Below are 57,323 nucleotides of genomic sequence, written 5' to 3' on the forward strand. Positions count from 1 at the left end.
TTGGTTCTATCTCCTTTTGTAATTTGTAATCATGTGTAGTTAATAGTTTGTTTTTCCTGCCCTCCTGTGTTCTCTGCCAAGTTTGCATTTCTCAGACTCAGAGACATTCAGCCAGCAATTTAAGGAACATGCCACTGCGAGTCCAATTGGGGAGGGGTCCAGAGAAGGTAAGATACAACTTCAATGATCCCATGATGGGGAAATTTGCATGTTACAGCAGCTCAAGTACAAAGAAGAAGGATGAAATAAAATAAATTAAAAAAAAGTGGTGGTGGCTGGCTCAAGTAACTGTGGTTGCTCAGGATTAACCAGCTGGGGTACAATTCCCGGGGCATTCTGCAGAGGCTCAAGCTGCACCGGCTTAGTCCCTGGGGAGGCTCTGGATGGAGCAGTTTTAGATGGAGGATGGAAGGTGGCCTGTTATCATCGTGGGAACTGGGCAAAGAGGCAGACTATACCTGATATCGCTATGAGGCCTAGGTAGAGAAGCAGTGGAGGGGAGCTAACAATTTTTCTGATTGAACGTCTGTGTGTTATATATAGTAGCTGTCTTCCCTTGTCAGAGAGTCTGCTCACCTTTCCCCAGTGTTCTCTAAGCATATTGTGTTTTTCAGTTTCTCTTTTTGAACTTTATGTTTTCCCTTTTCTATAACACTTGCCATCAGCCAAGTAAACAGCTCGATTTCAGTTAAACTCCACTTGCCTCCATGGGTCCAATTAGTTCAGCTTCTAGAAGTTTATTGAACAGGGAAGAGAAGGTTTCTCAGTCTGAGCAGAGTAATCACCCACAAAGTATTTAAATTGTTGGGTTTTTTTGTAATTAAAATTTATATTGATTTTCAAAACTTAATTTCACAAAAAAGCAAACAAACAAACAAACAAACAAAAAAAAAACAGAAACACAAACAGAAAAGGCTGGTGCACAGACACCCCCCCTGGCGAGACTACATAGTGCATGCATGTTGCAGTGTTGACATTTCAAGAACATATATCAACTGGGACAATTGGGTAATCCTGGGAATCCAAAAGATAAATAAATGAATAAATAAACCAACAACAACAAAACGTCATCCTTGCAGATCATACAGAAGCCTTAATTCTTTTTAATGAGACCCAGAAGCTGTCCCAGTCAATATCCCTACTTCCTTTGATTTTTGCTGAGCATGGCCATGTAAGAGGCTGTGTCTGACATAGATTTCATCCACTCATTTAACGCAGGACACTTTGTGGTCTTCCTATGTCTTAAGATGATCCTACATGCTGTCACAAGACCAACTGCCAAGACTGAAAAGACTCCTTTGGAAATGTCCGGCAGTCAAGATCTGTCCCCAGTGAACACAGTTCTGGAGTCTGAGGGATCTCTGAAACTGACCATGCACTCAGAACCTCCAAGATTTTTGTCCAGAAAGGTGAAATCAGAGAAAATTCCCAGAAACAGTAGAGATATGTGCCCATCTCTTTTTTACATTTCTAACACATATTATCTGGCATTAGTTTCATGCTATGAGGTGTGGTAGGTATATGATAATGACCTGGTATTTTATATATATATATATATATATATATATATATATATATATATATATATATATATATATATATATATATATATATATATATATAAAAGTTAACCCTACTTTCCAAATCAAAAGTGCAAACAGTTCCTCATAGGATATGAACTGTCCATCTGTACACAAATCATCAATGGAGCATATGCCACTCAAATGCCATTGCTTCCAAAACACAGATGTTTTACCAGCAGGGTTATTCCAGAGAGATGCATATTTATCCACCTGATGTGAAAGCTTTTACAGTTTGTGTATTTATATTGTTGTTGTTTTTTACCTGTCTTTCAGTCATTTGCTTTCATTGCTTATTACTGTTATGCACATCAATCAATGCATGGGATAGTGTCTGCTGTATATGTAAAATGATTTTATGTCGAAAACATCTTTAGACTTCCTCCTGTGAATCAATAGTGTAGCTATAAATCAGCTATAAATAAACATAAATAAAAAATACAATGACCTGCAGTAATCACTGAAAGTGTGGCTGATTTCATTTTATAGAAGTTTTGTAACATATTTTGTACTTTTTAGTGCATCATGGTGTAATTTGTAGTGTCTAAACTGTAATGGTGACTTAAAGGTAATGAGATGGAAAAAACCCTTCCCAGAAAAAAAACTACATATGGACAGATTACATAGAGAAAATCGTGTGTGTGTGTGTGTGTGTGGGGGGGGTGGGGGGGGGGGGTGTCATCCACTGGGTCAAAAACGTTATATAATATCTCAAATATTAGAATATATAGAAGACAGTGTGACATGATGGCTTCAAAAAGGGTAACCTGCACATAAATAAATGCACATTTATCTGAATTATATTTAAAAGTTTTAGTTTTAGTTTCCCTTCTATGGAAGCCGTGTGTTCTTCAGTGGTCAAGCCAGTCTTTTGATCTCTGATCCTGAAATGCAGAGAGACCCCAAAGCAAACAGCAACTGAAAGTACCTGCAGGAAAGGCCTAGCAGAGCATCTCAAGGGAGGAAACATCATTTGGTGATCTACATGGATTCTAGACTTCAGGCAGTCATTGTCTACAAAGGATTTTCATCCAAGTATTAAAAGCAATCCTTATATTTAAAATGATGTTAGTTTGTCCAGTTAATTTTGAGCCTCTGTGTTATCTATAAAAATTACTATAATTCATAAACCCTTAATGCAAAGGTTTTATTAAAGCTCCTAAATTAAAGCTGGAAGTCTGCACTTCATCACATCTTGTAGGTCAGAAGAATGATCAGACTGCTGTTCATGAAAACAAAGCTGAATGGATTGAATTGGCTGCGATAATTAGATGATAGCGCGAAACTTTAGGGCTGGTAGCATGAAAACATTCATCCATCTTGCCCTGTATCAATAATTCATGCATGTGGTGCAGGTGCAATCGTGTGGGGGATATTTTTTTGGCTCATTTTGAGGCTCTTAATACAAATTAAGTGCCACAGTCTGAGTTTTATGATGACAGTGTACCCATTTATAATAGCTACTTTTAGCATAAGCAACATATCAAAGCTCAAATAATTTTAGACTTTCTTTAACATCACATTGAGTTCACGGTACTCTGCTCTACAAATGGCACCCATAGTCAACAGTTCCCAGTTCACTAGAGCCCCTAATGTCACTTTTTTAAAAAAGTTTTGTATCACCTTGTAAAAATCATACATTTTAAAAATACAAAAAAAAATTCCCAAAATACAAAGATACCATATTTTGCTGTTATTACCACCGAACTTGTCTTGAAGGAGTTTTTGCATGACAGTCTCGTATTTCTTTTGGCAAAGGATCTGAGTACTCATGGGATGAGGTGCTGGGATGTGTGAAATCATTTTATCATCTTATTATTCACTGTGTTTTGTCACCTGTGGCTGCTTCACAGGCGATCTTTGTTTCAATAAAGGGGAAAAAGCCAGCTAATTCACGAGTCACTCAGCATGACTCAAAAGAATTACTTTTGCTTTTACTAGCTGTCTCCTTCACATTTTCCAGAGAAAACCATTGTGATGTCGGTGACACTGCTGTAAATGCAGTAAATGACCACCGCACTGCCAATTGTAGATGTGTAATATATACCAGTGAATATTATTCCAGACCCCACAGTGACTGCAGCCACTGAACTGTGAAACTCCTTTACACATTACTGTCCATCAGTAGAAGACTTGTAGTTTTGAGTACAGCCCTGCACTGTTTTTAAAAATGAGAAGGAAATAAACTTTTTTCAGTTCCATAGTATAATTCATTAATTTTGGTGGAGCAGAAGAAGAAATATCCAAAACCAAAAGAACTCAGCAATGCATCAAGCACCAGAAACAGTTTACTGTCCAGACTGTATATTTTGCCCCACAAATACAGTGAACAACCTAATTTACCTGATCATTTCACATGTGAAAATATTGTCAGCAACATAGGCAAAATGTACATGCAGTAGTTTGCTTTTCTGTTAGCCAATTCTGTGACGTATCCTGTAGAATTTGGTGCAAGTAGGGCATTTGTGGTATTCCTGGTGTGTCAGGGGAAGGGTTTTATCTCTGAATGAAAAGTGCTTCACTTTTTTATTATTTAATTTCCTGTGTTGGCATGGGTTTATATGGAGGAAGATTACCTGGTACCAACAACACAAGTTTGTACTAGTCAAAGAGATTATTTCATCTTTTCATATTTCTGAATTTTTTTCCTCTTAAAAGAGTTTTTAGCCATCTGTGCCAGTAACTGTGAATGTAAACCCTCACTGAGTTTTCACTTGTTCTAAAATAAATAATAAAAAAACAAAAACACTGTGTGCTTTCTGTTTATGAAATCCCAAACCCTACTCCTTCCCCAGAGCTTAGAGTGAAGAAACACAGGTGCATCCTGTGTGCAACCCTTTGGTCTAATTGACATGTAAAAGCAAGGGAAATGTGTGGTAGTCCAGTTACTGCATCAGGCTTAGTGTACCAGCAACACTGCATACTTTGAATAAACACTAAGTATTAATCTGTACAGTAATAGGTAATTAATTTTGGATATCATTCTTAGGTTCAAATAGTCAAATATTTACAGTACTAGGACACCTAAAGTGTAATACACTTACTGATCAGTATTGTGAAACATGAATTATTAATCTTAAAGTAAGACTTAAGTATTAATCTTAGTACAGTATTAACTTATAATCATGGGAAGTCCTTTAAACAAAAGAAGATGCAGGCTGTTCTTACATTCATCAGGTTTTTACATTTGAGACAAAATTAACATGACAGATATATTTAGCTTCTTCTATTAATGTCTCATTGTTCATCTTTTGCATAGTCTGTGTGTTGGATGTAGCTATTGTTATGTCACCCATGGGTATTGGATTTTGAAAATTTCAACTTTATTGCCCTCACTCTACCTCACATTTACTCTTGCTTGAGTTTTGAAGTGACTGAAATTACCATATTTGGACCAGAGCATATAGTGCTGTCTTAGCTAAGTTACCAACTGCGCAGTATGGGTGCATTGCCAATGTACACTCCCCTACAAAAGCATTGGAACAATGAGGCCAATCCCTTTATTTCTGATGTAGACCGAAAACATTTGGGTTTGAGATTAAAAGATGAATATGAGATAAAAGCTCAACATCCCAGCTTTTATTTCCAGGTATTTACATCTGGTTTGGATACACAGTTCATTAGATAAGCCACCCATTTTTCTTGGGAGCAAAAATATTGGCGCATGTGACTGACTGTTGTGTTTTATCATCCAGGTGTATCCTGTTCAATTGATTATTCAAACAGTAAATAGTGCTGAATGTCTATGTTCAGTTTCAGATTTGGGTGTTTGGGTTTTGCCTGTGCAGACTGTGCATTCATAATTAGAGGAATAACCAACATGAAAATCAGAGAGCTGTCTATGGGTGAAAAATAAGCAACTGTGATGCTGAGAGAAGATGGAATATCAATCAGAGCCACTGCAAAAACATTGACCATAGCCAGTGCAACAATTTGGAGTGTCCTGAAGAAGAAAGTCATCACTGGTGTACTAAGTAACAAATATGGAACAGCCAGACAAAGGAAAACAACAACAGTTGATGACAGAAACACTGTGCTGTATAGAAAGTCCTTAAAACAACTAGTAGTGACATCAGCAACAACCTCCAGAGGGCAGGAGTGAAGGTATCACAATCTACTGTTCACAGAAGACTTCATAAACAAAAGAACAGAAGCTTCACTTGAAGACGTAAACCATGAATTAGCAAGAAGAACAGGAAGGCCTGGCTGGAATTTGCAAGAAGCACAGAGACGAGTATCAGAAATTATGGGACAAAGTTTTATGGGCTGATGAGACAAAGATGAATCTTTAGCAAGGTGATGGAAACACTAAAGTTTAGAGAAAGAAAAGATCTGCTCATGATCCCAAACATACGAGCTTGTCTGTGAAACACAGTGGAGGCAAGGTGATGTCTTGAGCTTGCATGGCTTCGTCTGGGACAGGCTCAATAATCTTTATTGATGATGTCACGTACAGTATAATGAACTCAGAAGTCTACAGAAACATTTTGTCTGTCAATTTAAAAAAAAAAATGCAACCAAACTGATTGGAGATCTTTCATCATGCAGCAAGATAATGACCCACAACACACAGCAGCCCACAATGATTGTGATTACTGCATAGGGTTCAGAGGGTTTTTTGGACTGTAGGCCCTGCAAAGACCTGACACAGAAGTCTAAATCAGGCCGTAGTGTAAAGAAACAGACTCATAAAGTACTAGGTTTTCAAGAGACATAATTAGGAAAAAGTCTTTCATTTTTCAAGTGCTACCTTAGGAATCCATTAGTGTTTAAAATTAATAACCGCAGCGTGTACACTATTTACATCTGTACAATTATGAGGAAGTGAAATGGCCTGTGAAAGACACTGAAACAGGTCTCAGTTTCCCTGCAGAGAAATTTAAGCATACTTCATGTTGAGGCTGGCTCAAGGTCCCACTGAACTTTATGCTTTTAGGCTGAATGGTCTGCATAGATGAAGTGGTGCTCAGCAGTAGCGTTCCTTCATTTACATTTTTTTTAATTAACATGGCAAATATATATCTCAGCCTATTACACACATATTATCTGTCATTTGTTGTTTGACAGTCACTGCTGGCTAAAACATTTGTAGCTGCAGTACAGTACTGCAAGACATAAAACAGGAAGAATTTATATTTTAAGAAAATAAATCATCACATTACTTAAAAAAAAAGAAAAAGGTGTTTTCTTTGGTGCTGAGAGAAAATCTCACATCGAAAGAAACTGACATAATAGAAATAAGCCTGACTTTGACAAGATGCCACTGAAGTATTTACTGAGGACGTTTCCCTCACTCTTGAAATTGAGAACTTTTCAGTCAGTTTATCCCAGGAACAAAACCAAAAAATATCTGCAGGTTAATAACACTAGTGGCATGTGAGAATATGCTATACTCTAAAATAATTGTGTTATCATCAAAACCCCAGCAAATTTAATCGAGATGGACATTTTTCTGTTTAAAGACAAGATGACCATGTTAATTTATTGAACTTCAACATTATTCATTGATGAAGTGATGAATCATGAATTTCTTAAAACATGGGAAATAAGAAATCATGATAGCAATTGGAATAAAAGACAATAAAATTAACAGATTGAAGAACAAAAGTAAATAAATAATATTGCTTGTAATACATCCTGCTGTCAATGTCATAACATGATCAAAGGTGTGTGTGTGTGGTGTGTGTGGTGTGTGTGTGTGTGTGAGAGAGAGAGAGAGAGAGAGAGAGAGAGAGAGAGAGAGAGAGAGTTATTTCATAGTTTTCTTTGAATAGCTGATGTGGGACGAGCCTTCACCCTAAGCAGCTCTGGGATCGGTCGATTGCTGCCCTGGTAAAAGTCCAGTCCTGTGAGCCACTCAACATCCCTGACTCGAGCCTGATGGAACCACATGTGATCTTCAACCCACTGAGATCCTGGTTCTGTACTCTGTTGAAATAAAATGACAAAAAAATTAAAACTAATAACTTTGCATTATCCCACTGTGTTAACTGTTTTATTTTAGTAATTGTGAAATGGTTGCATCAACATAGATTTTATTTGGAGCCAAGCAAGCTGTTGATTAAAGCTTAGTGAGCCATAGTGATGCTGGACTATCCCATGATGATTTCATGGGTTAGTCTGTGGCAATGGTGCCTTACATACAGGTGCTGGTCATAAAATCAGAATATCATCAAAAAGTTGATTTATTTCAGTAATTCCATTCAAAAAGTGAAACTTGTATATTAAAGTAATTCATTACTTTCATTTTCCAACAGGACTTGGCCCCTGCACAAAGCTGCCAAAGCTACCAGTACCTGGTTTAAGGACCATGGTATCCCTGTTCTTAATTGGCCAGCAAACTCGCCTGACCTTTACACCATAGAAAATCTATGGACTATTGTGAAGAGGAAGATGCGATACACCAAACCCAACAATTCAGAAGAGCTGAAGGCCACTATCAGAGCTACCTGGGCTCTCATAACACCTGAACAGTATGACAGACTGCCCCAACTAAGTACTGAGTGCTGTACATGCGCATACTTTTCATGTTCATACTTTTCAGTTGGCCAACATTTCTAAAAATCCTTTTTTGTATTGGTCTTAAGTAATATTCTAATTTTCTATTCTAATTTTATATATATATATATATATATATATATATATATATATATATATATATATATATATATATATATATAATATATAATATATATATATAATATATAAAATATATATATATAATATATATATATAATAAAACCTCCAGCCACAGAGTCACATACATTACAGAGTTTGCAGCTGACACCTCACAAAAGTGTCTCTCTTCCTATGCACCTGTCTGGCACGTACACTCCCTCTCACCCTAAGTGAATTGGCAAGGTTCCAACAAACGTTATTCACTTCTTCTAATAAACATGAATGTTGTCACCATGGCTTAGGGGAACCAGACAATGCTGCCTTGTTTAGGGATTGGTGGGAAAGAGTGGAGATCATCATGAGGCAATTTCACACTGAGCATTACAGTCAGTCTATTTTCAGTTCCTCCAGGCTGTGGCTACTTAAAATGGGTGGTAGAAATACAATTTTTTTGTCCTTAAAGATGACAGCTTGAGACATACTTTGCAACTCTCCAGGTTGTCAGCTCTGTGGGGCAGGAGGAAGGACACGGTCTGCAGCTCGCTGGTACAGGAAGTCACTGGTTGGGCAGAGTCCCTGCAGCTAGTCATCACAATAAAGTAGTGTGTGGGGATGGAGATGTTTTTACCAGGAACAAACCTAGTTTCCACAGAAACACACACAGTCATTATCAGGCTGTTTGTGAGACAGAAGAGGTGTTGGTCAGGGTCACACAAGATAACTGAATTCCATTCATGTTAAAGTTTAAATCCACCTCTCACACATAAGCCCAACCTATGATGGTAATGCTCCCATTTCCAAAGAAAAAGGCTTATGTCATCACTTGATAAATACCTATCAGTTTGTCTGTGTACAATATCCCAACAATTGTCATGGTTTGGAGAGTTTTATCCTGAAAGATATGATGTACCTTTCAGTATGCTTTGTGGTTATATTATTAAAACCGCAATTGCTGTCACTGTTGGAAATGTCTGGGATACACCCCCAAGCATGGTTTAGAATGACAGAGCCAAGATCCTGAGGGATTTTCTGGATCATGTTATCAGCAACTACAAGTGCTGGTCGTAAATTTAGAATATCAAAAAGTTGATTTATTTCAGTAATTCCATTCAAAAACTGAAACTTGTATATTATATTCATTCATTACACACAGACTGATATATTTCAAGTGTTTGTTTCTTTTAATTTTGATGATTTAACTGACAACCAATGAAAACCCCAAATTCAGTATCTCAGAAAATTAGAATATTACTTAAGGCCAATACAAAAAAAGGATCTTTAGAAATGTTGGCCAACTGAAAAGTATGACCATGAAAAGTATGAGCATGTACAGCACTCAGTACTTGGTTGGGGCTCCTTTTGCCTGGATTACTGCAGCAATGCGGCGTCTGTGGCACTGCTCATGTGTTATGAGAGCCCAGGTAGCTCTGATAGTGGCCTTCAGCTCTTCTGAATAGTTGGGTCTGGCGTATCGCATCTTCCTCTTCACAATAGCCCATAGATTTTTTATGGGGTTAAGGTCAGGCGAGTATGCTGGCCAATTAAGAACAGGGATACCATGGTCCTTAAACCAGGTACTGGTAGCTTTGGCACTGTGTGCAGGGGCCAAGTCCTGTTGGAAAATGAAATCTGCATCTCCATAAAGTTGGTCAACAGCAGGAAGCATGAAGTGCTCTAAAACTTCCTGGTAGACGGCTGCGTTGACCTTAGACCTTAGAAAACACAGTGGACCAACACCAGCGGATGGCATGGCACCCCAAACCATCACTGACTGTGGAAACTTTACACTGGACCTCAGCCAACGTGGATTCTGTGCCCCTCCTCTCTTCCTCCAGACTCTGGGACCTTGATTTCCAAAGGAAATGCAAAATTGACTTTGATCAGAGAACATAACTTTGGAGCACTCAGCAGCAGTCCAGTCCTTTTTGTCTTTAGTCCAGGCGAGATGCTTATGACGCCATCTCTTGTTCAAGAGTGGCTCGACACGATGACTGCGACAGCTGAAACCCATGTCTGCATACGTCTGTGCGTGGTGGTTCTTGAAGCTCTGACTCCAGCTGCAGTCCACTCTTTGTGAATCTTCCCCACATTTTTGAATGGGTTTTGTTTCACAATCCTCTCCAGGGTGCGGTTATCCTTATTGCTTGTGCACTTTTTTCTACCACATCTTTTCCTTCCCTTCTCCTCTCTATTAATGTGCTTGGACACAGAGCTCTGTGAACAGCCAGCCTCTTTAGCAATGACCTTTTGTGTCTTGCCCACCTTGTGCAAGGTGTCAATGATCGTCTTTTGGACAACTGTCAAGTCAGCAATCTTCCCCATGATTGTGTAGCCTACAGAACTAGACTGAGAGACCATTTAAACACCTTTGCAGGTGTTTTGAGTTAATTAGCTGATTAGAGTGTGGCACCAGGTGTCTTCAATATTGAACCGTTTCACAATATTCTAATTTTCTGAGATACTGAATTTGGGGTTTTCACTAGTTGTGAGTAATAATGATCAAAATTAAAAGAAATAAACATTTGAAATATCTCAGTCTGTGTGTAATGAATGAATATAATCTACAAGTTTCACTTTTTGAAACTTGTAGATTATGACCAGCACCTTCATGTGCATTGCACTTTAGCAAATTCTGAGAAATACAGTCCCAATTGCCAAAGTGAGAATGTTTTTGTTTACTGCATTTTTGAAGTAATTTATTCCACTGTTACCACTAATTATTCAAATTCATTTGTAAAGAATAATACTTTCTTCTTTTTTTTCCCACTAAAGCTGACTAAAACTTTTTGAGTTTTTGTTGACTAAAACTGGACTAAAACTATCACATTTAGAAATGACTAAAACTGACTAAAACTAACATTTCATCCAAAAGTCTAAGACTAAAACTAAAACTAAAATGGTTGCCAAAAACATAACTGCAATGAAAACATTATCAGCCTACTAGGAAATGAAACTTACTGCTGGATCTCCTCTATAGTGTCAAACTGACCGTTGTAGTTGTAATCAAATACGGGACCCATTACCACATTAATGCCATTGTAAACAGAGGCATATTTCTTAAGCAACGTGTTGTGGAAGTAGTCCCAGATCTCTGAAAAAGAAGAGAAGAAAAGGAAGTAGAAAGTACAAAAGAAGACAACCTGTTCTATAAATTCAGCAATAACTTATCTTCACAAACCCCAATAAAATTGTGCTTTACAGATTTTGCAGGGACATTTAACCTTCAACTTACTCTTAAACTCAAGGTACATTGGTACCACATTACTCATCACCAAAGCATCATACTGCTGGTCCGCTGTTGTATTAAGATCTGCAGAAACACAATAAGATGTACTGACTTTAAAACAGATTTTGAGAGATAGGAGTATATCAGAGACATTGTAAGTGAGGTCACATGCAATTTAGAAAATCTTGAAAAGCAATCTATGGAACAACTCAGTTATGGCAACGATGGCGGTTGTCCTGAAATGCATCCACGTGCAACAACATGAAGTTCATAACAGTTTTACTGTAGTGGCCAGCACTGACTGTCATAAAGCTGTAGGTAAATGTACTTTACTCATTTTTCTTTAGCTCATATTTTGGGGCAAAGACACAACTACTTCCTGATTGCTTAAACTGAACTTTTAACACAAAATTAATCAACATGGTGCTGAACTACAGTTGTGCATGGAAGTTTACACACCCAGGCAAATTCTGTCAGGCTGAAAAAAGGGTATGTAAACTTTTTTTTAGCACTGTAAATATCATGGTTTCATGGTTAGAGACATTGATATGTTGGAATCTAGATGTATTTTAAAAAGTGATTGTAAACAGATTATGGTTTGAGATAAGATTTCATTCCCTTTTTCCAGTGTTGACTTTTGTTTAGTAACTGTTCATCCACCTCAGTTCAGGCTCTGTCTTCTTGTCTTTCAGCTTAGTATGCATTCTTTGGGGTCTCCTGTTTTTACTTAGCTTTTTGTCTCACCTCGTTTTGTTTTTTTTTCCTTTTTATGTAATGTTCCAGTGTTTATCAGTTTCAGCTATGTCTCAATCCCATCTGGTTTGTGTCCCCAGTTAGTTCTCACTGTATGTATAGTCCCCTTTGTCTTTGTCTGTAGTGTCTGGTTGTTCACTCATCCATTTTCCTAGCTCATGTTCTGTGTTTTTCTTCTTGTTATTGTATCCTGAGTTTAGCTTTGTAAGTTTGTATATGTTAAGTTTGTTAACATTTTGAATGAAGTTTGTTGGCATTCTGAGTCTTCACTGTAATGGTCCATTGATATGAGTGAGTTTTCCAAACTATGTCACTTCTCTCTTGCATCAAACCAAAGCCTGCTCAAAGAAGATTATTCTGACTAGAAACTGATGCTAGAAAGCATGCAACTGGTGTGCACAACCTCCTTTATGGCAATTAATGTCAAATTACCTGGAAAATTCATACTAAAAATGCATGTACTTTTCATTAAGGTGCAGGAGTTAATTGTTTTGTGTTTGTGGAAGAGACATGAAGTGGTCGACAATATCACCTTGAAATTAGGAGGTCTTGATTTCAATTAGTCCACAACTGAGTTCAGACAGAGATCTACAGCTTTCCTGGCTCTGACCACAACATAAGAATTTCAGCACAATCTCCTAAAGGATTTTGAGGTAGACTCCCCTTTCCTGCAGTGGACGATGATAAAAATGGCAGTCTCACAGTCTCCCCATTGTTAGGGTAGTAAAACAATTTTTCATTCACTGAATGTGTCCTAAGTTCTCACACACCGTACCAGTTACTATTTAACAATTCAATAAATGAGCAATATCCTCTTCCTATACACCTCTGCACATGTAAATGGTAAATGGACTAGTTCTTATATAGCACTTTTCTACTCAGTCAGAGCACTCAAAGCGCTTATACAACACGTTTTTTACATTTACCCATGCACACCCATTCATACAAGCACTTCCATGTTAACTGAGCTACAGCCACCCCATGTGCATGTGGTTAGTCAGTGAGTGTGAAACCAGAGATTTTAGGCAGTGGTTTTTGCTTCTTGTTTCATCAGTCTACTTTCTTCCTGTTACTGCTGGGTTCTCACGGTTTACTTGCTTCCTGCTCTGGTTTCTGGCCTTTTTTTTTTTTTAAATATAGAATGTGTCACCCAATAAAAGCTGGTTTATATTCATGCCTCTTCTTGTCGGCATTTGGACCCTTTTTTTGGGAACAAAACATAACAGATTATATTTAATTATATTATTAACAAATTATTAACTGGATAGATATTTTGTATTTGATTGCCTATTTGATATTGTGTGTACCTTCCAAGCCTTGCAAGATCAAAATTGTCTTGTATGGCAGCTTTTCTCTTGTGAAATCAATGCTCTGCATGGTCTGTGACAAATTAAGAATAAAACTTTAAACCTCAGTTCCTCAGCTGGTGTAATCTAAATGTTGGAAGTCATCAATATTTCAGAACGTATAAAAGATAAAACATCAATGTTTTATGCTTGGTCGAAATTGGTACCTGCAGTATGGCAAAAACTGCACCCTTAACATCTAGGGTCCTGTTCTAGGTAGCATGTTTTGTGAAAACTGTAATTGTTAACCCTGTGATAAGGGAAATGCTGACTCTACTGGTAGATATTAAACTCTGAGTCAGATACTGTAATAACAGAGTCTGTGAAACAGTTTTTCTTAAGAAATGCTGAGTTTCTCTTTGGCCTACAAACATCTATCTACATCCATCTCATATTGAGATTAAAATTGTAAGCTATTCCATATACAAGTATAGCACTTTTATCATTTTATATTTCAAGTGTATATTATGCCCACAATAATTCTATCTGTATATTATGTCTATAATACCTCTAATATATTCAGATATGCTCACATGTATATTTAATATATTCCACTAGTGTTTAACTACTGTTTATTGCACCTCTGGTTAGATGGTAAACTACATTTTGTTGCCTTGTACTGTACATGTGTAATGACAATAAAGTTGAATCTAATCTAATCTAATCTAATCTAATCTAATCTAATCTTTAAACAGGTCTAAAAACTTATTTAACCTGTTTATTCTGCAGTTGCTGCCACCTGCATTTAATTTTGACAAACAGCTGCTCCCCTGTTTTTAAGATAAACATCAAGGTCCACAAAGACACATAAACATACTGTCCACTGGATTAAAATAGAGGCTCTGCTCTATATTTACCTGTTGCCATGGTGACTCAAAGTGCCAGCGCTCCTCTGATGTTGGCTTTGTCATTAGTCAGTTAGGGTGAACATACTCAAAGAGGATTTAACTAGCCCTGATCAGCCTTTCCCGACCTGAGAACTCAGTTAATTAACTCAGAGTTTATGATTAGACTAAGAGTTGGTTTAACCCACTTTACACAACAGGACCCATATATTGTTTTCACAGTTAGACAGTCAGAAAAGTTGAGCATAGTTAGCAGGTTTACTTTGAAATGTCATTGTTCCCACACTCACCCACCCTAAATGTTAAGTGTTTATGTTTGATTATTGTGTTAAACAAAATAAGCATCACAAATGGTCAACAAACAAAATCCGGAGGAACTGAAGTGTGGGAGAGTTTGGGGAAATGAGTGTAACTGCTAATGCAATATATACATATTATGATAAAGAGGAAAAAAAATAGACACAACATTGTGTTAGTGACTCCATGTATTGTGTTGCCCTGTGACACTGTCTCTGGGTTGTCTTAAGCTCAGTGAGTCTGATGAATCAGTTTGGATTTAGTTACAACGAGATACGTACTGGGTGGGTGCATGAAGGCTGAAATTAGGCTCCCAGCAGCATCATACTGATCACAGCTGGGACTCTGAGATGCTGAAAGTCTCACATCAGCCCTCAAACAATCTTGTATCACTGGAGGCAATGGTTCCAAGTTATTCTACAAGAATATGAAACATGCTTTAGACCTTTCAATCAGAATTTTGTGTCAGTCACTTCCTGCTGAAATTTTCAATATTTCAAAAAAAAAAAAATTATAAATCTTATCTGAAAACTCTGGTAGTCACAAAGATTTTTTTTTTTTTTGGCATTTCTGCTGCACAGTTTTTCCTTTGAAAAACTGTGGAAAGTCACACTAGAATGGATCAGAAAGAAATCCAATCCAATGATGGAACAAAGTGTATGTTTTACACGAGTGTCTTTTGATTCATATTTAAAAGTCCAAGTCTTCCATTACTGAGATAAGTGACCAAAATTCATCCATGGCGCATTTCTATCATTTTAGGTGATGTAGATTTTGTACTTTTACTGTGCATATTTTTTAAGTCTCATTTGCACAACTTTTTCACCATTTGACCCTTTTATCATTAAACAAATTAAATATTTTCCTCTGTGTTTAAGATCAATTGTATATTTAAAAAAATTTACTTTACCAATTTACCCTTGGTATTTCAAATCAGAGAATTCGATTTCCTCCTTTGGCCAGCTTATTATCACACTACAAATTAATACAATACAAATTCATACTTCTCATATATTAAATGCAATTTTCCGGATTATCCATGATTCATATGAGAACATTGTGACTGCAAGTTTCTTACTCACAATGAAACAGTCAGTAATTTTGTTTGAGTCATAGGAAGCTATTGAAGATATTTCCAGGAGCAATGTACTGAATATCTATGTGAGTTCAGATTACTGGAATCTTAGTTTTGTATTAATCTGAAACCAAAAAGTGTAATTAGATAAGCATCACTAAAAAAATCCCCACTACTTCCTGTTAACAGTGATGCACGTACAGGCTTGTTGATTGTGAAGGTGCTCCACAGGGGCATCAGGGCTTTGTGGCTGTAGGCACTGATGAATCCCTCCTGGTAGAGGATGCAGTAGCTTTGGTCAGGCTGCAGCATCTGGGGTCGACCAAACGGTGCGTGCTTCTTTTCTGCAGCAGATGCTGAAAAAGGAATGATGTACTTTTTTCTTTTTTTTTTCTTCAGAATGAGCGTCATCATGATGTTACCACTAGTACTGACATTGTCAATATGTATTTTCTTCTATAAGCCTATCAAGGCAGAAAAACATGAAGACATTTCTGAAAGAGCATGCAAGACAGATCAGTGGAATCTTTGGTGCATTGATAAGATTACATGTTACTTTAAGAAACTGTAAAGTAATCAAAAAATTCAGAAAGAAAAATCAGACATTTAAAGCACTGAACAATGGAATCACGAGTGGGTGAAAATTCCTCACCTTCCTCTGCACTCAGATTCAGTCGGCTGTTGATGCTCATGGTCATATTTTCAGTCTGAGGAAAGAGAAATTTTTTTCAGTCTCAGTTCTAATGCTGCTCACACTTTGTTTTCTACATGATGGCACCTATCCAGCTCCTATCCATCGTGAAAACAAACAAACAAACAAAAGAGTCAAATGTTAATAGATTCAACTCTTGGCTGAAGCTCCATCTCGAGAGTCACAGGACAATCTATTGCTAACATCTTTGTGTTTCATACAACAGAGCATCTTCAGAGGTCTTTTAGAGACTATAGATTGTGAGTAGAGCTGCCTTAGCACAAAAAATTTAAAAGTTTGCATGTTCTCCCCGTGCTTGCCTCGGTTTCCTCCGGGCACTCCGGTTTCCTCCCACATTCCAAAGACATGCACTTACTGGGGTTAGGTCAATTGGCTACTCTAAATTGCCCATAGGTGTGAATGAGAGCATGAGTGTGAAAGGTTGTTTGTCTCTCTGTGTTGGCCCTGCGACAGGCTGGCGGCTTGTTCAGGCTGTACCCTGCCTCTCACCCTGTGACAGCTGGGATAGGCTCCAGCGACCCTGAACAGGATGAGCGGACATGAGTGGATGGATGGATTTTTGATTTTTGTAAACTCCAGATGTTCTGCCACAGAATGATTTCATCTCTAAAACTCCAGCGTGTACTTTCCCCACAAATCTTCCACAGCCCTTTCTGCACAGTAGCTGCTTTCACTTGTGGTAAATCTGGTCTGCAGATGCTTAATCAGCAGCATTGAGGTTACTGAGTTCAGTTTCCACCTTGGTTGTTTGACTTGTAGCTCAGTCGTTTAATTTTTCCTCTTGTCAACGCTTGTTTCAGCAGAAAGTTATTTACATCTAATCAAATAACTCGGCAGACGATTTGGCTTCACACTTGAGAGAGGGAAACTGAATTTCACTTTCAGTGATTTAAGGAAGGTGTAGGCTGTGACAGCTGCTAGTCTCACACTCATTATTGAGTATGCTTCATGACAGAGGCACACACACACATACACTACACCATATAATATATATATATATATATATATATATAGTGTATCACAAAAGCGAGTAGACCTCTCACATGTCTGCATCTATTTAAGTATATCTTTTCATGGGACAACACTGACAAAATTACACTTTGACACAATGAAAAGTAGTCTGTGTGCAGCTTATATAACAGTCTTCATGTAGCGCAACAATTCGTCTTTTAAGATCCTCAGAGAGTTCTCTGCCATGAGGTGCCATGTTGGAACTTTCAGTGACCAGTATGAGAGAGTGTGAGAGCTGTACTACAAAACTGAACACCTGAGACCTTGTATGGAGGGTTAAGTTTGGTAGGAACAGGAACAACTACAGAAAACAAGGTTTCTGTTTTGTTTGTTTTTGTTGTTGTTTGTTTGTTTCTTTTTTTCAAGCCTGTCATGTCTGGCAGTTTTCACAATCAGAATCATGATCCGAATGCCACTGTTGTGCCAAGCATATTTGCTTTTACAAGAAGAGCTCTATAAATTCTCTATAGGCTCCTACTAAGACCCCAGGTGCAGGCTGTGCAGAGATGCCACTGAGACAATCCAGCACATTACAGCAGGGTGAAAGATGCTAGCAGGCAGGGCACACTGTAAACCCAGATTTTGATTTGACTTAAAAATATAGTAATAAATAGTAATAAAGTTCATATTACTTAAATTGCCTAGAATGTGAACATTACGTGTTAATGCTGAGTAGACTGTACTTTTTGATGGTCTATCTTATTGTAATTATGTGTTAGAGTTCAAACAACTTAACATCATCAGGTTTTGCACCTGGTAAAATTCTAGTTTATACCTGTTTTAGCAGACTGGATTAACGAGCAGCAGCACGGTGGCATGGTGGTTAACAGTGCTGCCTCACAGCTAGAAGGTCGGGGTTTAATTCCACCTTGGCCCAGGCCTCTTGCTGTGTGGAGTTTGCATGTTCTCCCTGTGTCTGTGTGGGTTTCCTCCCACAATCTGAAGATATGCAGTTACTGGGGTTAGGTTAATTGGTCACTCTAAATTGCCCACAGGTGTGAATGGCTGTCTGTCTCTCTTTGTGTTAGCCCAGCAACAGGCTGGTGACCTGTACAGGGTGTACCCTGTATCTTGCAGCCTTACTGCTTTGTCAGCTGGGATAGGCTCCAGCCCCCCCCCCCCCCCCCCCCCCACGACCACGAAAAGGATATGGGAATTGATTGACAGACATTTTAATCTTTCATGAACTATAAAGGATAAGTTTGGTCAATTAGAACATACAATTTAGTTCAACTGGTAATGGACTAGTGCTTACTTAGCAAGCTGAGTTAAATAAACGGGTGGTGAATGATTGCTCAAACTAAGTATCTTCAGTTACTGAAACTCTATTATTAGTACATTCAAGTTAGAGCTTCCATTCCATTCCAAAAGGTTCTCAAGTACACTGAACATAGTCCACTGCACTTATTCAGCTATTTCATTACTTAAAAAATTTAAGGCAACGAGTTATCTTGGCTTTTTTAAGTAGATTCAACTTATCCGAGTTTACAGTGCATGCATGGATACAGACGGACAAACATGTTGGCTAACCAACTGGACATGCACACACACACACACACACACACACACACACACACACACACACACACACACACACACACACACACACACACACACACACACACACACACACACACACATCGTTTGTTCTGGCAGATTCAGATGTGAGTGATTATTGATGTACCCACCAGGCCAGAACAGGAGCATCCCAGTTCGTCTGTGGGTTTTAGGCTGAGTACTGTACACTGAATGGGCTCACTTTTCTCTGCAGGATGCACTGGTGTGTAGTAGGGCTGCCTCAGGATGTGATTCATGCTGCCATGGGTTCCATTGTTGTCGGTTGGAGAAATCTCTAGTATATCTGCATTCAATAAAAATTAGTTTCTTTTTTTGAAACTCACCAGTGCGTGTTTGTTGAGTACAAGGTGCAAGTTATTGTTATTAGTCATTCTGTTTTCATTCTCAGATCATCAAATAATCAAGTTTTGACAAAGCTGCTGAGATACAATGGGTACCGAAAGTATTCAGACCCTTTTAATTTTTTCACTCTTTTTTCATTGCAGCCATTTGCAAAAATCAAAAAAGTTAATTTTATTTCTTATTAATGTACACTCAGCACTCCATCTTTACAGAAAAAAACAGAAATGTAGAATTTTTTGAAAATTCATTGCAAAAGCAAATCTGAAATATCACATGGTCATAAGTATGTAGCTATGTAGCTGCTTCCTGTGCAGGGCACAGCTAAAGCAAATATAAAGTTCCTTGTGACACAGCAAGTACAGTAGTGGTAATTTGTGGAGAAAAAAAAATGACTCACCACACATGAGATTGTAAAGCTCAATATTGGAGAAGGGCTCAATTTCTGTTTTATTCTGAAACTTGGGGCCGTAACTGATAAACATGGCCTGCAATGTAAGATTAGAAAGATATTTAAAATGTACTTGATGAATGCTGCAATGGTAATGTGGTCAAGTTAGGAGAAAAAAAAATACCAGTGTGGTTTGTAGTTACAAGCAATATAAAACAGAACAGAACAATTGCCGGTTCTTACATGCATACTCTCAAAATCATTGTCGTAGCCGTGTGCCCCACCAGAGCAGAATGTCAGAGACCCTGGATCCCTGTGGGGACAGAGATGAGTTCTTCAGATTTAGCATTAAAAAAATCTGACCAGTCTCTGAAACCATACACTGAAATGCTCAGTAAGTCCCATAAAACAATAAGAGGGGAAAGATCCTAGTTGGTCTTTTTCTCAAGGGCCAAGATCTTATTATGATCACATGATTCTGTCTCGAACTAGTGTTCTTGTGAGGTCAGTCTACATTACAGAATAATGGCCTCTATACCATCCTGGAAGAAATTAACTTGAAAGAAGGTGTTCTGAGGTCTCTGTGGGTGTTTTTCTACTGCTGAGACAGTTAACCACACTTTAAAATGCCAAAAACCATTGCCAGAACAATAATGTTGTGTCTAGCCAACATTGTGATGCATTATGTGCAGTACACACTGGACCGTTTATATTTCTACCTGACATCCACTCTTAGTTCTAAGACACATGGCTGTAACTATAGCATAGAATGTCCTAAACTGTAGCAGAGGGCATGATGAATACCTCTCAAACAGCCATTTAATGTCAACCAGAATGCTGACATCTTCAATGCGACGACTGTTGGCAAAGTGAAGGCGCTTTGGTAGATTGGCCTTCAGGTATGGCTTGATCTTTTGGTCTGGCTTCTTACACTGAAATCACATTTTTGTGAAATGAAAGACATTTTTGTTCAATATCTAATTCTGCTCATATCTTCTAATTAGCAATGCATTACAATACTTTTCTTAAATGTTCCTATCTTGCTCGTAAAACTAAAACCTTACATTTAGTATTCCAGTTTTTCAGATGATGGTACATCAAATGTCAGAATAAAGTCTTTACCATAAGAATGTGAACACATAGATGGCAATAGGGAATAATGATAATAATAATAATATGATAATAAGAATAATAATAAAATATACTCACAGTCATGTTAGCAACAAGTCCAGCTGAGTCCACTGTTGAAAGGGAAACATTTATGTCATTACAAAAAGTTCAAAGCACAGACATTTGCTAAGGCATGACAGTTACAAAAGTTTTGCCTTCTAAAATTCAAACTTAAACTACATTTTTAACTGCATTTCAAAGGAACTGCATTGTCTTGTATTTGTAGCATCCAACCCAATCCGATCCAATCCAGCTTTATTCATAAAGCGCTTTAAAATACCCACAGGGTCCAAAGTGCTGTACAATCGAACAATAATATAAATAAAACAACTCAATAAAATGCATTAAATACTTTAGAAATACATAAAGAATACAAAATATGAAAAATAACACAGCTCACAGACTCAGTATTTACTTTTAAAAAGTGATTTAAAGTGCGCGAGTGATGAGGCCTGTGGCAGCTAATTCCAGAGATTTGGTGCTGCCACTGCAAAGGCCCGGTCCCCTCTGAGCTTAAACCTAGTTTTAGATCATTTAGAGATTTAAAAGGATAGAAAAGAATTTTAAAATGGATCCTAAAAAGAATGGGTAGCCAGTGAAGTGAAGCTAAAACAGGTGAAATGTGCTCATGTTTGCAGGCACCAGTTAAAAGCCACCCACCAGCATTCGGCACCAGTTGAGGGTGAGCAATAGCAGACCCACTAAGCCCCATATAAAGTGCATTGCACTAATCCAGCCGAATGGTAATAAAGGCGTAGATTACTGTTTCAAAGTCTTGCCTTTGGAGAACTGACTTTATTTTGGCCAGCTGCCAAACTGATTAATGTGGCTATCAAGCTTCATGTCAGGTTCTATTCTGATTCCTAAATTTGTGATTGTTGGCTTGAGATACTGTGCCAGAGAGCCCAGATCTGCCAAAGGGGTTACAGAGCTGTTACTGAATACCATCACCTCTGTTTTTTTCTCATTGAAACTTAGGAAATTTAGAACCAACCATGCCTTAATGTCACCTAAGCATTTAAGTAATTATAACACCGAGTAGGAGTCTTTCCTTTTAAGAGGCACATATATTTCACTGTTGTCTGTATAGCAGTGGAAAGAGATACAATATTTTCTAAGTATGTGGCGCAGCTATAATAGAAAAAGAGAGAAAAGTGGGAGTGGGGAGTGGGCCTAGAAGCCTGTGGTACTCCACACACAAGTGGAGCACTGGAGGACATAAATTCACCAAGAACAACTCAGAACCTCCTTGTTGACAAGTACGACTGAAACCAACTCAGTGCTGTGCCCCTGATTCCTGCCCACTGCTCCAGATGACAGATTAAAATTTTATGGTCAACCTGAGTCAGTAGCTAAAAAGATGTCAATAAAAACTCTTAAAAGTGCTGATTTAGTGCTGTGCAAGGGTTTAAAACCAGATTGGAAAATTTCAAAAATATTGTGCTCATTTAAAAAGGTCATTAGCTGACTGTAAACTACTTTTTGGAGGATTTTTGATGAAAAAAGGCAGACTAGAAAAAGGTCTAACGTTAGCCAAAACTGTGGTATCCAAACCAGGCTTTTTTTTTTTTTTATCAGAGCCTGAGCCAGCATGTTTAAAATTTACAGGGACCACACCTGAGCACAGACTACTGTTTATAATATTGAACACAGCTGGCCCAACAGTGGGAAAAATTTCTTTAAAAAGACAAGGAGGGAGAATGTCATTTGGAAAACCTGAAGGCCTCAAGTGATCAACAATTTCCTGTAGAAATTCCAACTTTACTGGCTTAAAACTGTCAAAAACAGCAGAATAAGATAAAGAGACAGAGGGGTCATTCACAGGAGGAGAAATAAGAGCCTTTGCAGTGGTGACCTTACTGATACAGAATTGCAAAATCTTTCACAGACATCAGAAGAGGCTTCAATGCAATCAGACTGTGGTGGATTTAAAACACTACTGATGGCTTTAAACAACACATGAGGCTTGTGACAATTTGAGACAACAGTAGTTGAGAAATATATAGTCCAATCCTCTTTTACAGTTGACTGATAGCGACAACAACAGTCTCTTAGAATTTGAAAGGACACCTGTAATCTGTCTTCTCTCCTCTTCTGCTCCGCCCTGCGGCACTCACATCTGACTGAGTGGCTCATGTCATTCAGCCAAGGCTCATGTTTAGCTTTTGACTGCCTAATCTTTAATGCAGCCACAATGTAAATAATGTTTTGGGAGGTGTTATGAAACCATAAATTCATCTCCTCTGCAAATTACAAGTAGCTTTGTAATCAACAGATTTTTCCTGCTCTTCAGTCAACATAAAATGGGACACCCCAACATAACTTAACAACCAGTAGAAATAATAGAAACATGCCTCCTTTTACTAACAGGGATACAGAAAATATTGCACCGCTCTTAACTGACTTGCATCATGTGGAAATGCCTCCTTGTAAGTTCTGTCTGGTAGTAAACTGATAGCACCTATAACCCACAGTGATCCAAAAACAACAGAATAAAGCAGCAACAATTAAGTTATCACATTCTTCCAAACCCAAGAACTGGAGACAACAAGTGGATACTGGTACCATGAGGGCAACAGGATGAATAGGAAAACTCCTGATGGTCTGTATTAAATAAGTCAAATATCCAAATGTAGTTATATGTTGGTTCAGTCAGGGACAGTTGAATCTACAGTGGGTACGGAAAGTATTCAGATCCCTTAAATTTTTTCACTCTTTTGTTCATTGCAGCCATTTGCTAAAAATCAAAAAAGTTAATCTTATTTCTCTACACTCAGCACCCCATCTTGACAGAAAGAAAAAAAAACAGAAATGTAGAATTGTTTGCAAATTTATTAAAAAAGAAAATCTGAAATATCATATGGTCATAAGTATTCAGACCCTTTGCTGTGACACTCATATTTAACTCACATGCTGTCCATTTATTCTGATCCTCCTTGAGATTGTTCTACTCCTTCATCCTTCCAGCTGTGTTTAATTAAACTGATTGGACTTGATTAGGAAAGGCACACACCTGTCTATATAAGACCTCACAGTTCACAGCGCATGTCAGAGCAAATGAGAATCATGAGGTCAAAGGAAGTGCCCAAGGAGCTCAGAGACAGAATTGTGGTGAGGCACAGATCTGGCCAAGGTTACAAAAGAATTTCTGCAGCACTCAATGTTCCTAAGGGCACAGTGGCCTCCATAATCCTTAAATGGAAGAAGTTTGGGACAAGCAGAACTCTCCCTAGACCTGGCCATCCAGCCAAACTGAGCAATCGTGGGAGAAGAGCCTTGGTGAGAGAGGTAAAGAAGAACCCAAAGATCACTGTGGCTGAGCTCTGGAGATGCAGTAGGGAGATGGGAGAAAGTTCCACAAAGTCAACCATCACTGCAGCCCTCCGCCAGTCGGGACTGCAAGACATATGAAAGCCTGCACAGAGTTTGCCAGAAAACACATCAAGCACATGAGAAAACCAGGCACTGCTCATCACCTGCCCAATACAATCACAACAGTGAAACATGGTGGTGGCAACGTCATGCTATGGGGGTGCGCTTTAGCTGCAGGGACAGGACGACTGGTTGCAATTGAAGGAAAGATAAATGCAACCAAGCACAGAGATATCCTGAAAGAAAACCTCTCCCAGAGTGCTCAGGACCTCAGACTGGGCCAAAGGTTCACCTTCCAACAAGACAATGACCCTAAGCACACAGCTGAAATAACAAAGGTGTCATGGCCGGGGAGGAAACGGACGAGGAAGGACCAACATGAAGGACTCCAGAAGCAAACATAACTTAAAAGGGGATTTATTTCACCGGGGAAACACAAATACAAAAACCTTGGAAGGGAGGCACAGGGAGACGAAGGGCAGGCACAGGGAACACAGGAACATGCGGGCACAAAACATCAACGACGCGACAGAGAACAAATGAAAACTGAGGGCTTAAATACACAATGGGTAATCAGGGCAAGAGGAAACAGCAGGGAACAACAGGTGAGGCAAATGAAACTAATTACACAGGGGAAGCAAAGCTAAACACAAAGCACAAGGAAATCACATTGGCAAAATAAAACAGGAAGTGATAAACCAAGGAACACGCAGACGAGTCACAACACGGGGAACAAGACAAACATACTGGGAGGAGAAGCTCAGGAAATAAACTAAACACAAAACGCTGGGCAAACGGCCCAGGACGTGACAAAAGGAGTTGCTTTGGAACAACTCTGTGACCATTCTTGACTGGCCCAGCCAGATCCCTGACCTAAACCAATTGAGCATCTCTGGAGAGACCTGAAAATGTCTGTCCACCAACGTTCACCATCCAACCTGACAGAATGGAGAGGATCCCCAAATCCAGGTGTGAAAAACTTGTAGCATCATTCCCAAGAAGTAATATATATGATCATGTGATATTTCAGTTTTTCTTTTTTAATAAATTTGCAAAACCTTTCTGTTTTTTTTTCTGTCAAGATGGGATACTGAGCGTACATTAATGAGAAATAAAGTGAACTTTTTGGATTTTGTTTTTTTTTATTTTAGTAAACGGCTGCAATGAAACAAAGAGAGAAAAATTTAAAGGGGCTGAATACTTTCCGTACCCACCACTACTTTTACAAACTCATAGGCATCCAAACCTTTTTACTTAAGGCCTTAGACAGTCCTTTGCTTTTTTCCTCATTCGCACATTCAAAAAGATCATAATGATAATGGGACATACTTTATGTCCCATTATTTCACCTATATTTGCTGCCTTTGAAACTGTTGCTTTAGTCTGGCAAGCTCTGATGTTGGCTGAAACTCATGAACATTCAGTTCAGTGTGAGCAGGTTCTTTTTTTGATGAAAAACAAAGAAAGATACCTGAACAGTCACATCAATGTTTCATGCACCATATAATTCTTGTTAAGGCTCAAAAAGCATGTGAAATCTTTTATCAACCCCTCATCTCAACCCTTGATTCTCTGTGAATGTGATTAAAAACAGGAGCAGAACAGTTTGTTTCTTCATATTTACTTACAGACTGTGTCTTTGTCCTTGGCTCTGATGCGTCCAATGGGCCCCTCAGTGACTACATAAATGCTGGTGTCCCCCACAAGCTCCCGCATCACTTCCTTCCTGTCACAGCTAGTTTCTTCCATACCTGCAACAGCATTCAGCTGTTATATTATTCTCATCATTTCTTCCTTGGAACTATGAACAAACGATTACTTTGGAAATCTTTATTCATTACATGGATCATGTGGATACCATTCCCTTTTGATTTCTTTCCAGAGTGCTGGTAGGTTCACTACACCATGAATTTCACATTGCAGAAACTTGTCTTTGTTTCAACATGTGTTTAATTTCTTATGTAGTCATGAGCATTCCAGCGAAGTCCGTATTGCATATGTGATTGACAGAATATAAAGAGACTAATTGTCAGGGAGCTGTCAATTATTAAATTATTATTAAAGTGTTACAGGTGGGTTTTTTTTTCTTTCAGTATATGGCCTGGAGGAAAGTGAAATAGTGGAAAAACTAGAATTGTTGTAAATTTACTCTACAGACATGTAAAAAGATCAGAATTTTTAAGTGACATTTGTTACCATGATCAGCCACAATAATGATGTTGAGACACCGATGTAGACCAATCTGCTTGAGGCCATTCATGAGCTGACCAATGATCCTATCCACACCCTGCAGTGATGCAATAGTCTGAAGAAAGCAAATAACACATAATGATATTGTTGACTATAGATACAATTTGATTGCAGTCAAATAACATTAATATATGACACAATTACTTGATTAGAATTTATGGATCAATTTAATATTGTGCTGTTAATAAATATCAAATTTACTGCAGATTAGTAGTGAATAACAGTGCAAACATCCACAGTAGTTTAAACAACTCATAATGCAAAGGAAGTTCAAGCCTTGAGGAAGGAGACAACTTTGAAATAGCCCCTGTTAATACCAGTGTCAGTGTTTTTCTCTGTCAGTAAATGGCTGGGACATTTTTATGAAACATGTCAGATACTGTACTGTTTAAAAACTATTAACTAACAATTATCCTCTGCTGTGGTGATACAGAAAACTGCAAAAAACATGGACTGGTAGGAAGCCTAGCGGTAGACCCGGATCATACCAGAGTGATTACATCTCTGGACTGGTTTGTTGTATGTTTATTTTAATTATTTTATATTGGATTCAAAATGACTCAGTTTGGTTTGATCATATAAATATGACACAATGTTTACTTGAAATTACTGAACTGCAATGTTGCAATAAAATAATAATAATCAAAGTTTATTAGTTACATAACTAATGATACTTTGTGAAGAAATATGTTTTCCTATTATTATTTTACTATTATGATTGCGACTCACAGTAAAGTCTGGCGGTCCCCAGGGACCCCAGTGCATATTCTGTATATTAAATGCCAGTAAAACAGCATGCCACAAAAAAGAGTGTAGATCTCAGCATCTGGAGGTTGCCTAGACATGCTGTTTGAGTATGTAAATATGTTAATACGTTATTCTTAATAAACTGGATTGACAAGATCTTGCACATCCACACAGCTTTAGGCATTTTCTATCTGATTTTCATGTGAACAAAACAGCTGCTCAGGATATTGTAGAATAATGAGGAACATGTGACTCAAATGTAGGCCACTGATCACAGGAAATTTTGAGTCTTTCAGCATGTAGAGCCCCCACTCAGGTGACCCTTTCTAATCAGTGAGCATCTCATTGAGAGTGTGGTTCATCTATTGGCTTCTTGACAATGTGTGACCCCCAGAAAGTCTAGATCATTTTTGTCCAACAACTCTGTGGCCAGTAAACCACCACAAGGTGAGTTCAGGATCCTGTTGCTCTTTTTACTTCATATATAACAAAGGTAATGGTCTTCACAGGAGCTGACTGCAGGGGTTTTTACTATGCGCCAGCAGTGTCTACAATTTAAAACTAATCTATTGGAAGCAGTTGTGAAGCCAGTGAGTTTTGCATTTTCTCAGAACCACTTTGTATCACTAAAAAGATGTGGGTGGAGTTAAGTTTCTCCTGATACTTTTGGTCTCTACAATTGCCCCTCAGAACAGGCTGTAAAGGCTTCAAGCAGTCTGCAAAAGGAACCTAAAGTGATGACGTTTCAAACTCAGATCATTGGATTTCATTACTTGATTCCATCTCTTCCAGACTCCCTAATGTTGCATGTTGACTGTTGGCTTGTGACTTTTAAAAGTGTGATCATGGTTGTTAGTCAGAAAAAAGAAAAAAAAAAAAAACATTTGAAAATGACCTCAATAATCAGCTATGACATTATTATTTTCTGCAGTTATCTGATGAAAACAATTATGTTTGTTCATTTTTGTAACTTCTATTAAGATCTAATTATAATATATACGTAACTGCAAAAGTCAACTTTATTTGCTTTTTCATTTTGTTTCCACAGTCCACACACTTATCATCAACACCAGTTCCTCCTTAAGATTAAAATGTTAGCAGGTGATGACTGAAACTGTGAATCACAATGATTGATTCTGAATCACTCTTCTACACATGATTCAGCAGAACTTTGCCGAGAATTGTCTTTAATTATAAAGCTGGGTGTATATAACAGCTGGATAGTGTAGTGGCAAAACACTATTAACAAGATCAAGGCAGCACACTAGTCATCCAGTTGTCTAAAGGTCTCTAAGCTTTGAAACAGATGCCATAGAAACCTTCCAAAAGTCACCACATGAACATACAATCATACAATGTCCATTAAGGGCTTCAAAACCCTGACTTGGATGATGTTATTTTAATTGTTTCATTAATAGTGTCATAACTATTTAGGGAGATTTATGAGACCTGTTGATGGACTTCAGACTTTAATATTGTACGATAAAACTCATCATTAATGTGACCTTACCCCTCCACTGACAGGTCCGTAGCTGTGTCCAGATTTATCCGGTTCTTCCAGGTACAGTGTATAGAAATCTGGCCTTTTGAGGAGGATGGGGTGGGGTGTGGTCCAAAACAAACAAAACAATCAAAAAGTTTCTTTTTTCTCTCAGATTTGATGAACTTTTTTGCTTGAAGCCAAAAACAACCAACCAACCTTTCCTTATCTGGCAACTGGAGCCACTTAAGCAGAGTGAATACTCTTTCTTCAAAGGGCACTTTACTAAAACAAAATAAAACAAAACAAAAGAACAGATGAAAAAAATACAGGCCCAAAGTAAAACGTCAATGTAAAAAAAAAAAAAAATGGTGAATAAGTTTGATACATCACTGATACACAATGTAAAAAATCGTTTCCATATCACTGAGGTAAAGTTGATTATCTATAATGATCCTGGGCAGTTGTCAATCATTTTGTGTTTTGTTAGTTAATATTCTGGTTTTGATTCCTCGTGTATTCTTTGGTTGTGGTTGTTTGGGTGTTTATTGTTTATCCCCCTGTCCATGTGTCAAGTTCATGAGTCCTAGCCCTTGTCTTTGTCTTTAGTTACTTTCAGTTTTATTTTGGTGTGTCTTTGGTTCCTCTGTGGTGTGTCTAGTTTTGCTTCCTGTGTCTCCCTCCCAGGTGTTCCCTATTGTCTCGTTACCTGTGTGTATATTTTGCCTCAGTCTCTCTTTGTTCCTTGTCAGGTCATTATTGATGTCTTTTGTTCCTGCTATGTGCCCCATGTCCTAGATTCATGTCTTTGCCTTTGTCCATGTCAAGTCAAATCAAGTTTAATTAATGAGTTGTAAATGGTGCCACTGGCTCCTGACTAGCCCTTGTGGATCAACCCTTGTAAATAAGGCTTAAATTTAAAATTAATCACCGGCCTCTCCGCTTGCTAGCCCCTCTTCTCTGCAGTCAATGCAGCGATGGAGGAGGAGGAGTTGCAGGCAGCGGCGGAGAGTTTTCCCCGGAGCCATTGCGTTTTGACACCGCAGGAATCCTCTGCCTGGTTCCTGGGATATTATGGCCCCTTGCCACCCAGCCCATTCACACCATCACTGCAGCCATGGATTTCCTTGCCATCGCTGCAGCAATGGATCTCCACGTCATCACTTCCACAACAGCCAGCACCATTGGAGAGGAAGCAAGACTGTCAGTGGCGAAATTGGCAGCCCGAGCCTGCTGACACAGTGAGTGACACTGCATTTTCCTCTCAGAGTTTTGAAAGAACTGTGAAATCAGTGACTGTGTTTTGTGAAACCATGGTTCAGGATGCTACTTCTGTAACTGAAACTGTTTCTCTGCCAGTTATGGCCACCTCTAAGACAGTTTGTTGTTTCTATGGCATTAAGGATAAGTTTGCATGTAAGGTATCTGCTCCATCAAACTATAAATTACTGGTTTTGTTTCAGCTACAATGCAGGACATTAGTGATTTGGTGACTAAGCTGTGTAATCAATGGCTTAAATGGCCCTGTGAGAGGTATAGGGAAGCCATAGCTCATAGATCGCATAGATCAGCCCTAGCGTCTGAACTCTTTACCAGCTTTAATTAAGGACTTTGTGAAGAAGTAATACATGATGATGATCCATGTTTCACTCTGAGAATCCTGACATGACTACTGAAGCTGAGACTGTTATCTAAGACTGAGACTGTTACGAAAAAATTGTCCGCAGAAGAAACTGTTATCAGACACTGCTGACTCCAAAAAGACTGTGAGCTATGCTCCTGTGAGGCATCCAGTCCCTGCACCCGTATCCACGCCATGCATGGGAGTGGCCGAGGACAGCCTCATTCCTGCACGCATATCTGTTTCACGGGTGGGGGCGGCCAAGCCTCAAGGAGTAACAAAGAGCTCACATAAGCAGTCCCGGTCATCTGAGGAGATGACTGTGCGCCCAGCAGAGTGGCTCCAGCCTCCTCTTCTGTCACCAGAGTCTAATTTTTATAGCATTGAATTGAGCAGGGAATCTAAACATAATCTGTGTGAATCTAAACGGGGAAGACATAGACACCAGAAACACAAACACAGAAGACTAGACACAGGAGGGATAACACAGACATGGGGAAGACAAGAACAAGGGAATCAGGAACTAATTACAAATAACTATAACCAAAAACTATAACAAACCAAGAACCTAAACCATAAGTTAACTTAGAAACACAACTAGAGAACTTAAAAAACAGACTTCAACCACAAAAACATGAAACACTGGGCAAAAGGCCCAGGACTATGACAACATTTACATGAAGAAGGGAAATACATAAATAACTGACAGAAGCTGTTTTGCTGTGGTTAAATCAGAAAAGATAAAACATAATTCAGGAAGTCTAATTTTAATAATACACTGAAGAAATTAGACACTGCCCCTTTGCCAATGGAGGTGTTTTATCTTTGCTTACGGACGTGGTGAAGACCGGAAGGTCTTGAATATTAAAGGGGCTTGTTTGTGGGGTCCATTCTAAGTCACTATTTAGTATTCAAATCTAAAAAAGATGAAAAGATTCTGGTCTCAGATAAAAATACACCTCTCTACAATGGTAACTGATGTCTTAAGTGATGTCTCTGTCTCAGTAATGCTGTAACATATGCACATTCAGCAGTTCAAGAAGAGGCTGGAATCATGGCTTCATGTGGGCAGCTTGACTGCAGATGAACAGATCTATGGTACCTGCAGCAACCAAATGCTGCTGCAAAATAGCAATCCAAAGCATGGTGCCAAAATCAAAGATTTCTAAAGAAAAACAAATGAGAAGTATGACCTAGCCAAGTACATCACCTGTCTATTCAACCTTTTTAAAACAGAACGGCACATCAACACATAGCTACTGTAGGTTTAGTGACTTTTGGTACATTGAATTTCCACTGTTGGTTCAGTAAAATACCTAGCAATCCAACTTACAAAGGAAGTAAATCAGTTTCTGTAAAGTGTTAAACCTGGAATCATTTGACATCATTTAGGAGATACCGTATTTCACAGAAGTGGTATCTCTCTTCTTTGGAATACTGCTAGTCAGAAGCTTGTGACTTTGATGCATGTTTCTGCACTTGGCTTGTGTAAGGTTATTCTTTGTCCCTTGCCTGAGCAACTGTGATTCTTCCCTGTGTGTTCCTTGCCCCTGTGGTGTTGTGAATTTAGTTTTGCCTTGCCTTTTGTACTTTGTATTTCATGGACACAGTCTTAATAAACAACCTAAGTTTAAAGGTGTGCCTATTTTATTTATTGGAAGACTTCCAGGTGCTATCACTCAAAGTTATCACCCTCATCTGGATAAATAAACTGTACAGAGTTCAGGTAAATTGCACAGAACACGCAGGATGTGAGGATAAAGTACATTACTGTGATTTGAACTAGGAATGGTAATAAACAGGCTTTCAGCTGGCAAAGATGGGAAGTAACAAGTTGAGAAAAAAGTTGCAGCTGTAATGCCTGATAAACTCCGGTGCTATCTGTTCTCTGTAACCTAAGTCTCGCCAACCATCCCACACAGACATAAAGAGTACAGTCCCACTTCACATTCTGTTAGTGTTTATGACAATAATTACATTGATAAGAGTGTGTGCAACTTAACAGGCATTATCAAAAATTCCCGATTTTGTATTGGGCATTCACCGATGTTCTGTCACAGACTGCTATATGTCACGTGGCTCAAAGACCGACTCCAAGGATTAAATACAGAGACAAAAAAGCACAATTTCAACAAAAAAAATCAAAATTATATATATATATATATATATATATATATATATATATATATATATATATATATATATATATATATATATATATATATATATTAAACCACTACCAAGACTATAAGATGCTTGGCTATAAGATGAACAGCAATAATGAGCAGTACCCTCCATGGAAATGACGACTAGAGGCTAAGATCAAGGCAGCACAGAGGGAAGTTAGCCAGCTCTCAGAGTTGCAGAAAGATGTAATGAAGAAAACGGTGCCTAAGAAGTACAACAGGCTGTCCATACCTGAGGCCTTAGAGACTGCCAAGCAAAGACTCACAGCCTTGGCTAGCTGCATGAAGAGGTATACCAGAGGGATAGAAGCCAGGAAAATAAACTGGATGTTCTCCACCGAACCATCCAAGGCTCACTGGCAGGGAAACAATATGAGAACAGCACCCCCACCAAGGCTGGGGACGGCACAATACTGGAAGAGCATATGGGAGAAGGATGCGTCACACAACACCAATGCTCAGTGGCTAGTGGATCTAAGAGCAGACCACAGCAACCTCCCTGAACAGGCCCCAGTAACCATCACAGTGGCAGACATCCAAGAAAGAGTCTCACACATGAAGAGCTGGACAGTACCAGGCCCTCATATGATCACACCTACTAGCTAAAGAAGCTAACTGCACTCCAATAGCGCCTGGCAGCACAAATGAACCAGCTGCTAGAGGCTAAGACACACCCAGAATGGCTGACTAAGGGCCGGACAGTCCTGATCCCCAAGGACCCCCAGATGGGAAGAACAAGATCCGGGCTATCAACACCTATGCCCTGCCAGTCGTCAGATACCCTGCTGGGATAATAAGCTGGCCAAAGGAGGAGATGGAAGCCACTGATGTTAAGATAAGAACACTCCTTACCATGCATGGAGGGTTTCATCCCAAATCCAGCACCCTGAAACTGTACGCTAAGCGGAAGGAAGGTGTCCGAGGACTAGTGAGTGCCAGAACCACTGTCCTAGATAAAACAATGAAGATCAATGAATACATCAGGAAGATGGCCACAAAGGATCATGTGCTTAGTGAGTACCTCAGGCAGAAGAAACCCAAGAAAGAAGAGGATGAAGAACAGGAACCATCATGAAAGGACAGGCCTCTGCATGGCATGTACCCCCGGCAGATAGAAGAAGTGGCTGACACAAAGAAATCCTACCAATGGCTGGACAAGGCTGGACTGACAGACAGCACAGAGGCACTAATCATGGCAGCACAAGAGCAAGCTCTGAGTACAAGATCAATAGAGTCTGGGGTGTACCACACCAGGCAAGACCCCAGGTGCAGGCCGTGCAGAGATGCTCCTGAGACAATCCAGCACATAAAAGCAGGGTGCAAGATGCTAGCAGGCAGGGCATACATACATGGAATGCCATAACCAAGTGACCAAGTGACCTGGAAGTCCCGAGGTCAAAATGGGACACTCCCCGAAGGGTGGTTGAGAACAACAGAGCTAAGATCCTGTGGGACTTCCAGATACAGACAGACAAAGTTGTTGTGGTTAACCAACTGGACATCGTAGTGGTGGACAAACAAAGGAAGAAAGTCGTGGTGATAGACGTTGCAACACCAAGTGACGGGAACATCAAGAAAAAAGAACACGAAAGGCTTGACATTTTTTTATATGTATATATATATATATATATACATATATATATATATATATATATATACCGTATTTTCCGGAGTATAAGTCGCACTTTTTTTCATAGTTTGGCTGGGGGTGCGACCTATACTCCGGAGCGACGTATATGTGACAATTATAACACATGAACCAAAATACTCCAGCCACTTGACATCTCCGTGAACTGCAGCTTTAAGGCAGTCTTGCGTAACCTGTGGGCGCAGTGGATGATGGATGGAGAGCACAGCTTAACGGCGACTGGGAGAATGCGCCACCCAACTTTCCTGGAAGTCATTGGATGGATCAAGAAAACATGGGCTTCAGTGACAAACCATCCTGTTGGGATTCAGAAAGGCTGGAATAATTGGAACTGCAGCTGACGACGAGTCTGACTAACGCGACACAGATGAGGAAGCGGCGCTTCGTCTACGGAGTGTACGGAATTGTTTAGAAGTGACACCGAGGATGAAGAATTCAATGGATTGATGGTTTGGTTAACTTGTTAGTATGTTCTTTATGCTATGGTTATCTGAATAACTTAATGTTACGTTAACATACTGTAGCGATTCTCTTAGTTAGAGAGCGTGTTGATGTTGTGGGATTTCGGACTGTTCGGGAGGTTCGTGAAGGCAGCATGGAGAGAGAGAAAAAGACCGAGAGCTTGCCTGTGTGTGTGTTGCTGTTCCGCTGTTGTAGTTGTGGTTGGCGTGGCTGTGGCCTACAGCAGCCGTTTTTCTGTTAATAAAGACGACCTTTGTTGTCAATATCGCCGACTTTGGAAGTGTGTTTACAACGTTACAATACCGAACACGTGTTCGTTGTGCGTCATGTAGCTGAATGTGCTACGTTAGCATAACGTAGGTGTAACCGTGTTCGTCCTGTTCTTTAATCCATTATTATTTTAAATTGCCGTTCAAGATGGAATTTCTGCTCTGAGTCTCGGATTCTATCAACCCCCCCCCCCCCCCCCCCCCAAAAAAAAGTGCGACTTATAGTCCAGTGCGACCTATATATGTTTTTTCTTCTTTATTATGCATTTTTTGGCTGGTTCGACCTATACTCCGGAGCGACGTATAGTCCGAAAAATACGGTATATATATATATATATATATATATATATATATATATATATATATATATATATATATATAAAAATGTGTGTGTGCTACAAGTGCTAAACAGGAGTTTTTTTTTTTTTAAAAAGAACAGTAAAGATTCTTTCTAAAGACTTTATGATCTGATCATTGTGTTTTCCTTTCTATGTTGTGTGTAATGACTGTTCAGTCGTGTTTTTCATTTTGATTGACTCAGGGTCTGATCTGACAACATTGTTTTTGAGCACTGTTTGAACTCTTTTGAGGCAATTGATTGGTTTTGCAGGAAGAGCCAGGTTTTGTGAATGTAGTTTGAAACTGAGTTTTGTGTTTACAGTTTAGAGACATGGAGGGATGGTTTCAAGAAATGTGTCTTGGCAATTGAAAAACTGTAACATACTGTGTGTCATACTGCTGTTTGATTGCTGTCATGTACTCAATTGTATTGAAGTATGATTTTGTCCATTTTTAAAAAACTGTGTACCTTGAATTTAATTTATTTTCTCTTTTTTTGGTGGTCATTCCCTTCCATTGTGATTGCAGGTTATGGGAATGATGCTGTAAAATGACCCCTGGTTGGATGAAATGTAACAGCTACAGGACTCTCAGTCATGACCATTGCCACATAAATATTTTGGGCAACACAAACAACATCACAACCAAAGTCTAAACATTACATAACTGAAACAAGCACCAGAATACTACTACAAAAAAGCTTTTTTGGTCTCATCTGACCACATGACCTTTTCCCATCCCTCCTCTTTTTCTGGCGTGAGCAGGGGGACCTTACGTGCCCTACAGGATTTTAATCCACAATGGTATAGTGTGTTGAAAAGGATCATCTTTGAGACTAGTTTCTGCTCTCTTCGAGTCCCCCATGTATTTCTCAGAATCATCCTCACCCCACGAGGTGAGATTTTGCATGGAGTCCAAGACTGAGGAAGATTGACAGTCTTCCCTAACATTGTGTTTCTTCCATTTTCTAATAATTGTGCCAACAGTTGTTGCCTTCTCACCAAGCTGCTTGCCTTTTGTCCTGTAGCCCATCCCAGCCTTGTGCAGGTCTATAGTTTTGTCCCTGGTGTCCTTAGACACCTCATTGGTCTTGGGCATGGTGGAGAGGTTGGAGTGTGATTGATTGGGTGTGTGGACAAGTGCCTTTCATACAGGTAACGAGTTCAAACAGGTGCAATTAATACAGGTAATTAGTGAAGAATGGGAGGGCTTCTTAAAGAAAAGCTAACAGGTCTGTGAGAGCCAGTTCTTGCTGGTTGGTAGGTGATTAAATACTTATTTCATGCAATAAAATACAAATTGATTAAAATCCATGCTGCAGAGAAAGAAAGAAAGAAAGAAATGACTGTCTCACCTATCATAAGACTGGTAGATGTCAGGAAAGCTATCATTGATTTTCACATCTGATCCAGGCCAGAAGAAAGTCCCAGATTTCAGTCCCTGGTACTTTGCTGTATGCCAAATCTTCAAAAACAAACAGGACACGTGATCGTCACTGAATCATATTTATTAAGTTTATCTTTTACAAAATTTTCAAAAGAACTTCAGTCTTATCTTATCACACTGTTTACAAGGAACTCAAAAGCAGTGTGTTGAAACTGCGTTAAAAAAATAAAAATTATTAACCCCCCTGAAACCTGGCTCTTCTCACCAACAGAGCTAAACCAACCTGCTTTCCTATTATGTAACCATTATGGGCAGTTGGTGTTACGCAACAATGCATAGCTGAAATGTACAAATCCTTAATGAAAATTGTTAAAAGCCAGAAAATATATTTTTGTATTTCTATTTTTTTTTTTTTTTGTCTATTACAAACTAAGCACTGATAGAAATGATCATAACCTGCAAACTATCATTTCTTGTCTTGTTTGATTTTAAAAGGACACCTTACACTTAAGGAAAGCACACCTTTAGTTTCAGGTTTTTGATGTTTAACCTAAATGTAATTAAGTAATCAGACCCAACAAGACTCACAGGTTGCCCAAGGTACCAGTCTGGGTTGTTTTTCTCTGGGCTGGAAAGACTGAAGGTAGCATCAAACACAGGGTCATACATAACATTGTCAATCAAACCATTTGACTCTGGGTAGAGACCCTAAGGAAGGAAGAAAGGGGAGAAAGGAGAGGACAATTAGGAGTTAAACTTTTTTGAATATTGACCAGCTTCTCTGTGAAACTCGGCTGAACAGAACATGTGACATGAATAGTCTTTTATTAGTGATCTTGTAGAGTGATCTTTATGACTGAGTGAGTCATGCATCTGTGCGTTCTGTGTGTTATCTTTACTTGTCTTATCAAAACAAGCTTTTAGTGTGTGGGCGCTGGGATTCCCTCATGCCATTTCCAAGAAGCCTACAGAGCCTTTTTTTGGAGGGGGATCCCTCTTTAGGAATGTTCTGTTCAGCTCAGTTTCAGCATGTTTGTGTGTGTGTGTGTGTGTGTGTGTGTGTGTGTGTGTGTGTGTGTGTGTGTGTGTGTGTGTGTGTGTGTGTGTGTGTGTGTGTGTTTTCATCCAGCAAAGCGGGGGAGAACCACTGCCTTATCTGAAAGGGGGGAATGGAAAACTGTTGGCTGAAGGATAACCTGTAGCTCCGGGATAGTCATACTTGTTTTCATATTTTTTTGTAACTCTCTTCTCCTTAATGTCACATACACAGTTACATAATTCATCATCTGAATCATTCAAGTTGTAGTAAGAGGTTTATAGGAGTGTAGGAAGGGTTTATAAAGCCTTAAAATAGGTATAAATAATAAAATAAATATAACACTGCTACTTTGAGGATTTTCACCTATCGTGGGAGGGTCTGGAATGTAACCCCTGCGATAGGTGAGAGATCACTGTACATGCGTCTGTATTTTATAAACTAAAGACAGGGGTGGGGTTGGCACTTGGATCTCCCAGTTAAATAGACCAGTGGAGTTTTATTACTGTTAGACCCCTGTAAACGCCAATACTTTTGAAACTTCAGCTTACATCTCATTATTTGACCATCACTTAACTTAAAATATTATTGAAACTACACGCTATTCTGAGTCAGGACAAATCCTTTATGACCCCATAGAGTACTTATAGTTTACTCAGCCCCCACAGACTCAAGCACATCTGTATAGGTGCGCCTACGCACAGCCTTTGTAGCAGGCTTTGGTTCTTTGCACACCACTGGCTGCAGGCATACATGACTCTTGACAACAAATTACAAACTAGCAGTATAATCAACACTGGAGCAGGAGTCAGTAAGGCAAGCAAGGCAGATAAGGGGTAGTTAAAATCCATGAAATGAGCCCTTACATCAAGAGAACACAAAGAAATAAATATAATGGAAATAATGGAAAAATTACTGGAAAGCAAAACAACATGGAAACTGACAAAGGGATGTGGGGGACAATATATATATCAGGGTGAGTGATTAGGTACTTGGTGCCAGGTAGTGCAAAAAAAATGAAGGGAAACTAAAGTAAGACGAAGAATGAACAAATAATTTAAAAAGCAAAATGATGACAGTAGCAAAATAAAGCAAAAAGAACCCTAAAATTGTCATGCTCTCCAGTTTTTATTCCTTTATTCTTTTTTGTGTTCCAAATTTTCTATAGATGAACTGAAGCTAGTATTCCTGTAGACAGACTGCAGACAGTTGTAGCAGTTGGCTAGTGCAGTTTTCCTTGATGACTCACACCCTTTGTACTGTCAGTTTCCGTTTTTGCCTTTGTGGTTTCTGGTCTCAAAATGTTGAACAATAAAGTTTAAAAACAGCCCTGTTCCAACATCACTCAGATGAACAAATAAAAGCTTTGTTACTTTGTGGATTACATGATACTTAAAATTATTATTAGTTTTTATTTTCAGTATTTTTTACTATGCATATCTATTGTCTATTGTCTCTCAAGTGACAGAGTGAGTTTTTTACTAGTCAGAAGGTCAGTGGACCCCTGAGTACAGTCCGCATGCAAAGTACTGAGCACTCAAAGTCAGCAAAGTGCAAAGGAGCTATATACGTAAGTGCCAGTCCATTTATCACAAAAAGATATTGGATTTCCCCAGACTGCATGGCTGATGAAGTAGTGGTTAATGTGTGCCATGTGTCTGTACCGTAACAATGGAGTAGTGATTGGGAAAGGTCTTTGTTGGAAATGCTGCCTGCATGTATGGAGCAGAGGTTCCACACTTTCCTGTGAAGAAACAAAAGCACATCAGAGCACAACACATCATAGTTAGAACTGATCAGAGCTGGAAAGCAACAAAGTAAAAATACTTTGTAACTGTACTTGAGTAAAATTTTCAGGTATCTGTATTGAGTATTATTTTATTATTTTACTCCCTGCATTTTTATACAACTAACTGTACTTTCTATCCTTACATTTTCAGAACAGACTCATTACTTTAGTTTTTAAGACATCTGAGGGAAGTTTTTATTTTTGGTCACTGTGCCTTCAAACATTAAACCAATCTGAGCCTAAATGGAATAACAGTAACACATAAGGGACAATTATTTTGGATTATTCATCCCTGGGTCTTATCACATACAAAGACATGAAAGACGCAAAACCATAGAATTTATGCATCATTTATAGCAATGTACTCAGGGCTTACAGTGGGCGAGAACAATCCAGAACAACAATTTTTGGTCCGTAAGTTGTTGTGTGGTATTTCAGCATCTAGCTAGCACTACAGAAGAGGAGCAAAAATTAAGGGAGTAACTTGTGGCAGGTAATTTCAAATGCAACATTTCTAACAACTCAACAAATATCAGCAAACACACAAACTGTCTGCAGTTTGTCACACAGTGTGTCTGCAAGTTAAAGGTCCGGCTGCTGTATTTCCAGGGAGAGAACAGAGCGAGAGAGAAGTTCACTCAGAGATGGAGATTTTAAAACCAGGTTTTGGATCTGTCTATGATGTGAAGTTATTTTTTTCATATTATGAACCATCCTACAAAACAAACTGTTGTATACTAACTTTGCGTTTTTCAAAGGTTGCATAAAAATACTGCTTTAGTGCAGGAAAAACAGGTTAGTTTGCTGTACTGCAGTGAATTTACACAGCAGTTGTGTTCATGGTTAGAGTTCGGTTACATCAAGTGTAGCAAAGGTGAATTTGAAATTAAGCTGATGATGCTTAGATTAATTCACTGAATTCCACTTTTATACCAACTGTATGCTGTCAGTATAAAGACACTACTAAATGGGATACTGTTAGTGTAGGGGGTGGAAATGAGCCAAGATGGCTTGTGAAATATTGGGTTGAATTGCAAAGCCACTACAACCAATCTTAGGGTCCCCCCACCTGCTGAATCCCACTTTAACCCCTGACTGTACAAATTTGGGCGATGAGGTAGACTCCCCCTCTAAAATGTAGGTAACAGCAAATAGAGCTTTTTTTTTTTTTTTTTTTTAAATCTTTCTCTTTCTCTGCTCATGTTCTATATAACTGTGTTCAAGCTGAGTGCAATCATTAGAATTAAAATTTAGATTGAAATAAAGTTTGTATTCTTGTAATAATATTGATGGCAGAAATGTCCTCCAAAGAGCTACTTTTACTTTCTTACTTTGAGTACATTTCTTAGCCTGTACTTTTTCAGTTTTATGTGAGTAAAGACGTTGATCCAGCCCTTCAAGTTTTACCAGACTATTTTTTTTAACACAAATATCTGTACTTCTACTTAAGTACGGAATGTCTGTGCTTTTGCCACCTGTGGTGCCACTGTACTGGAAAAGAAATTCAGCCATTTGTGGCTTCTTTGTAATAACAGCATGTGAGTCATTTCCCTGCATGTGGGCTGCACAAATTCATTAAGCAGAGTACTGGAATTGAGCCAACCCTAAGCACAGTGACTACAAATTATATTTGGCAACCAGGAAATTCAGTGGAAGACCAAAAGGCCAAGGTATTTCCAAGAGCCCTCTTGGATGATGATCAGGATGTCAGCTTTCAATTTGTGCTTTAATCACCCAAAACTAAAGGCAGCCTGAAAGCAGGCGGGCAATTTTGGTTGACACTAACTGAGTTTGTCCAAAACAGGGATGAGAGCACTCCATGTCTGCAGGTACTCAGCCCTCAGGCCATCCAAAGACACGAGGAGCAGACGCTGCTTAAAGCTATGTGGACAGAAAACAAAAATTTAGTAGAGAAGATCAAATACTGACATAAGAATAAAAACTGACATGAACATGGTAAGAGTTAAGGTCACTTAATAAAAACAGGCACATTACACAGAGATAACTGATAGATAACAGGAATTCGTTATGAACACTTATGAACACTTCCAACATTTGCTCTTGACGTTTAGAAAAATGCCATTATTCTCCACATATCAGATAACTTATCAAACTGTAAAATTCCCCTCATTTCATCCTCTTCATCAAAAAGAAATTATTTGGATAAGAGCATATTTTTGTTTGTGAATACCTCCCTGAAAAATTACAGTCACAATCAACACAGCCAAGACACCAATCTATAAGAAACAAAACACAATATCTACATTTTTTTACTATGATTCTTGAATAAACTCTCATGTTGAAATGCCAACCAGTTCAGCAGAAACAAGCATGTTTACAGCCTGTTACCTAAATCGGTTTTGGTCTCAAGAATTGACTCTCTCCTTTGGGAGTATTTTTTTTTTTTTTTCATAACTGACCCACTTGGTCTGAAAGATAGACGGCACCACTGCTGGCTGCTGGTGGAGGTGCCTTCAGGAGCATTTTTGAAAGGACTTATTTCACACATAATTTGACCTGCTTTTTGGTTTATCAACAGAACCTTCAAAAAATCTCAGCTGCAGTTTTGTTGATTGAAATTCTAGAATTTTATCAGACTGTTAGAACTAATTAACACATCGGTCTGTTGCAGCCACACCAGTCTATGGATGCACTGTGCTGGGCATGCTTGTGTTAGCTGATAAATTGATATCCCACCCCATCATCCAAATATGGTGACTTCCACGCCCAAATAAACAAAATAGAGATGGCAGTAAAGCTAAAGTCAAGGCTTCCGAACGGGTCCCTTCAAACTAATATGATGGTGGGTACTTTCATCTTTTACATGCAGTTGATGATTATATCAAGGTCTAATTTAAAAGGCTGTGTAGATTACAGTTGTTTGATAGATTTGGGTAAGTAGGCATGCAGTTGATCTTCAGGAAGAATATGAAAGACAATTTCAATTTCCTGTTATAATCAGTTTATTTTATTTCCAAATAAATGATAGCCTATAAAGTCTTTGGAATAAATTCTTACCCTGCTGGACATGTAGGGGTTGACAGGTCATCACATGTATCTTCTACCCACTGTTTCTCATCTGCAGCAAGATGTAGAGAGACTTTAGTGTTCCAATGATACATTGTCTTTCATTATTCTATATCATTTTGTCTCATCAAATCCAAGTGATGGTACAGGTGTACACTTTTGAATGGACTTTTGTAACATCTGTTATCTTTGCCAGTTTTTATTTTGAGCTGCCAGTAGAAGGGTACTAAAGATTGAATGAGAATTTAACTAGAAAAAACTCCCAATAGAGCAGTCTTAAACCTAAAATGTTTTTGTTGGCCCAACATTTATTCAGGTAAATATGTGTGAGCTATTTTAAACTACACTGAAGTTATTTACAAAAAGGCAGAAAATCAGCCTTAACATTGTGTATATAGCCATACTCTCAGGCTCACTCCAGCTAAGAGGTCCTTGGGATGAACCTTTAAAGTGTATGTGTGGTTTATCATTGCAAGAGCCACTTGTGCCTTGAGAAGAAATCAGACCAAACAAATTCTATCATTAAATCAGTGCAATAACTCACCTCCTCTTATCAACCAGTTTATTGTCAATTCAAAGTAATTTCTGAAAAAACTAAAACAAATACTAGCATTTAACGGAAGACCTATATTACCTACAAGATGCATGAGGTTTATAAAGAATCAACACTATTTACTTACAGTTTTTATGCTTAAAGAGGTTTTCTTGAGCCACTGCTGGCTTTTAAATCTCATAGTCTACTAAATAATTCCAGATGTTTCCTATTTCTACAGTCTCTGCAATGTTTCTCTAGCCTCACCATGGCAGACGTGTCTGTAGTTGGTGCAGCAGTCTCCTGCAGAAAGGCAGTCGTCAGAGCAGTGACACTTGCTCTCCACCAGCCTCGTCTCTCCACAGCGCAGCTTTGTGCATTCCCACTGCTCAGCTGAAGGGAAAAGTTATGGAGTTAAGAACAGAATTACATTCCATTCAGCTGACCAGGACAGGAAATATAAGGAATAGTGCGGGGGTGTAAGTTAAACCTACAAATTGATTGCAGCTATCCCCTTTGTTTTTTTTTCACTCCACAGGTGAGCAAAGTAAATCAACACCATTTGTCATTGCCACCATTTTTGAGTTATCTTTGTTATGCTGAGAGATGTCCACTGCATTGTAAAAAATACATTTTATGACCACAGCAGTCAATAAATGATTGCTCTGTTTGCTTCTGGGATCTGCATGCCCTCCCTTATGCATACATAAAAAGCCAAGGGCAAGAAGCTGCAAGCCCCCCTCATAAACAGAAAAGGTTTCAGTGACATCAATATTTATTAAGTCCAAAATGGTGTGAAATGGATGAGCTGAGGGGGAGGTAAAGTGCAACAAGGTTTGCAGAGAGCATAAACTATTTGCAGGCTGATGCAGCTTAAATAACATGCTACATATAGCACGTGAGATTTGCCAACAGCATATGCCTGAGGCTAAGGTGATGTGGTCTGGCACTGAGATAAGCTGATCAGCCAGGATCAGTTGGTTGAGCTTGACTTATGTAATGCAAACATCAGTTTAAATATACAATGTCAAAAACAATGTCTCACTAGGAAGGGTGCAGATGTCATAGTAGTCAGAGCAGCAGCTTTTGGAGGCAATGCAGTTTTCATCACATCTGCAGCCAGGTATCTCATCATCAAAAGGCTCATAGCATCTATTCCTGCAGGATGTGTGAGGGATGACTGCAACAGAGAGATAAGACAGAATGTGTTATAACTCGTGACTTTGTTGATTAATGAAATAAAAAAGAAAATAGACTGAGACCATTGGAAGATGCAACCTTGAGATGTAGCAAAGATTTTGTTATTTTAGGCTTTCTGTAGAAAAGATGTTTCAAATCACCACAAAACTAATTTTCAAATAAAATGTTTCTAATGAAAATTTGTATGGAACCTCTTTGCTTATCGTTTTATAATCAAGGTTCATTATTATTGACCTCTGGATATAACAGTTCTGTGACACAGCACAAAGAAAATGCATGGGTGTCATAATGATGACAAACCATTGAGGGGAAGTCCTGGTATTATGCACTGTGATTTCCTGTCATGGATTACTCAGACATGACCTTAAGCCAATATTTACTAATCTTTCTCTACTATGATAACTCAGAATGCCTTTCTACAGCCAAACACTAGTCTATCAGATAGATCTGTAACTACTGAGAGCCATGCATTCATCTCATACACAAAAAAGTATTTGCATCCTTAAATTTCAGCTTTAGTGCAGTTCAGGAGTACTGGGAGTGGAGTTAAGTTAGATTTACCTTTACAATACAATATGGTGTGGGTGCTATCTGTTACTCATAGACACAACTGTAGTTTTCAAACTTTCTTGAAAGTTTTCAGAGTTGTTGGTTTGGTTCCACATGATGCTGCTGGTTCCACATGATTTATTTATTCTTTTAAATTTCCTTATTACCTTATTTCTCTAGATTATTTCTGACCTTCCTATTAGCAGTCTGGTAGGATGAGCATTTAAAAACAGCCCATATATATGTAAGGCTCAATCATTTCTTGAAATACCTGGCCTTGTGCAGTATGTGTGGTAGGCAGGTGTAAAAATTTGAATCTGAATTTGATTCTTTGAGTGGCAACAAGTGACATCATATAAATACAGTACTGTGCCCCTCGTTTTACTAGGAAATTGGGAAATAAGTGCAGCAATTTACTGAAATGTGGAAACTTGCTAGGAAATACAGGCAAAAGAAATGTACATTTCTAACAAGCTTCAATGTCAGTATTTGGTATCACCATCTTAATTCTTCAACACCCTGAACACAAGTTTTCATGTAATTTCTTTAAGCAGTCTTCAGGAATAGTTCTCCAGGCTTCCTGAAGGACATTCAAAGCTCTTTTTTGATGGTTGCCTTTTGTTCTGTTCTCTGTGAAGATGATCCCATACTGTTTCAATAATGCTGAGCCCCAGGCTCTTTTCAGGCCAGTCCATGACCCATAGTGTTCCATTGTTTTCTGCAAGGCATGCTTTTACTGCATTGGCAGTGTGTTTGGGATACTTGGCATGCTTAAAAAAATGAAGATATTTGCGATCAGACACTTTCGAGATGTTACTGCATGGTGGGTCAACAGTAAGGTAGTTTTATGCATGCATAATTTCGCATTCACTGTTGGACCCCTCTCCTTACTTCCTCCACACATACTGATGATGATTTGAACCAAAATTTTCAAATCTGGATTCATCACTCCATCAGAGCTGTTGCTCTAGAAAATCTGAGTCTGTCTCGTGTAACGTGGCAGGCTCAGATTTTCCTCCCTGTTTCCCTTCCTTAAGAATGGCTTCTTGAGAGCTGCCCTACCACTGAGACCACTTCTGATGAGGCTTCAGTGAACAATAGATGGCTCAGCCGAAGGGCTTAGATGAATCTCTAAGGTTCTGTGTCAAAACCACTTTTTTTTTGTGTTATTTTCTGTCTGGAGGATGTATGATCCATGATGATTTAGAACACCTGGTTCTGACACCATTCATTCTGTCGAATGATGTGAAGAAAATCTATTTAATACCAGATTTCAGACAAAGCAATACTGAATTTTCACCATACACTGATATATGTAAGGTAGCAGGCGCTTCTTTCTCTGCAACAATTCTGACATATCAGTCTTTTATTCTGGAGATAACCAAGCAACATTTCCCCATATCTTCCATAGCAATATTAATGTCTGAAGTAATGAATATGAGAGCTCAAGTATCACAACTTTTTTTCTTGAAATTCTTTTTGCTTAAATCAGGTGATTATGACTTAATACTTTTGAAAATCTTCCAAAAATCTATTAGTGTTAATAATTGCTACCCCCAGCCATTTCATTGTTGACTTATTTTTGTACAGTCTAACCTCTCTCCTTTTGGTTGCCAGAATGTGCTTCCAGTTCATTAAGCTTTCCATCCATCCTGTTTCTGCTTGTTTATTGCTGGGCATGTGGATTTTCCAAGAATCACATGACTGATGATTTCCATGTCGTTTGAGTCAGTGCCCTGATTCATTATTAGAAGTTCATTCACATGTTTATGAGTATTAAATCCAGAATCATTCTGGTATATGCCAGTATTTTAGTTGTTCAAAGTTTAAGCCTCATGAGATTATGGGATTTGCAACTTGACATCATATGCCTCATGTGGGATATAGTCATTTGTCACATTTTCTCTTGTGACACAGCATGAGGTTTCCATCTGACATGTAGACAAAAATGGCCTGCACAAGACAGGTGGAAATTCCTCTACAGGATGAGGAATTGAAGAACCTTCAAGTGAAAACAAAACTCTACTGAATTTTAGGAAACTTTAAACAGGTTCTGAGAAAGCCAAGAGAAATTTTAACAAGAACACAGCAAGAGCAGGACGCTTCTGTGCACATGAAAAGCAGCTATAAAAGGGTCAAAGACTGAGGAATATTTTGACTGCTTTTGCATTGTTTTTACATGTGTTAGTACACAGCCTCTACCACATGAGCCACAGCCACACCCCAAAGGCATTAACCAAAGAGGACAGAGAGTGAAAAAGGGAGCGAAAGAGAATCATGGCACATTTTATGGCACAAAAGGCAGCTGCATGAGTTAAACTTCACAGAAATGTAGACTCTTAGAGAATCCGCACGCATTATCCCACTGTAATGTACGTGTTGGGTTTTTTGTGTTGTTGTTTTGCTATTGCTTTTTGCTTTTGTGTGTGTGCTACACATGTTGCCTTGTGTTAAATTTATAGGTGAACACCTCTGTGTGCTCCGACAGATACAGCAGTCTGTTTCTTCTACCCTCTGTGTGGTTGCTGGGATCAACCATCAACATAGTTTACTGAGACTGATTCACCAGTGCACATCCATGTGAAAAAGAAAATGTGATTTCCTTGGAAAAGCTAATATTTAGAGTGGAAAACAACTCTCGTGCCTAAGGTGGTGTTTCAGCATGAGAATAATAATACAAAAATAAGAGTATGATGTTTTCCAGCAGAGTCATTTGATCATGAACTGTATACAGTGTGGAACTCTGACCTTGTAGGGAAACAGCATGACTTTTTTTCCCTATGAATCAGGCCTCCTCTAAGAGAGAACAATAGTTCATTGAAACAAACTGACCCAAATATCAATGCTCATCTGACCTTTGACATTAGTGTGCTTGAAGGTACCATATAACGCATTCAGAACTACTAGGTGTCATTTGCCAGAACCAGAGGACCAAAACGTGTTCACTGACAGAACTTATTTTGTAACCTTATGAGCTGTCATCAACTCAAATACCCAGAGCTACCATCCTGGTAAAAAAAGTTTCCATGCCAGTATAAGGCAATGTATAAGAGTCGCTACTATAGTGCACATGCTTTCCCTGCTTAGACAGAGATGGAGACCGGGGAGTTGACTGGAGTCCCACTCTGGAACCCGTTTTCAAATTGTGCCATTTTCAGGGATTCAAATGCTGTTGTTGAGTAAACGAACATCCAGAATGTGACATGAGTTTACCATTTTCACCTGAAAATGTGGCCTTAATCTGGAGGAAGACATTTCTAGAGGGGGCACTCCTTTTTGAATGCCCTTTTTAAAGTGAGAGAAGGAAGTGAATTCCTCTGACTTAAAATCCAGATTGGTTTGACTCACTCTAAAAATCTCAGCTTCTTTCTGAGCCATCAAAATCAGATTGGCTTTAGTGATGATGGTATCTAAGATTAATGTATTTTAATAACAAAGTACATGTTCTGAAACTGTTTTTTTTTTCAAGTGGGTAAAAAAATATGGGAAGTATCTGAGCCTGCACAGACACATTTGCATGTTAGTATTTTTGTGTGTAATCGTGAGTGTCTGTGAGTTCACCTTGATTTTGACATCTCTGCAAATCCAGTCCAAGACCGAGTCCAAGACCGAGGATTACAGTCACAATCGACACAGCCAAGACACCAATCTATAAGAAACAAAACACAAATGTGATGTGATGCTTTCAACAAATATTTGCTTTACAGGTTGAACCATATTTCTTATAAAATCAAATGCAACTAAAGTGCCAGAAAGGCCAGGTTCCATCTCTGAGTGGAAGTGACATCTTCTACATTATATTGTTGCCAAAGAAGCTGTATAATGACAAGTAGAGGGTTTAGCAACAGCAAAGAGTTGTGTAAGTACAAGAGAAACTTATACCTAGAGTTCAACCCCACTGTGGTGTGTTTATTACCCTACACTGTACTTACAGGAGTACTTTAAGGAGTAATCTAAAACATTTATTCAGTGTCTTAAACCAACCCTTTTACAACATTAGTCAGATTCCAGATGTCTGATATAAAACTCATTTGTTGCTTGAGCTTTATGGAAACCCAGCTTGGAATGATGATCATTTATCCAGTTTTACAGTTTATAGACTAATTGTTGAAAAAAAAGACACCATCAATCCGATCTGTATTTATTATTTCTAGCATGAATAGAAGTACACAATTTGATGTGTTTATTATCAAGGGGTTTCTCCTACCATAAAAAAAATGCTTCAAAAGGCTTAAAACTGCTTGGTCTGCAATCTGGTGTAAAGTTAGGGCTCATAATCTCCTGATGAAAACCTTCCCACACTGTGTGCCAACTTAAATGTCTATGCCTGGAAATTTCTGCAATCTGCACTAAAGATATATGTGATAGGAGAAACTGTTATTGTTCAGTTACTCAGACATGAAGTTTGAATACTATTATGACCTGTTTTTGATTTGATGCCTGAAGTGTGTGCTAACACAAGCTTCAGAAGTGTTCACATGTTATTGTTAAACATAAAAATCATGAATTTTATATGTATCCTGTAGCAGAGCATCCAGCCATACATCCATCCATCCATTCTCTTCCGCTAATCTTGTTCAGGGTCGCGGGGGGGCTGGAGCCTATCCTAGCAGACATAGGGCGAGAAGCAGAGTACACTCTGTACAGGTCGCCAGCCTGTCGCAGGGCTAACACAGAGAGACAAAGACAACCATTCACTCTCAAACCTATGGGCAATTTAGAGTGACCAGTTAACCTAACACCAGTAAGTGCATGTCTTTGGAAGGAAGGAAACCAGAGTACCCGGAGGAAACCCACGCAGACACGAGGAGAACATGCAAACTCCTTACAGTGAGAGGTCCTGGTCAAGCAGCTTTTACAAATGAGTGCCAGTTTCGGTACACTCAGAGTCATCATTACAGTCACGTGCTGAAATTCCTTTGACCATGGTGTAATTTGTTTATATACTGACATTAGTGTTTTACTTCTGGCATTTGCACTTATGCTTTAGGAATCATAAAATCGGTGTCAATTTTCGAGGATTGTCTTGCAGAACAGAACATGAAAGCATCATAAACTTTCATTTTCCACAGAGCTTATTTTCTGCTATAATCCAAAAGTCAAAGGAATAAACCACGGTTCCCTTTTTTTTTTTTTTTTTCTATTTTGAAGGAACTATGGTGATACTACCCTCCATACGTGAGCATGAAGCACAAGTTCCTTAGTACCCAAACACCTCCCAAAGTTTGTATTGAAATAAAGTCCACTTAATCAAAACTAAATACTTACAATAATCTTCTTCTTCTTTCTCTGTGTCTCATTTACCCAGTTCATGGTTACTCTGAATGTAGCAGTTAGACATTCACTTCACAGTGACAGGCAGACATATGGCAGACAAACACAGAGGGACACACATTGCTTTACATAAAAGAAAGACATGACTGGAGTGACCTCTGGACCAAACACTAGAACTAGGCAAGCAAATGATTGCCAGAATGAAAAGATAACCCCACACTTCTGTATTTTCTCTTTTTCAAACCACAGCTGGTGCTTCTCTTGGTGATACTTTAACTCCAAAAACTCACCACAGTGCATGCTACATAAAAAGATTAAGCAGTTGGGGTAACGATCAACTAAGACCAAGAGTGTAGATGCAAATTTACAGTGTCAGACATTTTTGATTTCCCAGATTATTAATAATAGATAATAACTTTACTGGTTAGATAATACATTTATTAGAAATAATAAGAACTAATTTTAATAATCTTGATATCCATCAAATAATTGGGGTTATTTGATGTATATCAAGATAAATGAATTTTTTGCAAATGTAGCTGCTAATGGACTTTTGAAGGTGTTTGTAATGATGTGACACATTGACTCACACCTCCCTGTCATAAATCAGGCATTTGCCTTATCAACACTAATGGGAAGGTCCAGATTATTATTTTTTTTTTTAATTTTTTTACTGCTACTAGAAACCTTGAGCTTGGAACTATGACAAAGTCTCACTTGATAAGGTTTGATTATATTTTGAAATAATGAAACATCAGGACCTTTGAACTGAACAGCTTTTATAAAAACACTAGGACTGTAACAAAGCCAAGGGCAGGTTTCATTGTCAAGGCTCAGTTTTGATAGTTTTGTCAAAGCCACTACATTTTCCACACAATTTATTTTAGTTTATTTGGTTTAACATGCTTTACAAAAATTATATTTCCACTGTGGCCCCAGAGAGTTAGGAGCCTGAGCTAGTGCGTGAGGTTGAAAGATACTGGCTATATATAGTCATGCTCTTCTCAATACACAGCCTGAGCTCTAGAAACAGTCTCCTGGAGATTGGAAAAAACAGAGAACAACAGAGAAAACCAATGAAAAAAAGTTAAAACAAACATATTCCTTGATTATTGTTGCTTTGCTGAGTGTTCACTTTGTAATTTATTATTGTACTATGAATGGGGCAACATTCTGTTTTTCAGAAATATGTCTGTTTTGTTTTCTCATACCATACCATATCTGGATAAGCGGAAGAGGATGGATGGATGGATGGATAGATGGATGGATGATACAGTACTGCGTAAAAGTCCTGGGCTACCCTAAAGAGTCTGATTCTTTATATTTTGATGATTTTCAGTTCAGTTTTTGTGTAATTTGGGATCCTTCAGCCTTTTCTCTCTGTTTCCTTCCCTAAGGACAGCCACACTTCCACAGAGTCCATTTCTGATGAAGTTTCAGTGAACAGTAAATGTATCAACTGAAGGTCCAGATACATCTTGCAGGCCCTATATCAGGTCTTTGCTGGATTTGTTTCCTATTTCTTAAGGACATGACTTTCAAATGCTATTCATCTGGTGCAGATAGTTTTTTAGGCCTGACCTCCATTTGTCCAGTTTCATCTGAGCCAAAGCAGAGAAATCCAGAACTCCCTCTCCTCAACTACCTCCTCCAGCTTATCTGGGGGAACACTAAGGTGTTCCCAGGCCAGCCAAGAGATATAATCTCTCCAGCGTGTCCTCACTGAACACCTCACCCAGGAGGCATCTTTGTCAGATGCCCGATCCACCTCAACTGGCTCCTTTCAGTGTGGAGCAGTAGAGGCGCTCTACTCGGAGCACCTCTAGTGGGCCAATCTCTAAGGGAGAGGCCAGCCACCATTTGTAGGAAGCTCATGTCTGCCACATGTATCCATGACTATCCAAAGCTTGTGACACTCCAGGTCTCATTGTCATTGCCTACATGAGCACTGAAGTCTTTCAGTAGGCCAGTGGAGTCACTGGATGGATCACCCTTGAGCACCCCGCCCAGTAACTCAAAGAAGACAGGGTATTCTGCATAAGTGCAAGCTGCAGTCATGACTTGTTCCACAGACCAAAGAGGCAGGGGAACAATGCTCTTGTCCACCGGTAAAATCTCCAACGTACAGGCAGCAAGCTGAGGGGATACAAGAATACTCACCCCAGCCCACTCCCTCTCAGAACCGAGGGCAGCTCCAGATTAGAACAGAGTCCACCCACTCTCCAGGAGACTGGTTCCACAGCTCAGGCTGTGCATTGAGAAGAGTCCGACTATATACAGCCAGTATCTGTCAACCTCACACACTAGCTCAGGCTCCCTCCTCACCAGAGAAAGACATAAGGGATTTTTATGTATTTTTTTCTTCTTTTAAACCAGGAAGTTTAAATTCAAGTTATCTCATGTTTAAGACTTTCTTTAAACTTGTGTTGTTTTCTCAAAGCTGCTGGCATGACTCATGTCATGATGGTACATGAGGCTGTATTAGTGAGAAAAGTTCATCACTCTCAACTTGTCATTTTTCGGTGTGCAGGGTTACTGTAGTGAAGGGGTATATTTTACTACTAAGTCATGTGAGTGAAATACAGTGAAACAGTGCAAAGCACAAATGTCCAAATCTGTTGGTGGCAACTTCTGGCATCCATGAGAGGAATCTTTAAAGGAATGGCCAAATAAATAACAGGTTTACTTAACTTTATATGACTGTTTCATTTTGGCCAAAGATTGATAAGAAAAAAAAAAGGAGTCACCCAACTGAATTTCACGTGCGTCATCTCTCCTAAGCCTATATGCATAGAAACACAAAGGTCAGTAGAAACTACCTTATCTGTAAGGAGGAATGAACACTGAAGCTAAAACATACTCCCACTCTTAGAAGTAGGTATGATTTATAATTTCCTTGAAACTAGCGCTGTTTCTGCAAGACTCTTTCTACAACAGTTTCTTTCATTTTTGGATCTCGTGAAGTAATTCCTATTCCATATAACTAATCATGTGTTTAACTTTCTCAGGCGCTTACAGATATCATATATGGTCTGTTATTGGCCTGTGATTATACTTTTTACTCTTGTCACAATTTCTGCACTGCAAGTAAGACTTGCTAGCCTATTTGCTGGAAGAAAGAAACATTACTGGGTAAATTGTTTGAAAGAAATTCAAACATTATCTCATATTTTATATTTAATTGGGCTGGGTTCCTATTAAGACTTTAATTTTGATGAGGAAGGGCTTTACTAAAAAAATATTTAAATAAATTTATGGTAGTGGACAACACCTGTACTCAGTTAAATATTTTTGTGAGTTAGGCATTCAATGACAATGGTAAATCTGTGAAACTGTGTTCTAATCACTTTAAAAATGGTAAATGGACTAGTTCTTAGTGGACTAGGGCTTTTCTACTCAGTCTGAGCACTCAAAGTGCTTATACAGCATGTTTACATTTACCCATGCACACCCATTCATACAAGCACTTCCATGATTAATTAAGCTAAGCGCTTCAATTATCTAACATTCACACACATTCACACTCCAACAGTTGCATTGGAGAGCAACTTGGGGTTAAGTATCTTGCCTAAGGATACTCCATGCCACACGATACACGAATCGAACCGCTGACCTTCCAATCAGTAGGTGACCTGCTCTACCTCCTGAGCTACAGTCACCCCTACAGTTTCATTTTCCAGTAACAGAAATGTTAGATGGAAAAAATGAAGAGTGTTGAAATTCTGAGGTTGTAATCACATACTACATACACATTAAGCAAAAGAAAAAATACAGTTGAGTAAGAAAGATGTTTTCTGTACAATCCATCCATCCATCCATTCTCTTCCGCTTATCCGGGGCCGGGTCGCGGGGGCAGGAGCCTAAGCAGAGAGGCCCAGGCTTCCCGCTCCCCAGCCACCTCCTCCAACTCATCCGGGGGGAACCCAAGGCCTTCCCAGGCCAGCTGAGAGATATAATCTCTCCAGTGTGTCCTGGGTCTACCACGGGGCCTCCTCCCGGTGGGACATGCCCGGAACACCTCCCCAAGAGGCGGCCAAGAGGCATCCTAATCAGATGCCCGAGCCACCTCAACTGGCTCCTTTCGATGTGGAGGAGCAGCGGCTCTACTCTGAGCCTCTCCCGGATGGCCGCACTCCTCACCCTATCTCTAAGGGAGAGGACCATGGCCTCAGACTTAGAGGTGCTGATTCTCATGCCGGCCGCTTCACACTCGGCTGCGAACCGTTCCACTCCGAGCTGGAGGCCACCCCCTGATGAAGCCAGCAGGACCGCATCATCTGCAAAGAGCAGAGATGAGACTCTGAGGCCACCAAGGAAGAAGCCTTCCGCCACCTGGCTACGCCTAGAAATTCTGTCCATAAAATTATGAACAGAATCGGTGACAAAGGGCAGCCCTGATGGAGTCCAACACCCACAGGAAAAGAATCCGACTTATTACCAGCTATACGGACCAAGCTCTCACTGCGGTTGTAAAGAGATTGAATGGCCCACAACAACAGGCCAGACACCCCATACTCCCGCAGGACCTCCCAAAGGATACCCCGAGGGACACGGTCGAATGCCTTCTCCAAGTCCACAAAGCACATGTAGACTGGTTGGGCAAACTCCCATGCACACTCGAATATCCTCGAGAGGATAAAGAGCTGGTCCAGCTTTCCGCAACCAGGATGAAAACCGCATTGTTCCTCCTGAATCCGAGGTTCGACTAACAGACGGACCCTCCTTTCCAGCACCCTGGCATAGACCTTACCAGGGAGGCTGAGGAGTGTGATCCCCCGAAAGTTGGAGCACACCCTCCGGTCTCCCTTCTTAAAGATGGGGACCACCACCCCGGTCTGCCAATCCAATGGCACTGCCCCAGATCTCCACGCGATGTTGCAGAGGCGTGTCAACCAAGACAGCCCTACAACATCCAGAGCCTTCAGAAACTCAGGGCAAATCTCATTCACCCCAAGGGCCCTGCCACCAAGGAGCTGTTTAACTACCTCAGTGACCTCAGTGAGCTCAGTAGGTAGAGCAGGTCACCTACTGATCGGAAGGTCCGCGGTTCGAATCCTGGCTACTCCGGGCTACATGCCAATGTATCCTTGGGCAAGATACTTAACCCCAAGTTGCTCTCCGACCGTTCTGTCGGAGTATGAATGTGTGTGAATGTTAGGTAATTAAAAAGCACTTAGCTTCATAAAAAATGGAAGTGCTTGTATGAATGGGAGTGCATGGGTGAATGCAAACAGGTTGTATAAGCGCTTTGAGTGCTCTGACTGAGTAGAAAAGCGCTATATAAGAACTAGTCCATTTACCATTTACCATTTACCTCACCCCCAGTGATGTTCAAGTCATCTCCCTCGTCCCCAGACTCTGCTTCCACTGCAGAAGGTGTGTCAGCGGGATTCAGGAGTATTCCTTCCACCGTCCGACCATAGCCTCAGTTGAAGTCAGCAGCACCCCACCCGCACTATAAGCCGTGTGAGTGAAGCACTGCTTTCCCCTCCTGAGTCGCCTGACGGTTTGCTAGAATCGCTTCGATGCCGTCCGAAAGTCTTTTTCCATGGCCTCACCGAACTCCACCCATACCCGTGTTTTTGCTTCGGCCACTGCCCGAGCTGCATTCCGCTTGGCCTGCCGATACCTGTCAGCTGCCTCCGGAGTCCCACAGGCTAACCAAGCCCAATAGGACTCTTTCTTCAGCTTGATGGCTCCCTTCACCTCCGGTGACCACCATCTGGTTTGGGGGTTACCACCACAACAGGCACCAACCACCTTGCAGCCACAGCTCTGAGCAGCAGCCTCAACAATGGAGGTGCGGAATATGGTCCATTCGGACTCAATGTCCTCAGCCTCCCTCGGAATGTTGTCGAAGTTCTGCTGGAGGTGGGAGTTGAAGATCTCCCGGACTGGGGCTTCTGCCAGACGTTCCCAGTGCACCCTCACAATACGTTTAGGTGCGCCAGGTCTGTCCAGCATCTTCCCCCGCCACCTGATCTAACTCACCACCAGGTGGTGATCAGTTGACAGCTCAGCTCCTCTCTTCACCCGAGTGTCCAGAACATACGGCTGCAGATCTGATGATACGATTACAAAATCGATCATCGACCTGCGACCTAGGGTGTCCTGGTGCCATGTGCACTTATGGACATCCTTATGTTCGAACATGGTGTTCGTTATGGACAAACTGTGGTTTGCACAGAAGTCCAACAAACAAAACACCATTCGGGTTCAGATCGGGCAGGCCGTTCCTCCCAATCACGCCCCTCCAGGTCTCACTGTCATTGCCCACATGAGCGTTGAAGTCTCCCAGCAAGACTATGGAGTCACCAGATGGAACACTCTCCAGCACCCTGCCCAGCAACTCCAAAAAGGGTGGGTACTCTGAACTGTCATTCGGCGCATAAGCGCAAACAACAGTCAGGACCCGTTCCCCAGCACGAAGGCACAGGGAAACTACCCTCTCGTCCACCGGTGAAAACTCCGACGTACAGGCAGCAAGCCGGGGGGATACAAGAATACCCACCCCAGCTCGCCGCCTCTCACCGAGGGCAACTCCAGACTGGAACAGAGTCCAGCCCCTCTCCAGGAGACTGGTTCCAGAGCCCAGGCCATGCGTTGAGGTGAGCCCAAGTATATCTAGCTGGTATCTCTCAACCTCAGGCACTAGCTCAGGCTCCCTTCCCCACCAGAGAGGTGACATTCCATGTCCCAATAGCCAGTCTTGTTTTCTGTTCAAGACTAAATAAAACAAACTTGAGATTAATGTCTAGCAGCCGGTTAAAATATACAGTCTAATCATGACTGTTAGCTATTGGGTAATAAACTATGATGTATCACCCAATAGATGAGACCACAATGGTAAATACAAAGAAGTGAATCATATTCTGGGAATTATAAGAATGGGTGGTATGAGAGCCCTTTCTTTCATTATTTACAGCAAAATGCTCAAGGGTACTTTGGCTTCTGTCGAAGAACACTGTGTGAAAACTACCTACAGTTTTTGTCAAAATAATCTACTTCTGTAAGATATGGCAACAATGACTGTATTCAGTTTCCTGAGAACATATACCAGACCATGATAACCAGCAAAAAAGAATTGGACGGGTGAATGGATAGAAATCATCTGCTCTGTATTTCTTTATTTTAAGAAGTGTGTGTGTGTTTATAAACTATTATATATTGATAGTACTATTATACAGTCAGTTTAAACAAAGGGGCTTAAAGTGA

At 39.5% G+C, this 57,323-nt stretch overlaps 1 protein-coding gene across 1 annotated transcript; it reads right to left on the reverse strand.

Moving 5' to 3' along the window:
• Positions 1-5,966: 5,966 nt before the first annotated feature.
• On the reverse strand, positions 5,967-50,238 carry LOC115787974 (venom phosphodiesterase 1). The gene is made up of 25 exons (XM_030740802.1): positions 50,103-50,238; positions 48,396-48,483; positions 44,131-44,265; positions 43,353-43,478; positions 42,545-42,605; positions 41,313-41,407; positions 39,402-39,481; positions 37,290-37,409; positions 36,670-36,779; positions 29,010-29,075; positions 28,821-28,893; positions 26,510-26,618; positions 25,942-26,064; positions 20,981-21,012; positions 20,576-20,703; positions 20,015-20,084; positions 19,781-19,868; positions 19,152-19,324; positions 16,393-16,447; positions 15,942-16,096; positions 14,947-15,082; positions 11,431-11,508; positions 11,157-11,289; positions 8,681-8,837; positions 5,967-7,508 (listed from the first exon to the last, which is right to left on the reverse strand). The coding sequence occupies exons 1-25, from the start codon at positions 50,145-50,147 to the stop codon at positions 7,335-7,337; spliced, it is 2,610 nt and encodes an 869-aa protein (XP_030596662.1). The 5' UTR covers positions 50,148-50,238; the 3' UTR covers positions 5,967-7,334.
• Positions 50,239-57,323: the final 7,085 nt, after the last annotated feature.

This window comes from Archocentrus centrarchus, chromosome 11 (assembly GCF_007364275.1).
Source record: "Archocentrus centrarchus isolate MPI-CPG fArcCen1 chromosome 11, fArcCen1, whole genome shotgun sequence".
NCBI classification, from domain to species: domain Eukaryota; kingdom Metazoa; phylum Chordata; class Actinopteri; order Cichliformes; family Cichlidae; genus Archocentrus; species Archocentrus centrarchus.

Coding starts and splice junctions, on each gene's coding strand:
- LOC115787974 (XM_030740802.1), bottom strand. CDS start 50,147: ATGAACTGGGTAAATGAGACACAGAGAAAGAAGAAGAAGATTATT. Junction 48,484..50,102: donor GAAAGAAGAAGAAGATTATT/GTAAGTATTTAG, acceptor TGTTTCTTATAG/ATTGGTGTCTTGGCTGTGTC. Junction 7,509..8,680: donor ACAACCTGGAGAGTTGCAAA/GTATGTCTCAAG, acceptor TTATTTCAACAG/AGTACAGAACCAGGATCTCA.